The 72,089-nt window shown below is 39.2% G+C and overlaps 1 protein-coding gene across 3 annotated transcripts; it reads left to right on the top strand.

The window, feature by feature from the left end:
- Positions 1 to 23,482: 23,482 nt before the first annotated feature.
- Positions 23,483 to 62,482, top strand: STMND1 (stathmin domain containing 1). Of its 3 annotated transcripts, XM_033113390.1 has the most exons (6): positions 23,483 to 23,687; positions 31,825 to 32,005; positions 35,630 to 35,781; positions 45,775 to 45,906; positions 47,041 to 47,269; positions 62,203 to 62,482. In XM_033113390.1, the coding sequence occupies exons 1-6, from the start codon at positions 23,607 to 23,609 to the stop codon at positions 62,229 to 62,231; spliced, it is 804 nt and encodes a 267-aa protein (XP_032969281.1). In that variant the 5' UTR covers positions 23,483 to 23,606; the 3' UTR covers positions 62,232 to 62,482. The 3 variants fall into 3 exon arrangements, with proteins under 3 accessions (XP_032969281.1, XP_032969280.1, XP_032969282.1); XM_033113389.1 differs by lacking the exon at positions 62,203 to 62,482 and having other exon boundaries at positions 47,041 to 49,881; XM_033113391.1 differs by lacking the exon at positions 62,203 to 62,482 and having other exon boundaries at positions 23,591 to 23,687; positions 31,863 to 32,005; positions 47,041 to 49,881.
- The last annotated feature ends 9,607 nt before the right edge of the window (positions 62,483 to 72,089 follow it).

Below are 72,089 nucleotides of genomic sequence, written 5' to 3'. Positions count from 1 at the left end.
TTACATGAAACCCACTGGTGGTAGATTAAGGAGGTGGGAGAAAGCAAAGCAGGGAAATCTCTGGGACTGGATAAAAAGCAATATGGAGAGACACATACTTCTTTTATATTGGTGGGGACAGGATAGTTAATAGCACTTTACAGCACATAGAAATGGTATTTGGGGAACAAGATAACAATGACAGATTTTGTAGTTTCCTGCTCTGGTGCAGTGGGTTGTGACCCCTGGGGGGTCCGGAAAAAGGGATTACTCTGACATTCCAAAAGGTATGTTATCTTAGATGCAAAAAGACAACAGACAGGCTCACTTAAGGTAAAAATTGACCTTTGTCAAGGAAGCTACAGGCCAAGGATGTGACTTCCCACCCTGGCCCACCTTAGTTAGGAATTTTTATGTCCACCCCATCCTCTGTGGTTATTTTCAGTCTCCTGAGCTTGTCAGGTTTAACATGTGGCCCCTTTTACATCCACATTTCCCCCTTTTGGTCATAAATTAATTCGAAAGATGCATTGATGACCAAACTTTTGGTTGGATAGCGTGGTCCCAGTGTTAGGAAGACTCATTCCAAGGAAATCTTAGTGTCAGCATTTGTCGTGCTGAATGTTGGACCATTGGGGGTGGGGCAAGACCTTAGATGACAGTCAAGGCCATATTATTTATTTAAAAGAAAAGGTGAGAAAATGGGAGGCAGTCAGATCCTATGTCTTCATTAAATATATTCTGGATCATGTTTTATCTTTGAGCTATTATGATCTGAGTTTATTTTCCCTCTCTCTGTTTTATATTGCTTTTTTATATCCAGTATAACATGTACAAACTCAGACCAAGAACAGTAGTATTAAACCAGTAGCACCGATTAGGAGCAGAAAGTGTCCAATATTAGACAAGTATGAGTCTGAGGGGAGCAAACATCCTAGCCAACCGAAGAACCCTTTACATGCATTATCATAATTTTTTTTAATTAAGCTAATAATACGTTTTCCTCCCTTATCTACTGCTATTTGTATCTTATGATAAGTTTGGCCAGATGAATGAAGACTCTCTATTATTTTATGATCTAGAAGTTCTAATTTTTCTTTTGGCCAATTAGTTTCCATAGAAAGGACGTCATGGGGAGAATTAAGTTCAATTTCCAAATACATTGTATTTTCAGTATAAATATTATCATGGGTTTCATTAACCTCAGGCAAAGTTAGTTTGTATTACACTATATTCCCATAGCATTTACTGTAAACCTGGTGTCATTATAATAGAAATCAGTTAGCATGACAGAAGAATTTTCTAACCCTTCCCAACAAAAATATCCCCTTCCCATATACCATATATTATTTATTGAGGTGGATACGATGTGCCAGGATTGGGTAAATTCAGAATTCCAGTTTGACTGGGGACATAACTATTTACCTTTTTGATGTAATATGGCCTGTCTACTTTACATTGGAAGCAATTAAATGTCATTTATTAATCTGATTTCTGTTAGTTGTATAACTGGGAACTGTAACTTTAAGGTTTAATAGGGGCTAAGGCTATAAGAATACAATGGTGTAAATTATAATTACCACCTAAAAATTTATAGAGGCCAGGAGGACAGTAAGAGTTTCATAACTAAATTTTCTGTGCCTCTGCAGCCATTATAGAGGGCCATTTATTTTTTTAAATATCCATTCACTTCAGCTTTTTTTTTTTATTTAAATTTATTGGGGTGACAATTGTTATTAAAATTACATAGATTTCAGGTGTGCAATTCTATATCACATCATCTATAAATTACATTGTGTGTTCACCACCCAGAGTCAGTTCTCCTTCCATCACCGTATATTTGATCCCCCTTACCCTCATCTCCCACCCCCAACCCCTTTACCCTCTGGTAACCGCTAAATTACGTTCCCCAGATTAATTTTCAAACCCCGTGGCCATCCTGTGGTCACCGACTGCCCTTCAATCCCTTCACCCACCCCCCCCCCCGCCCATCTAGCAATCCTCAGTTTTTCCTCTTTGTCTCCAACACTGTTTCTGGTTAGTTCATTCACTTATTCTTTTCTTTAGATTCCGCAAATAAGTGAAATCATATGGTACTTATCTTTCTCTGTCTATGGTCAGTTAGGGGGTAAGCGAAATTGGGTTCTAATATTTATATATGTAAAATTCCTTTCTCGATATTTCTTTTCCACTAACCTACAACTTCACTCATCCTTGTCAGTTTGTCTCCTTTTCCTTATTCAGAAATAATCAACTTACTAGGACAAACTACTTCCTTTTAACTTCTCTCAAAAATACACACATCCCTTCTCTTTCTTCTATAATAACACTCCTTCTAAATTTCAAAACCATAAAAAAATTATTGATAATACAAAAGTTATTTTATATAGCTTCAGCAATTATTAACAGTTGGGCTATATAAGTACAAGTTTTGAGAAAAGCCTGAATTGTAAGCATAACTATCATCATTACTCATATTATTAGCAGATAGGTAAAGACAATTAAGCAAATGGTTATTTTAAGTTCAATATCACTTATGTAGATATATAGGCCTTCTCAATGTCTTGGGGTAGCTGTCTAACCCTGATGTCAGTGGCTTCTCATCCTTGAGGACTCTTTGATATCTACTGATAGGTCCTTTCCGACAAGGTTGGAGAGTCTTTAATTGATGTCTTGTCCAATTGACAAAATTTCCTGGTTGTGAGTCGTGGTCTTTGAAGTCTTCGTCTCCCGGGAACACACTGAAGTGAATCAGTTACTAATTTATTAATTTCTTTAAGATAATTGATAAGTCCTTGATAATAATGTAAAATGTCTTCTTTTAGTAAGGTTGGTTCACAAGTTCCTTCACATACGGTGAACAATGACTAATGAGGAGAAAGCCTGTGTTTACCAAAAGGAATATCTCAGGTTGAGAAATACTATAAGGAGAGCTTTCGGCCAAGGGAGAATAAAAGCTTCTGAAAATTTACCTAGTTGAGTTTTAATTGTACCATTTGTGCATTCTACCAATCCAGAGGACTGAGGTGATAAGCACAATGAAAATGCTGTAAAATAAGCCAAATATTACAAATAGATTCTATCATTGGCTCAGTGAAATAAGTCCCTCAGTTACTTACATGGAATTCTCCAATTGGGATGATGATGATGATGATGATGATGATGATGATTATTATTATTAATAATAACTTACCTACCATTAAGGCTGTTGTTCTCCTGCAAGGCAATATCTCAACCCAGTGAGACAACATACAGATCATGACTAACACATATTTGTATCCTTGAGATGGTGGCATTTGGATAAAATCCAACTACCATAAAATCCAATTACCTCAAATGGACCTAAAGGAAATGGGACATGTCCTTGGGACCCATGGAGTGATTTTCCAGGGTTACATTTTGGACAGATAGAATATCTGCTATATACTTTATGAACTATAGTAGGAGGTTTTCAATATTTACTGTATGAAACTATCTTTCTAAGACCCCAATGCGTTAACTCATGTACATGCTAAGCTATATCTGTTTGGGTTAAAGTTTTCGCCTTTTTTGTTGCCATATTTTCTTTTCTTCTTTTGCAGCTGTCCATTGGAACTGTAGAAGAGAGCCTTGTATTGTTTAATAGGAAGAAGAAACATTCTCCAGTCTGGATAATTTGGCTGTTTATTGTTGCCGGTCTAGCTGCCGTATAAGTTAAATGATTTTCTTTTGCTTCCACGGTGGCAGCCTTAGAATGTCCTAGAATTTTTGATAATTGCCAATTGTTTCAATTGTTGCATGACATCTAATTTAAATTCTGCCACCTGTTTTCCATTCTTATGGGCTGCCCTGAGGAAGTTAAGAAGACTTACTCCTTCTAAAACTTGTACTTATATAGCTCCAAAGTTGTGAGCTACACCAAAGGTATAGCAACTGTCAGTGTAAATATTGGCTATTTGATATTTGGCTCATTTAAAAGCTCCTGTTAGATCAGTTAATTTAGCTTGTTGGGCATCTTATTCAGGTAAATAAGAAACTTAAATTTGTGTTTACTGTGGAAGTTATTCTATATCCAGCTTGGTAATATCTCTGTTCATTTTTCAGATAAGAGTCAGCATTATCAATAAGGTTTTCCTGTAAATCATTCCTAGGAACAAGAAGGTGGTCAGTGAGCAAAACACAGTTTTGGATGTCTTCATCCTATAAAGAGGGTAATAAAGTTGTTGGGTTAGACTGTTATATTGACTTAAAGTAATATTAGGTGCACAAATCAAGAGTACTTTATAAGAAGCCAGTCAGCTGACAGAAGTGTTGAGTTCAGTAAGGGTTTAACAGAATGAGTAACATAAACAAAGGCGCACCTAGAGCTATCTCCTCTGTTTGCATAGCATGACTGTAGTAGAGATGGATGTCATGCGGGAAGAAAGCCCTTTAACTACTGAGTTTAATTGTCTAACGCTTCTTCAGCTTGTTTCCCTTCAGGATTCCATTGAGGTGGATCAGCTTGATCATATTTTACTAAGATATATAGAGACTGGGCCTTAATGAAAAATTTGGAACCTAATTAAGACAATATTTAGTTAGACCCAGGAATCCTTTAAGCTGTTTTTGTTCTTTGAAGAGGAAAGGTTATTATTCCTCTAAGTATAGGTTAATTAATAGTCTATCTTCAGATATTAGCTAACCAAGGTATTTTACTCAGTGTAAATTGAATCAGAGCTTGTCCTTTGGATCCCTATGTCCTTTATGATTAGCTATTGTAATAGGTAGGTTGTATCCTCTTAGAAATCTAATATATCTTAGAGCATAAGAGTAAATCATCCATATATTGGATTAGAGTAGAATTTCTGGGAAATTCAACATTATTCAAATCAGCTTTTAGTATCTAAGAGAAATAGGTGGGAATCTCTGTATACCCCTGGGGCATTACTCTCCAAGTAAACTCTGATCTTCCCAGGTGGAAAAGCAAAGAGGTTTTTTCCTTTTTTTTTTTTTTTTAAACAAGAATGCTGAAAAAGGCACTACATAAATCTATCACTGAAAAATATTGGCAATATACACAGGAATAGCTGATAATAGGGTATGTGGATTTGGAACCACAGGATATCTTTATAGTGCCGAAATCCTATGTAAATCTCCATCCTTTCCCATTGGTTTTCTTTACTGGAAGGATGGAAAAATTACAGGTGCTCATACATGGAATTTTAAGCCCCCTCTTTTAAAGGTAATCTTATATAATGAGCTAATTCCAGCTAGTGTATTAGGCCTCAAACGATACTGGCAAATATAAGGTAGAGGCAAAGTATTATCAATAGTTATTTAAATAGGAGTGGCTGACTTAACCTTGCCAATATTTGTACTGGAAAAAGCCTAAAGATGCATTGGAACATCCTGCAACAAATATTTAGTCAGTCTCAAGACTAGTTTTCTCTCAAGTACTTTCCTTTAAAATCATTTTCCCAATCTGATTCATTTATTTCTAACTAAGTACCTTTCACCCTTCTGGGAGAAGGACATGTGAGCATCATTGGTTAGAAAGTCTCACACTATCAGGTGCCTTGGGGTAGATTTGAGTAGTAAAAATATATGTTGCCCCTTAACATTGCCTAGTTGGAGGGGAATATGTTCTGATTTAAACAGACATTTGTTGATTAGATGTCCCTACCATTTGTACAGAAGCTTTACTCCTAGGGAGAGGGCAACTTAGCCGGGTGGTGCTAACAGATAAAGTAGTCCCAGGGTTAGTAAGAAGGGGAAATGCCCTCAGAGTCCTTGGAGCAGCCCTATGCTTGCTTCTAGTTCTTTTCTTTTTCTAAATACCATTTTAGTTTTCTACAATCCTTAAGGTGACCTGAATTTTTATAATAGAAGCAGACTCCTGTACAGTAGTTTCCCTAGCAAAACTTATTTAGTAATTCTGTTGCTTTTCTCTCAGAAGCCAGTAGGTGCACTAACTGAAATCAGAAAAGGCTGGATTATATGTTTTAACCATTAATTCAAATTCCTTTGTGAACTTATCAGGGTCCTAGAGAGGGTTGGGGGAATCTTTAGCAGATTCTTTGGTTCTTCCTGTATATAACCAGTGAGTCTCCTCTCTCCAACACCAGCTCCTCTCCAAAGGGAGCTGCAACAGAGGTGCAGGAGAGAAAAGTAGGAAAAGGAGAGCAAGTCCGGACAAAGTAAAGCACATAGTAGGACAGTTGGAGAAGAAGGAAAAGTGGGGTGTTGGCATCAAGCAGCTTCAGAAACCTTTTATAGTTCAGAGACAGTCTCTACATTTTCTTACTAACTTCCTGGAGAAAAGGACGCCTCTCTGCATACCATTTCAGAGGCTTCTTTCTATTTGCCAACTGAGGCAAGCCTCCCATTTCATTCAGTTTGATTTTTTTTAAGCCAGCTTTTTCTAGTTGTGCACATGAAAATTAATTTAGATGTTCTGAGAGCTCCACTTTGGCCATCTTAAGTTGACATCACTTCTAGTTAAATCTTTCCACGACTGTAAGTACTTGCAAGACTCCTAGGAGCTGTACATCTGAAGGAGTATTAATGGGGCTGGAGCCTGGGAGCTTGTTGGCCTTGGAGGCATGACTTCCCATGTTAATTTTTAGTTTTCTTTTGAAATCTGCAGAGTCTGAACACATTTCTAACGATATTACGTAGTGCGTTGAAGTGTGCTGCTAATGGGTTGAGCTCCAAGGGGCTGTCACCTCCTGAGTCGCGTCAACCCTCTTATGTGCCTCAGTTTCTCTCCCCGGCTGTCTAGTACAACTGTGAAGACTCGGAGCGCTAGGTAACCAGCCTTTATGTGCACGTCCCCAGACGAGTCAAATACTTCATTACAGTTGTGTTGGAATTCCCTATGGGGCCACTGCACGTTTTGAGGAGTACCCTCAAACGCCTCCACAAAGATTCTTAGTCACCTAAGAATACCCGAAATTCAGGCTGGAGAGAGTGAATGCCCCTTATCTTCAGAACTGAACAAGTTCGGACTCTCATTTATCCAGTAAAAGGTTTTGTTCTGACTCGCAATGAGCAATTCCATTAAAGCCAAAATTAAAACCAGCCACCCATTTTTTTCTCCAGTCCCTGAGTTATCTTAACTCTTGTCCTTAACCTGGGTTATCTCAACCCTTAACCTTTAATGCCACCTCAAAGTTTTTTTTTTTTTAAAACAGCTCAAATAAAGTCATGGCCTCCTACCTTAAAACAGGGAGGTCCAGAATTCCAAGAAAAACTCACCCAAGTTCACCTGATGCGAAGCACGGAGCCGTGGCCCTGCTGGTACCTAGCACTAAATCTGGGTCCTGGGTGGGCTTCTTTGGAATCCTGCTGACTATGCCAAGTAATGTCCACAAAAAAAAAAAAAAAAAAAAAAAAAAAAAAAAAAAAAAAAAAAAAAAAAAAAAAAAATCCAGCCTGAGAGAAAGCTCATAAGAGTTTATTTGAGCCAAACTGATGACAATTGCCAGGAAGCAAAGTCTCAACCGATTGAGAAAATGCCCCAGAAAATGGCCATTGTGCAACTTATTTTATACATTAGAATCAAAGGAAGAAGATTACATGAAATCCATTGGTTGTAGATTAAGGGGGTGGGAGAAAGCAAAGTGAGGAAATCTCTGGGATTGGATAAAAAGCAAAATGGAGAGAAACACACTTTTTTATTGGTGGGTACAAAATAGTTAATAGCATTTTACAGAACATAGAGATGGTATTTGGGGAACAAGATAACAATGAGGGATTTTGTAGTTTCCTGCTCTGGTTTGTGATGTTGTGCCCACTGGGGGGTCCAGAAAAAGGGATTACTCTAACATTCCAAAGGGTATGTTATCTTAGATGCCAAAAGACAACAGACAGGTTCACTTAAGGTAAATATTGACCTTTGTCAAGGAAGCTATAGGCCAAGTATGTGACTTCCCGCCATGGCCCACCTTAGTTAGGAATTTTTATGTCCACCCCATCCTATGTGGTTATTTTCAGTCTCCTGAGCTTGTCAGGTTTAACATGCGGACTTTCCCATCCACATTACTATAAACATCTTTGTACATATCTTTGGGAAGATTTTTCTCTGCTTTCTGAATGTGAAAAAGGAGGGTCACGGGTATGCAACTTGTTTTTACATTCTTTACAAAATATTAATATTTTAATATTAATAGTTATTAAAGTAGGCAACTTTATCAGTCCTATCTTTTATGATTTGTCCCTTTTTGTGTATTGTTCTTATTCTACTCTAAAATTCTATTCTTTTTCTAAAATCATGAAAATAGTCTTCCATGATTTCTTCTAAAAGTTTTAGTTTCACGTTTGACATATAAGTCCCTAGACCATCTATGGTTTATTTTTGAGGATTGTGTGCCCATTTCCTCTTCAAACCCTCTAATCCAGCTTCCATTTCCATCACTTACCTGAATGTGCTTTGGGAAGGTAACCAATGGTTTTTGTATCATTTAATCCAATTCTCCTTCTCAGGCCTTGTTTTGCTTAATCACTCAGCAGCATTTGATGCAGTGGATTGTTCCATCCTTCTTGAAAGATACTCTTTTCTTGGCTTCCATGGTACTACATTGTCCTAGTTTTTCTTAAACATAGCTCTTAGTTTTTCAAGTAGTTCCTTCAGTCACTTTTCCATGTATCCATTTCTTGCCTGACCCCTAAATGCTGGCATCCTCCTGGGATCAGTTCTTGGCCCTCTCCTCTTTCTACCCTATTGTCTTAGGCAATCTCATCTACTCTCAGGGTTTTATGCTGATGATCCCTAAAACTGAATCTCTAGCCTACACCTTCCTCCTGAGCTCCAACCTTACATCCGTATTCAAATGTCTCCCTGACATCTCAAGTTATCATGTCTAAAGCTGAATGCTTGATTTTCTCTTCCTCTTCCTGCCTTCTCCAATTCAGTAAATGTCACCCACCCACCCACCCTGTCATGTGCCAAATATCTGGAAGGTCATCCTTGATCGCTCCTTGGTCCCTTAACCCTAACGTCCACTACAGCAACCAGTCTTACCTAGTATCTCACTTAAAATACATCTAGAATCAGTTTACTTCTCTCCATCTTCCCTCCTAAGTATTCATTGTTTATTACCTGATGACTATAACAGCCTCCTAATAATTCTTCCTGCCTTAACTCTTGTTCCCTTTGCATTTTTTCTCCAAATTGAAGCCAGATTGATCATACACACAAAAAAATCATTGGACCCATGTCAACCTTCTGCACAAAACCTTTCAGCACTTATTCTTGCACATTGACATGGTCTAGGGGGTACTTTGCATTAATTGTCACCGGCCACTCTCTCTATAATCCCTTATTCCTGAGGGTCAGCCTGGAATACTCTTTTCCAAGTTTTTTTGTTGTCTCTTCCCTCAAGCCTCAGGTGAAGTGTCAGTTTCTGACTTTCACCCTGGCCCCAATATATGTTATCACACTAACTTATACTTTCTTTGATACCATCTGAGCAGTTTGTGATTAGATATTTGTCTGACCATTAATTCATTAGCTGTATCCCTATCAGGCCCAGAGTTCCTGGGGGCAGGGATCATGTCTGCATTACTTTTATTGTTATTATTATTATCCCCCCCCAGTACACCCCAGGCCTAGCACAGCACCTTGTCCGTATTAGGAACTCAATAAGTCCATATTAAAAGCTGAGGGCACACAGAAGAGGTAATACTCCTCTCCTCACTGAGAAGGCTGCATAGGCTTGTGGGACTCCTAGTAGATGGGACTCAGGGTCTCTGGGCTCTGATCCTATTTCTAGGAGGAAGATGTTGGGGAAAGTCACTCCCTTTATTTCTCTGGCCTCCTTTTCCTTATGTGGATGCTTCCCTGCTCCTATCCATGCCCCCCAACCCCACCCCATTATCCCCGTCAGAATCCCTTTAAGGATGATTTAAGGATGATTTCCTTCTGAGAATGAAAGTTGCAAAGGAGAATAAAAGCTGTCCCTGCCCAACTGTACAGGCTGCATAGGCTGATTATTATTGTTACTTTAAAGCAGAAATGTAATTAGTATATTACTAATTAATTGTGTCACAGACCATGAGTAGCACAAAATGTATGCACCTAAGATCAGGCTTGTAGATGCTTTGGACACAATAGAGGGAAGCTTATCACTATTCCAGCATCACTGTGGTATTATTGCCCCCTGGTGGCGACATTAATTACTTAGCCCTGTACATCTGAAGATGCTGTTTAAGCAAGGGGTCCATAGATATTCCCTGGAGACTGTGGTACTCACTTCTCTCCGGATGAAACTAGAGACAAAGGCATGAGAGCATTTTCTTGATGAAAACTTGTGTCGACCCACTCTCATCTTTTCCTTAAGGGCTAGTATTCTATCCCTTTTATTCCCCTTCCCCCTGAAGGCATATTTTTGCCCCCTCTTCGGCACTGTCCAGGGAGGCAACCACCAGAGCAAGAAAGCCATTTAGTCTCAAAGACCAACTAGGTGGGGGCCCCTATTTTAAAATAATATCTGTGCAATCGTCAGTCTAATAGGAGCTACCTTTTCCATGAGACTTAGACATTCAGGGAGCAAAATTTTTCAAATGTATAAAATAATAGAAGGACTGCCAACAATCCGACATGTGAAGTTACGTAAAATAATTGCATTAAATAATTGAATTTTAAGGAAGTGTCACCTGTACACATGTTTCCAAGTTTCCAAAGGCATTTTCACTCTCCATATCAGAAACTTAACCCTGAGACACGATTCAACTACTCATAAATGTGTAATCTTTTTCTAGCCTTTGAGACAAAGTAGGGGAAAGGTAGATGTGGGGAACGATGTTTCTGATAGATGGAAAATTCTTTGGCAGAGTTGAAAAATATATATATTAGTCTTTGCTATGTGTTCTTTCCAACAGAGAGAGAATTTCCCAAAAGCTAGCTGCATTTATCCTTAATGGAAACAATTCAATCAAGAATGACTAGCTTTCCCAAAGCACAACTATGTAGCGGTGAAAATACAATTTTCTCTGCTATCTGCATTCTGATTTTCTTCTCTGTAGTGCCAGATTTAGAATCAGACAGCTTTGGGTCTGAAACTTGATTGCTTCTTTACTAGCTATGTTACTTAGGCAAGTTACTTAAGATTTCTAAACTGCAAGATCTCCTCTTACTCTACAAGGTGGCTATAATAATACCTACCTCATACACTTGTGAAGATCAAATGTGATATTATATGTAAAATACTGTGCAAAGTAATAGACGCATATTAAGCATTCAAGAAACAGTAGCTGTTATCATTACTATAATAATTATTAAGATTATTCCAAACCTTATGAATGATCTCGAGGAAGAAAATAACATAAAGCCAGTCAAAGCTAACTGTTTGCATCCAGGTAAAATATTTAGTCACTTAAAAGAGATTATGAATACAAATAATTGACAAATAATATCCTCTTCCTATGTTCATTTTCTCCTGTCTCCCTGGGGCAGACATTATTCTAAGATGACCTCTAAAATCCCAGGACCCTGGTATATGACCCCACTATGATCCCTTCTTATTAAATGGGGGGGGACCCTCTGATTATAAAGGGGTATCGCAGTCATGGTTAGGTTACAAATATGGCAAAGGTGAAGGCACTTGCAAATATTATTAAGGATCCACATTAGTTGATTTTGAGTTAATCAAAAGGGAGATTGTCCTGGATGGGCCTGACCAAATCAGGGGTGCCCTGTAAAGGTGGGTCTAGAGGTCAGAGATAAAAGCAGCTGCAGAGAGTCTCTCGCGTTAGTCTTGAAGAAGCAAGCCACGATGAGTTCCACAGCTGCAAGGAAATGAATTCTGCCAATAACCACATTAGCCTGGAAAAGAATCCTGAATCCCAGATGAGACCCCAGCCAACACCTTGGCTGCTGTTTGTTAGATCCTGAACAGAAGACTCAGCTAAACCAGGCCTGGGCTCCTGATCCATGGAAACCGGAAGATAATCAAGGCGTTTTGAACCACTAAATTTGTGGAGATTTGTTACTCAGCTATAGAAAACTAATACATTCCCCAATTACTATTATTTCTAAGTTCTCTTACTAATTACACCCTCAAAATACTATCATGATACTCACTGGTGTTTTAATTTCCCAAAGAATTGGAAAAAGAAACCATTTATCGTGACTCTTTCAGTTGTTTGGTTTCTTCTTTGATTCATGGGTTATTTAGAAGAATATTTTTTAGTTTCCAAATATTTGAGGTCTTATCTAGAGATGATGTTATTAGCTTCTTCATTATACTTTTAGTATATTTCCATTTCTCCTCTCCGACCTTTGTGCTATTATTGTTGTTGTACATTGTACTTTCACATACGAGTATGTCAAAAAACCCATACTGCGTTGTTATTGGGTTTAAATAATCAATTATCTTTTAAAAATATTTAAATATGAAGGAAACTCTTATTTATTTATGCATGTAGTTATCATTTCCAGTGCTCTTTATTTCTTTGTGTAGGTGAATATTTCCATCTGACATCATTTTCCTTCTGCCCATAGGACTTTCTTTAAGGTTTTGAGATATACATATGTGTCTGCTGGTGAGGAATTCTTTCAACTTTTGTATATCTGAAAAAGTCTTAATTTTGCCTTTGTTTTTGAAAGGTATTTTATGAAGTATAAAAGTATAGGTTGCCATATTTTTCGTTCAGTATTTGAAGATGCTCAGTAGTTTAAAGTGCCGCTGCATTTAGCAAATATTCTTTCTCTGTCTGCTCTTAAGGTTTCTCCTTATCACTGGTTTTGAGCAATTGCTTGTAACATGATGTGGTGTGGTTTTCTTTATGTTTCTTGTGCCACTGGTCCCTTGAGCATCTTAGATCTGTGGGTTTATAGTCTTCTTCAAATTTGGAATTTCTTCAGTCATTATTTTTTCAGATATTTTTCTTCTCTCCTCCCCGCCCCCTTTCTCTCCTTTCCTTTGGGAACTCCAATTACAGGTATGTTAGGCTATGTGAAGTTGTCCCTCAGTTGACTTACACTCTATTCATTTTTGGTTTTAGTCTTTTTTCTTGGAATGTTTCACTTAGGATTGTTTCTATTGCTTGTCTTCCAGTTCACTAGTCTTTTATTCTGCAATGTCTAATTGGTCATTGCAATGGACTGAATGTTTTTGTCCCCAACCCCCAAATTCACATATTGAAATCCTAACACCCAATGTGATGGTATTGGGAGGTAGAGCCTTGGGAAGTGATTGGGTCATGAAGATTAAGCCTTCACAAATGGAATTAGTGCCTTTATGAAAGGGACCTCAGGTAGTAGTCTCTCACCCTCTTTCCACATGTAAGAATACAGCAAGAAGTTCACAATAAGAAGAGGGCTCACACCAGAACTAAACCATACTGGCATCTGACCTCCGAACTCTAGAACTGTGAGAAATGAACTTCTTGTGTATAAACCATCTAGTCTACGGTACTTTGTTATAACAGTTTGAATGGACTATCATTAGCCCTGTTCAGTGTTGTTGTTGTTGTTTTTTAAAATCTATAACATATTTCTGCAAAAGTTCAGTTTGAGTCTTTTTTAATATCTTTTATGTCTCTTCTTAACATGTTCAATCTTTCATCTAGCTCTTTGAACACATAAAATACAGTAATAATAAGTTTAATGCCCTTGTCTGCTAATTCAAACATCTGTGTTAGTTTGGGGTCATTTTGGTTTACTTATTTTTCTCCAAATTGTGTATAATATTTTCCTGTTGTTTCACATGACTGGTAAGTTTTTTTTATTAAATGTCCTACTTTATCAATTTACCTTGTGGGGCCCTGGAGAGTTTTGTGTTCCTTTAAATATTCCTGAACTTGGTTTTGGAATGCAGTTCCATTCCTTAGGCACAGTTTCAGGTATTGCTTTTATGAATTGTTTGGAACCATAGTGCTGCTTAGTGAAGGACTAATTTTTCTCCATTACCAAGGACGAGTTCTTAGGATCTTCTGACTACTCTAACCTACGCTTCTTGAGGTTTTCTTTAGTCTAGCTGTTGAGAACAGGCAACTGTGAGTGCTCTGAGCATCACTCCCTCTTATCCTTATGGGTGGTTCTTTCTCCAGCCTTGGGCAGCTTTCTCATATACCTGTGCTGCTCAGTCCTCTGCTACATACTCAAGGGGCCCTCTGAGGTCTCCAGAGTTCTCTCGCTGTCTCCACTACAGGTACTTTACCCTGCAGCCTCTAGTCACCTTGTTCTCAGTAAGTGCTCCTCAATTAAAGGAGTCCATTGGGCTTTTTGGGGGTTCTCCCTCCCCGTACCATCATCTGGAAACTTTCTCAACGCGGTTAGCTGGAGGTAATCATAGGCTCATTCTATTTGCTTTCCATCACTGGTGGATCACTGCCCTTCATTTCCTGATGTCCAATGTCTTGAAAACCATTGTTTCACATATTTTGTTTGCTTTTAATTGTTTCCAGTGGGATGTAAATCTGGTCCTTATTACTCCATCTTGACTGGAATCAGAAGTCTATCTGGACCACGTTACATCACGGGAAATGGAAGGAGGTTGGAGGCATCATTCTAGTGAATTTCTTAAAGCTGTCTAGATATATGACAATTATACAATTATTTTTCTGTTTTACCTTCTGTTTCTTTTTATGTAACAGATTGAAGAAAGAGGACAGGTGTGATGCCTCTTTATTTCTCTTGTGGCAACTTTGAAGCACTGTTTCCTTTTTTCCTAACAGAATAGGAAATAAGAGAACTTTTTAATTGTTGCTGAATTTAATTCAATCCAAGCTAAAAGTATGAGGCAAACAAGCCAGCTATTTCCCTCTAGCGTTTGAAGTGATATATCTGCTCTGAAAGTTATATATCTGTACTTTCAATTGAAAGTACAATTTTACTATATTGTGCAGTCTCCTTTGAAAGTTAGATTTTCCTTGTTAGGTGAGTATCACTGCTAATATCATTGCAAGTATCTATCACTGTTGCCCTTTTATCACGGTGCTGGTAAATAGTCTAATTAATAGTCAGTTGGGATTAACTCTAGAGAGGAACAAGAATAGACATAGCAGGAAAGTTTTAGGCTGGCCCATTATGGACAGTTCTTCAATTATCCTTCTAAGTCTTTAGATACTGCACTGAAAGGGACTCAGTATGCTGTTAGCTGTAAAACCAGTCAGGGGAGAAGAATGTTCCAGCTACAATGCTTGTTGGAGCACATCACTGTCTGAGCAATATCCGCTCTCCCCATCGTTACGAACACCACCTGTTTGTAAAGTAAAATACTTTTGGGGAAAAAAATGGAGAAATTTTGCTATGAAATACAGTATTATCCTCTACTGGGTGCTAGAAAAAATTCCCCTAAGGGAATAGGAACGAGCAGGAGCCATCATGTAGCAAGGTGGACTTAGGATCTTTGCATGCAACCATATCCTGTGCCCATAGCTTGATACACTGTCCCTTTTCTGAGTCTCAGGCAACTCCTATGATGAGTATAACAATGCGTGACCTCCTCCAGAACAAGAACTAAATGCTGCTACTTGTCTTGAGGTCCCACCCCAAGAGCAACGATGTGGTAAGCAATGAAGTCCAGTCCTAAGAGCAAGGATGCTAATATTAGCTACATCTCTAACCTTACCCCTGCATTCTCCTAATACCTGTGCAGCCACAGTGGCCTCCACACTCTCCCTCGCATGTCCCACGCATGCTTCTGCACAGGGCATTTTTGCTGTTTAGAAAAACTCCACACACTTATATCCATAAGTGTCATTTCCTCTCTACTCTCCTGACCCCCACTAATCTAAAATTGCATCATCCTTCCGGTCACTTTCTATTCCTTTCCAAGCTTTATTTTTCTGCATAGCACTTTTCTCCATCTCCCACGGTAATGTCTACGTATTTGTTTATTCGTTTGCCCTTCCATAAGCTCCACGAAGGCAGGAAGTTTGTTTTGGTCTCTCCTGTACCCCCAGCATGTGGGACAGTGGCTGGTGTATAGTAGGCACTCAATAAATATTCATTGAGTGAATAAATAAGCAAGCACATAGAACAAATGGCAGGCAAAGGAAATGTGTGTGGATCACAAGAAAATTGGCTTGATTAGATGAAAGTAACAAATGATGTTTGGTTATAAATTGAAATTCAATACGTCAGGCAATTGGAGATTCTGTAGGTGTCTGTAGGCCTGGGGTCAGCTGGGTTGCCTGGGTAGCAATCTAGGAAGATGATGAAGAAGGATTCATGAGAAAAATGAGTGGTTGGTCTGAGACACTCCCCCAAGAAAGAATTAGTAAGAAGAGCCACTGGAAGGACAGGGCCTCAGTCACAGATCCTGCAAAACGTCCCACACAGGTTGATGTATTGATGTACACTCCTTGTGGAGTGGACTAGCACAGCCTTTTCTGTTCTGTTTTGTTTTGTTTTGACTCACACAATTACTTAATAGTAGCACCTGAAAGCATGGTGGCAAGGTACCTGATTACAAAAACTAACTATCAGCAGGTATTTGAACCATTTACAAAACTGAGCTGAAGTTTGGCCTTCATACATTCCCCTTTGAGCTCATTCTGGGTCCATAGTGTCTGCCTGACTACTTTACTCTTAAGGGTTGTCACTGTGAGAATTACACCAGCTGACATACAGCGGAAACGTGAGTCAGAAGCAGACATTATCACGGGCCCAACAGAGCACCTGACACTTAGTAGGTGTCCAATACATGTTTGGAGAATTAAATGGAATTGGGCCATTTCTGCACGTAATGATGCTGGTGCCCCCCCGGTGTGTGGATGAAACAGGGAAAGTAAAGAACTGAGTTCCTCTTTCCCATGGAGGCTGCTCCAGAGCATATTCACACACCCTTATCTGTTTGGGAAAGTTGTGCCAAACTTCCCTTTTATAAACAATCTCTCTCTCCCCCTCTCCCTTCCTTCTTACCTCCCTCACTCTTTTTCTCCGTCTCTCCCTTCCTCCCTGCCCATCTCCCTCCTTCCCTCCTTCCCTCCCCCATTCCCAACCCCCAACAACAATGCTTATATCTCAGTTTCACAATCTTTACAACAGAGAGAAATCAGTATCAGTAATGATTCTCCTGGCAAAATTCAACAGACTTTCTAAGAGAGAAGAGCTATAATTTCCCTCCAAGGCCCTCACTACAGCTTGTTCTGAAAGAGAGCAGGCAGCCTGCTGTAGCTGCTATAATTGTAGAGCCTGGTGAAAGAGAGGACAGAGGGAAGGAGGGCAAAGCAGGGAATCTGGAGCTATGGGAACCTCATCTGGGCTGAAGGAACATCCACTGTGAAAAGGGCAATGCTTGAGTCCAGTTGGTAGTAAATGACACATGATACTGCACTCTTCTTTTATTTTCGTGGCGCTTTGGGGCCTGATACACCAGGCTAGATAGGGCAGTTGAACTACGTTGGTATAAAAATGAGATGTAATCAAGCTCATGATTTAAAAAATTTATAGAAACCTTAAATCTTGTTCAAAAGCCAGATTACTCAATAAAAATTATTTTCTTCACTCGCAATGATGTTAATTTTATAAAGTTGTGGACTTTAAGTCAGATTCTAGAATTTTGTCTACTTTACAATACAAACACAAGTTGACTCTAAATGTCAAAATATAGTCAAAGTCATCTTAGCTGACTTGTATTGCATAATTATTGTGAGCGAGTGAAGTACTTTCTATGCTTTTTGGTTTGTTTCGTTTTCAGATTTAATCCTCCCAATAACCCTAGGTAGTATAAAATAGGTAGGTACTATTGCTATCTCCTATTTTAAAGACGAGTAAACTGAGACTTAGGAAGGTGAAATAATTTCCCAAGGTCAAAGGTAAAATGAGGTCAGTCTCCCTCTGAAGCCCAGGTTTTCTCTGCTCTCTGCACTGTGGCAAGCATTTCTATGCATATGAATAACTTGAGACAATTCCTGAAAATAAAGATTCTGAAGCACCAGTCTCAAAGATTCTGATCCAACAAGTTTGTTCATGTTGCTGGGAACCTACATTTATGACAAGCAACCGATGTTATTCTGAAACAGATGCTACAGTACTTCACTTTAAGAACCGGTGCTCCAGGGGCTATTAAATATTCAGTATCTCCTGGTCCAGCCCCTTTGTTAGAAGACTGAGAGGCCGGGCCCCAGAGGTTAAATAACTTCCTGGAGGCTGGTCCACTAGCCCAGAGCAGGACTGGGATCAGAATCGAGCCAGCTGGCCCAGCCTTCTTTCCACAACATTCCAGTAGAGAAAAAATTCAAGTCTCTTAGAGAGCTTTGTTCTTCCCCTCGTCTTTCAGTTCTGCAAGCAGCCAAACTCCCCTGGAGCGTCAAACAATATGTTCGAGGCCAGCATGGAAAAATCACACCACTAATTCGAAAAATCTCAGAGCTGTGTGCCCACGTACTGCCAAAATTGGAAGCAGTGAAAATCATTTAAATATTACTTTTTTTTAATTGTGAGAATATCAGTGTGTGAAAATTGCCATGTGTAACCTTACGGGTTGTCTTTCTAAAAAGCGATCTTGCCTTTCCAACCGCCATTCAGCAAGCATTGTTTCTCCTTTTACACATTCCCATTAAGCTCTCAGCACAGTATTAGACCCGTGTAATATCTAAATGTGGTTCAGAACTGGTTCTGAAGTGTTGATGTAAATGGAAGTCTTATAATTCTATGAGATTCTTACAGCTAACTTTACTGTTAAGCTGCCATTCTCTGAGCTGTTACCCTGAGATTGGCGTTTTCATTCTCTATTTACCCAGTTTGTGTTGAATGAGCAAACATCAAGATTGTTGGCTTAATGCCAAGTTTGGCAAACAATTGTTCCCCTGTTTGTGGGCTTATTTATTTATTTCTGGTTGTTCTCTGCAAGAATCTGTCATATCAAGTCCCTTAAAGGGATACCTAAAATATGCTTGCATTCTGCGTTTTGAGGAAAATCTATTAATTCATGCTGGTTTTATTGTAAATGTTCACACATGGGTTGCAAAAATCTTGATTATGCAAATGTGCTGTGTGGGTTTTTTTTTTTTTTTAATGACAATATTCTGGGACAATTTTCCTTCACTAACAGTAGTTTTCTTTATCTCACAACTGTTTATAGACAGATTTCGTGAGCTTTCTAAATGTGCTTGGCACTGTTACTGAGGCAACCTGCTCCAGTGGATTCCAGCAATAAAAAACTTCAGAGGCCACTCACATCTGAGCCACTCAATGTGTATATGAAGGAGAGGACTATTTTCCAGAAATACAATGTTTGAGCTGAAGTGTCCGACAAAGGGACGTGAAGACCAGAACAATATGGGTTTTTAAAATTAGGTCTTTAAATTCAAGATGACACTTGAAATGCCACCTGTTTCTTACAATCTGGCCCTCTCTTTTCTTTCTCCAGAAGCTCCAATGCTCCCTGCACTACGTCTGAGGATGCAAAACAGCAGAGCAGCACAGTGAGGTTTTGTTCCCTACTCCACAGCCCTCCTGTTCAACAGGGTGCTCCAGCAAAGCATGGGAGGGTTTTAGCAGCTGAATGAAGCCACTTAAAATGTTTTACTAGCCTGGGAGTTCAGTTAGTTAATGAGATAAATTCCCCCTGTGTGGCAGCTATTCCCTAGGAGATTTTTTTGCCCTCTGGAAGCAGTACAGACTCTTTCAGTCCATTAGGATTCCACATAGTTATTTAATACCCTTGTGGGAATTACTTTATCATTTTAAATCAGAGATCAGCAAACATGTTTCATAAAAGGCTAGATGATAAATATTTTTGACTCTGTGGACCATATGGTCTCTTGCAACACAAAAGCAGCCATAGATAATGTGTAAACAAATGAATGTCTTTGTTCCAATAAAATTTTATTTATGGACACTGAAATTTGAATTTCATATCATTTTCATGAATCACTACATAATAATCTCTTTTTTTTTTTCCGTTTCTTTCTCAGTCATTTAAAAATGTAAAATCCATTTTTAACTCATGTGTCAGATAAAGGCAGGCAGTGAGCTGGATTTGGCCTGTGGGCCATAGTTTTCCAATCCTTGCTTTAAGCCAATAATTGACTGATAAAATAAAAATAACAACATAGCCATCAGCTTCCCTCCTTTACCTAAACATAAGCAAACATTAAAAATGTCAGCTATTACTATAATAATTAGTCAGTTGGGACCTGTTTGGGAATAAAGGTCCACATATATAATATTTCTATTCATAGGAAAATTGCTATTAATAGTAAACTCAGTGGATTTGGTGTTGGGTTCAGAACTGATTTCTTTGTGTGACTTCCCTTCTCCTAGAAAAGCTCAGGGTCTGAAATGAAATCGGAAAGGTTTCAATGTGAAGTTTGAAACCCTTCAGATGCATGGTACTGACTCTGCCCTGATTTACTCATGCTGCCAGTGCTGCTGGAAAACCTTTCTGCTGTGTGGTTTACTTGCCATCCTGGGAAAGGTAACTCTCTCTCGGAACAGAGAGAAGAAGGGAAAAGTGACTCCAGAGCTTGGGTAATGGCAAGAAGGATTTTCTTTTCTTCTTTACCCTGACACACTAACTCACAAAGATCCCTTCCCCACCAGGGTAGAGGGACCGGAAATTGGTGTGACACTCAGGCTCAGAGTTGTAATTTTATGCATCAAGGTGCTTCCTAGACTGGGAATACCTTGATAAAATGAAAATAGTGTTTCTTTTCCTCTGTATTTGATTGTCTAACAGACTTTATTTTAATTCTTCCCCATCATTTTCCTCCTCACTTCTTTCTCCCTCCTTCCATATTTCCTTTTTCCTTTCGTGAAGTAATAATTTTTGAAGTAAATGGTGTTTTGAAGTAATGATTTAATATTCACACATGTTCTCTACCTTTCCTACTCTAAGTATGATAGTCTACCAACAGTAATGAGAGTTTTTTAGAAATGTGGTATTTGGGGCCCCGCCCCAAACCTACTGAATCAGGATCTGCATTTTAACCAGATCCCCAGGGCATGCACACTACAGTTTGGGAGGCAACTTTCTTTACAATACCCTTATCACACCACAGAAAAAAACTCAAGACAAACCTCAAGTTTAAATAAACATACAAGAGGGAAGCAGACAATTAAGCTTCTCGAGATTATTCCAAACTGAAGAGACTAATCAAGGATAGCAGTCAAATTTTAAAATGAGCCAATGAGGGCCCTGCTTTGGTGAGTATCCAAGGGTTTTCCCCTCTAGCAGTCTGCAAGGTGGAAACAGGTTATCCAAGACCAGGGTATGCTAGTCAAGGACCCAGAACACAGAGCCTTAGTATAACGCTCCAGCCCCGGTGTGGAGGGATGTGTGGAAATGATACACTTTCACTCTGTGGTTAGGACTAGGGGTGACCGAGGCCACTTCAGTGCAGACAGAGGTCTACAGAGGAGAAGGGTGAACAGAGAAGAGCTATTCTTTGGCATTCTGGAATATAAGGGAAAGGGCAGTGGTTGCTGGTAGATGTTTAATAACCATCTGGTGGGGGTGTGGGTGGAGAAAGTCCTGAGTTGTAGCACTTATTGATTTTCATGGTGCATATATTCCCACCTTGGCTGATTTCAGACTAAAAATGTGATTGTCACAGAACATGGACTTGGGAAAAGATGCACAGTAGTGCTCCAGTATTTGACAGTTCCACCATACAGATACAACAAATGTAAATAATCTAAAAAACTTAATAGCAAATTGTAATAAAATAATTAGGAGATTAGGAGCAGATGAGTTGTATTTGTCACCTTTATTTTTAATAGGATTAGTTTAATTGTAAGTTTATATAATCTAAATTTTAATAATGGCTGTTTAATGACCAGGTCCAAATATTCTGGCAATCAGCTTTCATGAGACACTTATGAGCAGGCCCTAGTCCATCCCTAGAAAAGGGCATTTTTCATGACTTTGGACTATAGTCATAGGATGCTTCAAAAGATGCCTGCATGACACATTTGGGTACCACCCCATCCATTCACATGGATGTCCCAGCAAACTTCTGTTTGCAGATTGCCTTAAAAGAGGAGGAAAATAGTTGTCTGCTGTGTTTTACTCGTACAATTTATCCTACAAACTTTCATTAAACGTTCCCAAGAACATTTTATAGGTGTCCTCTGTGTTGGATTATTCTAATAGAGAATTTTCCAATTTCCAGTTGGAAGATTTCGTGTGACTTATTACACCATGATTCAATACTTTGAGAGATGTTCCCCAAACACCATTTAGCCTTGTTTTGACTCTTTATTCACACATTTTGAATGCTCGTGTCTCAACAATTATAATGCTTTGACTTCAGTTTCCTTTCATCTTTCCTCTTCAATTTTAATAAAAGGAAAATTGACAGGCAACATCATCCAAGCAGTAAGGAGGGAGGATGAAATGAGTTTAAATGCCATAAAGTAAATAATCAGCTTCTTATAAGCAGAGCTGACCATTCATTTCCTTAAAAGGATCCAACAGTTTTACATTTCCAAGAATCCTTACTAATATTTTCCTGGTCTATAGAGAAGTGGAGGGATTGAGTCAGGCCATCTGGTTTCTCATCCCAGGTCCCTCATTAACTAGTACGGTCCTCGTCCCGCCCCTTCCCCTTATTCATTTAAGTCACTCAGTCTCTCTGAGCCTGTTTGTAGCCAGTCCAATAAGGGGTTAGTGGAGAGACTGTGTTCACTAAGTCTCCCGATCAGAAATTCACTGACCATCTTGTAAGGACCCACATCAGAGTTTCTGTACAGAGGACCCACGCTCCAGCTGTGGTCACCACATAATTTTATACAAGAAAAATAAAGTGAATCGAGCCAGTTCAAAAATAATAATATAAAATAAAAATAAAATAAAATCCCTTTCAGATTTGTTTTTTAATTCTCGAAACTAAAAATGAATTGAAAATAGAATAAAAAGAAAGAAAAATCCAAGAAAGAATAACTTGATGCTCATTTGAGCAGTCTGCATGATCTGCCTTTTTTGATGGATTACACCGTTTTAATTTAATTCTCTGAGAGAAATATGCATATCCATGCTCTTTCCTAACAGCTCATAAAATGCATCTTCCATAAAAATGATTTTCATGACCCATTTCGCTGCTGTTGAGCTATTTATAATCCTAAGTGTCTGGATTTCTGTTTGTGTGACTGTCCTCTCCCGAGGCAATCTTGTGCCACTGTTGTGTGGTGCTGTCCGGGCCGCTTCCACTGCCCACCTGTCCCCAAGAGCTGTTTCCGCCCACTGGACTCCTAGGTCGCCTTCCTCACAGTCGCCTTGACAGTTCCCACAGAGTCTGAGGCACAAAAGCCAGCAACCGGAGTGCGCGACCCAGGCACCGAGGGTGGGGGCGTGTTCCAGGGTGCTTTAGAATGGAAAAAATAAGAGGTCCCCGCAGGATGCTTACGACTACGGTACTTGAACTTAGCCAGCAGCGGGCCGTCCCTTCACTTCGCTCTGTACTGAGCTGCATTTTGCATCCCAGTTGTGATTTATACGCGTCGGATCTTCTAGTCTTCCGTTGCAAAAGCCGCAGAGCCGCCTGGCTCCCAGGTTCGCGTGATTAAGTTTATTATGGCAACAGTTCCCGGCAACTGCCCAGGTGCCAAGCGCTTACTGTCGAGCCTTTAACTGCGAGAGGTGGGAGAGGCGGAGGCGCTGGGGCGCAGGGCTCCGGGTGCAGGGCGCGGAGTGCTGGGGTGCAGGGGCGCCGCAGGGAGCGCGCGGGGGGCAGACCGCCGAGTCCAGCCGGAGGAGCGCGCGGCGCTCAGCATGGGCTGCGGGACTTCCCAGCCTGATGGGGAGCAGAGATGTGTCCGCGCGCCCAGGAAGGGCTGGGAAGAGGGATTCAAGGTAAAACAAACAAATCAGGCATAATGCCCTTGCCACGCTTGCTGGAAGGTGGAGTCGGCTGGAGCAGGGTCTACGGGGGCTCACAGTGGATGGGCAGTGGGGTGGGCAGGTTGGTAGCAACTTTATTCAGCCAGTGTTTACTGTCTTAACCGGGATTCCTGATGCTACGTATAGGACTTGCCTTGAGACTCTTTCGTTTCAAAAGCTAGTAAAGGTGGTCACACCCCAGGGCAGAGGTAGGAATAACGGGATGCGTGGTGCATTCTGGACCGAGCTGGGGTTGGCGGTGATTCTCAGGGGCAGGTGGGAGTACCTGGGAGCTGCCATATATTATTGTCTTCCGGAAAGTGAGCCCTTTGGGAATTACTTAGAGCTGGAAGAGAGCTTAGAAGCCATCTGGCTGAGTCCTCTTGCTTCCCACATGAGGACCCTGATGCCCAGAGAGGGGGACGACTTGCCGAAGGCTGCACAGCTTGTATGGAGAGCTGGAGATAGAATCTAATCGTCAAGAGTCTCATTCCAATACTCTTTCCACCTTTCTTCAAGATTAAACCCCCCTTAATTCTTTTGGAGGCGTGAAGGGGAATATTTTCCAGGGTGGGACATGGAGGGATGGGTTGGTCCAGGCAGAAATGAGATCCCTGGTTTCTTCCCATCCTCATCACCATCAAGATTCCACAAATAGAATTAGGAAACCGCAAGGGTCTCTTCCAGAGGATTAGCCAAAGATAATGTTACTGTGCAATTTATCATCAAAAGCAGGATACTTTTAAGAGTGAAAGAGAACTCTATTAGTCAATTTGCCCAGACAATCTGATTTAAGCCCATACTGTCTGCCGCAGACCAGGAATTATGGTCACCCCTTCTAAAGTGCATTTTTGGAACTGCGGTTTAAAGTGCACACACTTTCTCTCAGCAGGCAGTGTCTCTCAGCAAGACACTATTTAGTGCCAGTGACAATACCTCCTCTATGTGAGGCACATCTGCTGGGCCCTTGGAGTCACAAACTAAGTCTGGGTCGAGTAAAAGCTGAGACTCAGTCTTAGTACCTGCTGCCCTGTGGGCAGGCCAGCAGAAAAGATCTGCTTTCCATCCTAACTGCCCCTGTCTTCGTTTATGGCCCTATTCCTTCTTCCTGGGTCTTTTGGCCTCTCCTGTCAGCAAGCTAACCGGTCTGTCTTCCACACTGCCACCTATCTGCCTAAGAAAAAACTCTTTGCAGTGTGCAAAACCCTTGACGTTTGGTTCCACCAATCTCTCTAATGTCATCCTCTTCTTTCCAATTCCTCTCACTCACGGACTCTCAGGTCCAAGAACTTGCAGTGCTCACTTCTTCCGGGCTTCGTCACCCTGCATGTCTTTCGCCATGCCATTCCTGCTTCCTGGAATGCCCTTTCCTGGCCCCATTCCCAGTGTGCCTGATGCCCGCCTGTTTATCCTCTGTGACACTCCCTTATCACGTGGTAAACGTTTGCTTAACGCTTCTTTTCCCTCTTAGATTCATGGGCTTCTTGGAAACAATTTGGTCATCTTAGTTGTTACTCATTATTGCTTGAAATAGAATCCTACATAAAGGAATACTTTCTTCTCTCTTTTTCCAAAAAAAAAGAAGAAGAAAGAAAAAGCAAAAGTATTAATATAATTCAAAGTATTAATCCACTGTGCTTTTCCTTTTTTGTACAAATATCTTTTATTTATTTTTTTATTTTACTGGTATGGTTACATATAAGAGTTCAATAGAATTTTTCATATTTGTATTTCTTCTGTGGCCATTGTCATTTGTTCCATTTCATGGTTACTACTGAAAATAGTTTTGTTGTATAGAGCCGGAGAGCATGCTAAAAAGCAAGCTCTCTGAATGTCACATATATGAGGTCTGTCTGAGCCAAGCCTCCCCAAGGCCAGGGAAGGTTTCTGTTTTTTTTCCCTGTATTTCCTGGATGAGACAGTCATTGCCTGTCACTTGGATTTTTGAGCAATCTCCAAACTGGTCTCCCTGAATCCTTCATTACCCACCGCCACCTGCCTTTCAGTTCCAACCGACCACATGACTTCCAGAGTGATCATTCTAAAATAAAATCTGGTTATGTTGTCTTCTGCTGAAAAAAGGTTGCCAGCCAATTATGTTGGTACAGAAACTAGTGATCAAGAATGTGATGTGACCTAGGTTGGATTTCTGGATCTACTTCTTGTTAGTTGTGTGACTTTGGTCGAGTTATTTAACCTCTCTGTGCCTTAGTTTCCTTATCTGTAAAGTGAGGATAATTAAAATAGTGATTTTGTAGAGTTATTGTGAGAAATAAATGAATTCAATTCATGTAAAGTGCTCATACCAATGCCTGGCACAAAATAAGTGCTTAATATTAGTTATTACTTAATATTATTGTTGTTGTTATTGTTATTTGTGTAAGATCAAATCCTAAATCCTTAGCATTCTGTCCTAGCCATCCTCAAGCTGACTCCTGTCAAATTCTCCAGTTTCATCTCTCCCACAATCATATTCTAGTCACACCTGACTACTCATTTTTTCCCAAACTCATTCTGTTTCTACCTCCGTGCCTTTGTACCCACTGTTTCCCTCCTTTCAAACTTTTCCTTCTCCATGTTCTTGGGCCACATGTACAAATATACCTGTCTTTCAAGTCGACTCAAGACTGTTCTTCTCTGCTTCCCCTGTCACCATGCAGGCAGAGTTGACCTTATGCTTTCTCCTATCCCATTTCAAAACATTTTATTGTATGTGCTTGTTTTCGTGTTTACCTCCTATCGTGAGCTATTACCTCCTGGAGGACAGGACCTTATCTCTGTGTCTCTAGTGCTTATTACAGTGCCTGATGCAGACCAGGCACTAATGAATATTTTTTGAGTGACTTCATGTCCCTCTCTGTTCTTCCCATTCCTTAGTGTCTGCTTATCTCCTAATAGCATAACTAGACTAATGACAATTAGCAAGGAGGAAATTCCACGTTAAAATAACCTGAAAATAGACTCAGAGTCAACTCACGAATATACCTCTCTTTCCTCATCCCAAGCACTTGACTTTAGAAACTAATCTGGGAAAGATATGATTATTAATTAAACACTCTCTAGCTATCAGTACAATACTGTTTCTCTACCTTCATAAATTCATAGGGCTAAGAGTTCAGTAGCTCAGCAGTGTCTTTAAAATAAGATGAACATGTTTGCTTGTATGAAATATTTATTATGTTTCTGGTGGCACAACTGTCTGCAGACTTTCTCTTCCCTTTACCTTAGTTAGGAGTGGCAAGAAGTCACTGCAATAAAATAATACAAAAAAAGAAACAATGAAAGTTTTTTTCATTAGAGAAAACTTCTGTATGATTAACTCAAAGTTTTTTGCTTGTTATAAAAGGGGGCAGGTTATATTGGAATAGATGAGCTCCAAGGATCCTCCACAGTTTCCCCCTAATATTTGACAAGAAAAATTCTTGCCTATTGTCCATTAAAGGGACTAAATACTTCTTAAAGTCCAATTTCTTAGGAGAGCATAATTCTGACTGTTTTCTTGGAGGATCACTCTTTATTACTTAATTTATTAGAAGTAAACTAGAAAAAAATTAAATTTTGAATAACAAATTCTTCCTATATGTCAATGGACAAATACATTTATAAAACATATCTGCCAATAATTTGATTTAAGAAGGTTTAAGCTCTAGGGAGCATTGATGAATGACTGTCTCCAAGCTGTTTGGAAATTCTGTTTCCCAAAAGCTTTAGAACACATAGAATGCTTCCAGACCAAGCCAAACCAACCAAGCAACACCCTGTCTACAGTTCAAATCAATACCTTTTTTTTGGAATGCTGATGATTCCTATGCATAGCTGTTAGCTTGGAATTCACAGCTTTTCGATTTTGTCTACAACTGGTAACATTTTATCACCAAGACAATGAAGTATAAAATAAAATTGATTCAAAATGTAGAAACACGTTGAATCTGTGCTTCTGCTACAACTTCATCTCAAGAAGAAAAAACAAAGTCCACCCACCTCCCCACCCCTCCACCAATACCATTGCAGATAGACTTCTTATTGGTATAAAAATATAAACTCTACATGCACAGACAGAATCGGGAAACTGTTTTGACATGTCCCTGAGATGCATGGATCTAATTAATTTGTAAATATCTCTGGTCTTTGAACTATGTTTATTCCTGAGTCTAGATTATGCAATTGGGTTACAATTTCCAGAATGTGTTGCATGTAGATAAGATATTTAAAAGACATTCTTAGTTTGCAAAAGAGAAAAACCTTCAATTTCTGTTCTGGATACCGAAGGCTGTTATATGTTATTTTATGCTGCAAAATTGTGTTTCATCTGCTACAATTTAAGTTTTGGTCACTAACAGAGCTTGAAGGCAGATTGTAACTACATATGCACAAATGAGTAAAGCTCTGTAGTAAGGAAGAGGATTAGTCACTTTGATGAAGCAATTGGGAGGTCACTCAGGGCTGTGGCATTTAAATCTATTCAGACTTGTAGTTGATAGAATACGTTTGTGAAAAGACACCTTTCAGACTGAACATTTTCAAATTTGCTCTTAGCACCAATGTGGGCATTTCATTTATTGTTTTTATTGTTGTTAAATCAGCAAAATTCCCTGTGTGTTAGTGCTTCACTGGGTTCAAAAAAAGATAGATCTGCGAAATAAAATGAACTTGTGAAAATATCTGTCTGTCACTGCAGCTATTGGTGTTCACTAGTTTATTTTGAGAGAAGGGAAAGAATGCCCAACATGATTTTTAACTTCAATATGAATTGTGAGCCCCTGAAAGATAGCATCTAATAGGCTCTCTCTTTTTCCTTTGTTATGTGTAACAACAACAATAACAAAACAAAACATACACATGTTACATGTAACAAAGGAAAAGGAGACCCTGTCTGATATAATGATTAGCATTACATAATAATATGATAACATATGTTATCTGTCGGCTTACTCTACAGGGACTGCTCAGCAGTAACTGTGTCTATCAAGAAAGACAGATGGAGAGAGAAAGAGAAAAACACATAGTTGCTCTCAGGCTTTCTCCTTGTGCCAATTCATATTTCAGATCCGTTGAGTTTTTGTTTGCATACTTTGTTTGTTCAGTTGGTTGATTTTTCCTATTTTTCCATGTAGTCCTGAGCCACAGATCTAATTAATCCTCAACACAATAAACTACTGATGTTGGTTTAGCTGGAGTGGTCATGTTATGTAAACACGGTGGTAAGGATTTATGTGAGTCTCCCTGCGATCATGCTAGAATCCTTCATTGAACTAGGAGAACCTGTGGGTGATGGGGGCCACCATAAGTTAGCTATTGTGATTTCTACTCAGGCTCTGAGGGACTTCAAACATTGGAATGCTTCCAGAAAGTGGTCAAATGTCCTTAGGATTTTAAAATTTGTCTGATTTTTACTATAAAAATAATCAAGAGGTTCATGCCAGTCTCCTACATTTTTATCCAGTTTTCATAAAGGGAATGTTTTCTGTCTAGTTCCTAGAGTCCTAATTTAGAGCCAGAAGGGAACTTTCTCCTTCAAACTGAAGCTTTGCGAGGTCTGTTACCTACTTTTCTAATATTTCTGGGTCCACCTCTTATCCCCATTTTCACTGCCACTGTCCTAGTTCATGTTTAATCGAATCTCACCCTGTTCTGTCCCTTCCTTCCTTCAGTTCCTGCCATTGCACTACCTCAAGAGTAAGCTTTCTAAAGTTCACACCTGATCGTTTTATTTTACTCCCATGTATGAAAGTCCTACACAGGATTACTGTTGCATTCAAAATAAAATCAAACTCCTTTTCTTGTCACGTCCCTTCTGCACCTCTGCACCCACCACTTTCTACCTCAATCTGTTTCTAATACACTGAAATAACTCAAGTTCATGGACACACAGTATTGTTTCACTTTTGTGTGCTTTCTTTTCTGTCTAGAATGACCTTTCCTCCTTGCTCATTGGAAACTCACTCATCAAGACCCAATTCAAGCATCTTCTCCTCTTTAACACCTTTCGCTACACCCAACAAGATACAGTCTTGTATCAGTATGAGAGGACTGTGCTACAAAGGGTGGGTGTCGGAGGGCAGTATCCTGAGGCCCTTCAAAGAGCTAGGAGAAGAGCTCCCCTTGGGCCAAAAATGTAACATCAATAGACAGAAGAAGAATAGCCAGAATACAGTATTCTGTAGAAGATGCTTATGTTTGCGTTTCTTCTGGAGACACTGAAGAGACTTCCTTTGGTATGTGTGTGTTAGATAGAGAAAAGATTGGCTAATAACATCTACTAGAAGCTTCTATTGACTGGGAAGTGGGAAAGTTGCAAACCAAACAATGAAAGAAGAGCCAGCCCTGGGAGAGAGAGGAACATGGTAGTTAGAGGAGCTAGGAGAATAGTTTTCCTGAACATGTTAGTATTTAAAATATACTTCCTCTCGAAATAAATGCCAGTTCTTTATCTCAAATTTAGTTTCATGAACAACTCAATACATTTTTTCTTATTTTTCTTTTTTTGCTATAGAACTATGAAACATTTGGCATAGACCAGCACTTTGGAGTTAGTGGTTACTAAATCACGTATAGCCCTTTGTTACACTGTTTTGACCTATTTACAAGCAGTAGAACTGTGGTGTGGAGGGCGTGACATCCTTAAAAGGAGAAGTGGGACTGTAAGTCAGTGCAGGATTTGCGAAGAGCCCTCTGGAAATACAAATTAATATAAAACGTGCATATCCAGCATATCCTCATCTAGGAATTCATCCTCAAGGGATGATGGGATGAATTCAGACTGACATATATGCACAGATATTATGCCAGCACTGTTTATTCTATTGACAAGTTAGAAATAACCTAGATGTCCTTCAGTAGCATTTGGTTAAATAAATTGTGGTTTAGTTGCATAAGGTACTACAATGCAATCATCAAATAAATGACCGTTCTCTGTGATTAAATATTTATTACTTTTCTCATCATCAAAAACAATGAAGATAGTTTCATCTAAAAAATGTTTTTTTACATAGCAGTAGCTTTACTTTTCACATTTGGTGATTATGAACTTGCTCATTTTGGTATCTGTCAGAATGCTCAGCATAATAGCTTCTATCTGATTATTCATATTAGATATTACAGTTGACCCTTGAACAGCACAGAGGGTTATGGGGACCAACACCCCCGCAGTTAAAAATCCACATGTAACTTTTGACTCCCCCCAAACTTAATTACAGTCATCCCTTAGTGTCCATGGGGGATTGGTTCCAGCACCCCATACCATGCTCCCTGCAGATACTGGAATCAGAGGATGCTTGAGTCCCTTATATAAAATGGTACAGAACAATACACACAGTCAGCCCTTGGCATCTGGAGATTCCCCAACTGCAGATGGAAAATCTGTGATTGGTTGAATTCTTGGATGTAAAACCTGTGGATACAGAGAGCAGACGGTATTTATCAAACAAACAAACAAACAAAACAACAACTTTGTGTATAAGTGGATCCATGCCGTTCAAACCCATGTTGTTCAAAGCTCAACTGTATATAAGTCTTCTATTGCTGCTATAACAAATTAACATAAATTTAGTGGCTTAAAACAATACAATTTTATTCTCTTGCAGTACTGGAGGTCAGAAGTGCAAAATCAGTTCTACCTGGTTAGAGTCAAGATGTCAGCAGTGCTGGTTCATTTCAGAGGCTCTGAGGAGGGAATCCTTTTCCTGGCCTTTTCCAGCTTCTAGAGCTGCATTCCTCACATTCCTTGGCTAGTGGCCCTTTCCACATCTTCACTGCCAGAACATAGCATCTTCCAATGTGTCTCTGCTTCCATTGTCACATCACCTTCTCCTCCTCTGAGGTCAGATCTCCCTCTGCCTCCCTCTTACAGGGACACTTGTGATTATGTTCGGCCCACCGGGACAATCCAGGATAATCTTGCCATTGCAAGGTCTTTAACTTAATCACACCTGCAAAGTCTCTCTTGCCAGATAAGGTAACATCTATAGGTTGCTGGGTACTATTCAGCCTACCACAGATACTAGCTGGCTAAATCTTCACAAAGCAGATGTTGCAACATTGTTTTAATTTTCCAAGAAACCGTTTTCTAAGAAATCTTGACTCTCATGAAGAAGTCCTTCCCTCTTCACAGGCTGAAGTCGGTGTGACTCATTCTGGGGAGGACTGCAGGCTGCAGATTGAAGCTGCCCTCATCAAGAACGGTGTGGGGAGCCCTGAAGGCCTGGAAAAACAAGTCCAGTTGGAAAGCTTACCTGGCATCATTCCAGAAAGTTCCCCATCTCCTAACAGAAGAAATGGAAGAATAAATTCAGGTAAAAGCCCCATCCAGGTTGATCTCCATAAAATACTGTTTCTCTAAATATGTTTCATAATGTGTGTTTGGTGACTTATCATCGCTTTGTAGGCCAGGGAGTACTAAGACATTAGAATTTAGCCTTAGGCTTTATTATGTGAGTAAATAATGCTAGCCATTAATCTTGTCCATGAAGTAATTAAACCATCTTTTCTTTTTCCCCTTAACTAAGAGCCTTATTCATCATTGAGAATAGGGGTTGCATAAGCTTTGGTTAAATTCTTTTAAACTTTCACTATGTTAACATTTTTCCAAGGGAAATTTCTGCATTTGAAAAAATAAGTAAAACCGGCATTCAACTGTGTCCCCTTTCACTCCCCATCCAAAGTATCAGCAAATATACAATGAAAGAATCTTTAAAAAACACAAAAGAAGTAATTATGACCTAGTGTGCCCTTTGAAACTATTTGTTTCTAAATATTTTTCTTGTGGTGTGATTTTGCTTTACTTGAGCAACCCCCTGGGGTCGATGTAAGCGCTCTTATTTATATTTTATCAGCCTTTGAAACAAATTGAACTTAACAGACCTTAAGAAAAAGTACTCTGTTTCATTTGGGGGAAAGACTTTCATTTCATTCTTCATCACTGTAGATTCTTCCCTAGGTACAAGTTAGAATTAGAAAATAGGTTATATTTGAGATTCTTTTCCTTGGACTTTGGTGCACGCTCAGGTTATCACAAATTTCATATTCGCCCTCGTGCTTCTGATCTGGTGTAGACGTGACTGAGAATGAGGTATGAGGCAGGGGATGCAGCACAGGGGCGCCCCTCCCTCTCTCCGTGTGTTGGGCCAGCACGTACATATTTTTTCTCTGATGATTCTGTTGGTGGGAATCCCTCCTAGACCGCAAAACGTACTGTACCTGTAGTGTTAACAGACTACAGCTTTTGGGGTGGACAGGGACCTGCGTGTGCCCTGTCAGCCCTACACTGTTGAAAGTTGTGTGGAGAGGGCCACAGGTAAGCAGGAGAGTGCTAGAAGACACCAGCTTGGGGAGGGAGTGAACCACCAAAGCAGATGTTCCAAAATGTAGAGGTAATTAATTTTCAAGAAAGATCTTACCACAGAATGAGTAATATCTAGTGTCCTGACCTTTGTATGTTTTCTCTGGCCAGTTTCCCCTGTCTCCTTTCTGCATCCCTGCTCTTCACATCTACAGAGTATATTTGTTAAAATGTTCAAGTTTTGCACTAACATTTTCCAAGTATTTCTTTTTGAAAGAAAAAATCTTATTTTGAATAATATCAGATTGAAAAAAATTTGCAAAAAATAATGCCTATATTCTTTTATCCAAATTCCCCAAATGTTAACAATGTACCACATTTGTATTTTCATAGCACCCCCCCCATTCATCCCTTCTCCCATTCTCATATGCAAGTATATTTTTTCTGAGACTAAGTTACAGACATAATGATACTTTACTCCTAAATACACCAATATGTATTTCCTAAAAACAAGGATATTCTTCACAAAACCCCAGTACAGGGATCTGAATTAGGAAATTACCTTGATGTACTACTATTTTCTCATCTATAGACCATATTGAAATCTGTCAATTGTCTAACAAATGGCTTTGATAGATAAATTTCTGGTTCAAGAGCTAATCTAGGATCACATGTTTAATTTAGTTGTCATGTGGTTTTTAATCTCCTTTAACCTGGAACAATCCCTTGGTTTTTCTTTGTCTTTTATAACCGTGATATATTTGGAAATGTAGGCCATTTGTTTTGTAGAACGTTCTTTAGTTTGGGTTTGTCTGATAGTTCCTCATGATTAGGTCCATGCTATGCATTTTCAGCAAGAATACCAAAAATTGTATTGTGTTTTGCTTAGGACATCAAATCAATATGTACAGGATATCTATATTTGATTTTTATTGTGGGTTTTTTTGGCCTTGCAATTTTTTTTTTAATGTACTAAAATTTATCAATCTTTTCTTTTAGTCAATCTGGATTTTGAGTCAGTTAGAAAGCCTTTCCCTATACCAAAATTACAGATGAATTCACTCAAGTTTTCTTGTATGGCTTCACTTTTTGCACTTATGCTTATGAAGATTTTCTAGTGGTATGAGAAAATGCTAATGTAAATGTTTTATTACATAAGAAACAAAACTGTATATAGTGTGATGGCATATTTCAAAAAATAAAATTTTGCATATTAACAATGGTGGTCTCTGAATGATAAGAGAATGGTCATTTTTATTTTTTTGATTCTTTTCTAAATTTTTCAAGTTTATGATATATCACTTTTATAATCAGAAAGAAGGACAATGTTATTTTAAAACATTTCCCCAATATTCTTCAATGTCCCAAGAAATCATGAAAATTAGTCAAAATGACTGACATAGTGCAGAGATTTCTGTATAGGTTAGCTACTGTAAATATCAGGCCAAATACTTACGTGTACTCAGAAAAGATTGGACTGAAATGGCTAAAATAATTGTATTGTGTTAGTGACAGAAGTCCACAATCACATTCTGTTTAGAAACATCCTGAGAAAGAAGTGGTCCATGACCAGTGGGAGCCATTTACATGACTTATTTGGGAAGAGCACAGTGAGGTGGTGAAGTCAAACAGACTTGGATTTAAATCCTAATTAATTTACTTACTACTCTTGTCACCTTGAGCAAGTTAATTAGCCTCTCTCATATCAGTTTATTTATTTATAAAATAGGGATAATAATACCTCTCTTACAGAGTTTGATGTAGATGTTATAAAATACGTAAAGTACTTAATATAGACCCACGTTAGAAATTTTCATAAAAAGACTTCATCTCCTAGATGGAATGGACTTGGTTACTATCAGGACTTCCTGATGATGACAAACTAGAAGTCTCATTTTTGAAGACTCCCCATTGTTACCTTTACTTTATAATGTGAAGTTGTAAAAACGGGTGTTTGCTTATCTGCTTATATAATTGGGTGATTTGTAATGGGGGGTTCTCTCTCATTAGTGCCATTTGTAAAGGCTCCCCTATAAACTGTTACAATGCCATTTTTAGAATCACTAATAAAAATTTAGCTGATATCACAACTCCAATTCCGTTTTGGTTCAAAGACTCTTTTCAAAAAGGCATCCTTTTACTTATGTAGATTTAGCAGATGGTGTAATTGTAAACTTAAGGTTGCAGAACTAGAAGTCTCTTGGCAACGTCACACTGTTTATCCTTTGTATACAAACCATAGAAACCAACTGCAACTCAAAAAAGTCACTGAAAGAATATCTCATTCTTAGCTATGGTTTAGCTTCATAATTAGTGCAAGAACCCATGTAGTCATACCCAAGTGTATGAGTGTTGTTACAACAAAAAAGTAGTACATAACATCCATGAAGACTTTTTGTTATGTTAATGTGGGGCCTGCTAAGTAAACAGAATATTATGTTGATGTGTATGCTCTGTAAGAACATTAAGAATTTGAACTTCAAAGGATTCAAAGATTTATAATAGAAACAGATATCTAGGTAACAGTATTAAGTGTAAGATTTAATTAGGTAGCATTCTTTATAAGGCATCCATTTAGCATTGATTTTAAAAATCTTCATGTTTAAATTTCGCTTTCTTTTTTCTTTTCCCTTGGAAGACCTAGTGAGCGGTGGGATAATCTATAAACTGCAACCCCTAGAGAATCGAGAACGACAAAAGTCATCAGACATCCTGGAGGAATTAATTGTTCAAGGAATAATACAAAGCCACAGTAAAGTATCTAGAAATGGAGAATCATATGATATCATGGCAAGTAATTTTGTAATTAACATTAGTTCATAGTTAAAATAGCAATAGAATGTGATTTATCATGAGTGATTGTTTCTAGCATATGTATTTTAGAGTCATAGTACAGATTACAGCATTTATCTAAACCAGTTTTTTTTCTCTCATAAATTCCCTCACCCCTCTGCACATAATCCTTCTCAATGAATTCAGGAATGACCCTAAACATTAATGATTAATGAATCCAAAAAATATATATCTTGGTTTTTACTGAATTTAAGATGAAATAAGCCCCATTGAATAATAATGGGGCTTTTGCCTTCATTCTTTCAAAAATTTTTATTAATCATTGCCTATGTACTAGGAATTATGAATACTGTGTTTCCCCCCAAAATAAGACCTAACCTAAAAATAAGCCCTAGCATGATTTTTCAGGATGACATCCCCTGAATATAAGCCCTAATGCATCTTTTGGAGCAAAAGTTAATATAAGACCCAGTCTTATTTTCAGGAAAACATGGTATAAAACTGAACTCTGACTTATCCAATAAGAAAATAGGCCCAGATGTCAAAGCTAAAATAGATATTCTCATACATTTATATACACACTCTAAGGTCAAACATGAAGAAATAAATAAGATTATAGAAATTATTTTTTTGTTTGTTTTTTCAGTTTTTTTTTTTTAATTCTGGTATTCTTTTTTATTAGTTTCAGGTATACAAAACAACATAATGATTAAACATTTACACTCCTCACAAATTGATAACCCCACCAATTCTATGTCTACTCCCCATCTAACACCATACATAGCTGTTACAATGTCATTGATTATATTCCCTATGCTGTGCTTTACATCCCATGACCACATATATGTATATTGACATTCAATATTTTTTATATTAGTTTCAGGTGTACAACACAGTGATTAGGGAATTATATAATCTATGAAGTGATTCCCCAATAAGTCCAGTACCCATCTGAAATCCTACATAGTCTTTACAACATTATTGACTATATTCCCCATAATGTATTTCACATCCCCATGACTATTTTGTGACTACCGATTTGTACTTCCTAATCTCTTCTCCTTTTTCACCCATTTCCAACCACCTTCCCATCTGGCAGCTGTCAGAATATACTCTGTGTGTATGAGTTTGTTTCTGTTTTATTTGTTTGTTTTGTTCTTTAGATTCCATTTATAAGTGAAAGCATAACACATTTGTCTCGCTGTCTGACTTACTACATTCAGCACAATACCCTCTAGGTCCATCCATGTTGTCATACATGGATTCATTATTTCATTATTTTTTACAGCTGAGTAATATTCCGTTGTATATCTTTACCACCTCTTCTTCATCCATCCATCCATTCAGGGACACGTAGGTTGCCTTCATAGCTTGGCTATTGTAAATAATTCTTCAATTAACATATGGATGAGCAATTTCCCTCAAAGTAGTGTTTTGAGTTTCTTCAGATAAATACCCAGAAGTGGGCTTACTACGTCCTTCTTTGTCTCTTGCTATAGTCTTTGTTTTAAAGCCTATTTTGTCTGTTGCTACTCCAGATTTTTTTGTTTGTTTTCATTTTCGTGAAATATATTTTTCCATCCTTTTACTTTTAGTTTGTGGATGACTTGATCTGAAATGAGTCTCTTGTAGGCAGCATATTTAAGGGTTTTATTTTCTTATTCATTCAACCATCCTATTTTTTGATTGGAGCATTTAATCCATTTACATTGAAAGTAACTATTGATAGGTATGTAGTTATTGCTATTTTATTATTCATATTTTTTATTTACTTTTTTCATCTTAAAGAAGTCCTTCTAAGATTCCTTGTAATACTTGTTTGGTGGTGGTGAGCTCCTTTAGCTTTTTCTTGTCTGGGAATGGGAAGCTCTTTGTTTGTCCTTTGATTCTAAATGATAACTTTGCTGGGTAGAGTAATCTTGGTTGTAGCTCCTTGCTTTTCATGACTTTGAATATTTTATGCCAATCCCTTCTGGCTTGCAAAGTTTCTGTTGGGAAATCAGCTGACAGTCTTATGGGAGCTCCCTTGTAGAGAATTAACTGCTTTCCTCTTGCTGCTTTTAAGATTCTCTCTTTGTCTTTAAACTTTGGCATTTTAATTATGATGTGTCTTGGTGTTGGCCTCTTTGGTTCATCTTGTTTGGGACTCTCTGCACTTCCTGGGCTTGTATGTCTATTTTCTTCACCAGATTAGGGAAGTTTTCCATAATTATTTATTCAAATAGGTTTTCATTTCCTTGCACTCTCTCTTCTCCTTCTGATACCCCTATAATGCAAATGTTGGTATGCTTGATGTTGTCCCAGAAGCCCTGAGGCCCCATAAACTTTCTTCATTTTTTTGGACCTTTTTTTTTTTTTTTTTTTTTTTTTTTTTTGCTGTTCTATTGGGTGTTTTCTGCTACCTTATCTTCTAAATCACTGATTCAGTCCTCTGCTTCATCTAATCTTCTGTTGATTCCTGTAATGCATTCTTTATTTCCATTACTGTATTCTTCATTTCTGACTGGTTCTTTTTTTGTATTTTCTATCTCCATTTTTATGTTTCCTGTCTCTTTGTTGAAGTTCTCCCCGAGATCATCAAGCATCCTTATAACCAGTGTTTGAAACTCTGAGTCTGGTAGATTGCTTATCTCTATTTTGTTTAGTCTTTTTTCTGGAGCTTTGTTCTGTTCTTTTATTTGGGACATGTTTCTTTGTCTCCCCATTTTGGCTGCCTCCCTGTGCTTGTTTCCATGTATTAGGTAGGGCTGCTATGTCTTCCAGTCTTAGTAGAGTGGCCTTATGTAGTAGGTGTGCTGTGCGTCTCAGTGGTGCATTCTTCCTAGTCACCTGAACTGCACACTCCAGGTGTGTCCCTTGTGTAGGTTTTGTGTGCCTTCCTCTTGTAGTTGAGCCTTGGTTGCTGTTTGCACATGAGGGGAGAGGATTGACCCTTGGGCTCATTGATTGTGAGGACTGGCCATGAGTATAGTGGAGGAATTATAGTACAGCGGCTGACCCTACAGAGCAGGGTCTGCAGCTGCTTCAGCTGGGCTCTAGTGCCTGCCCAATCTGTCCCTTGGGCCTGTAGTGCTTGGAGGCAGCTGAGTGATGCTCCAGTTCATTTCAAAGCTGGCCACTGGATATGCCAGCCCCTGGGCTGCCTGGGAGGGAACCCGCTGCAGGTCAAGTTTGGCTGCAGCCATTGCCCCACCTAGGGTCGCCAGCAGGAGGCACAAAGCAATCTGCAGATGGTCATTGCCTGTACCATGCTTGCAAGAGTCTCAAGAGGCCAAAATGCGAACCAAGATTGGCTGCTGCTAGTGCTGGGCTTAGGGCTTCTCAGCCTGAGGTATGGTACATGTTCAAGCCAGATACTGCTTGTCTGGGTCCCACAAATCTTTGAGGTACCCTAGGAAAGTCTGCAGCATGAGCCAAGGCAGGGGGTTTGTACAAAAAAGCCACTGGAAGCAGCTTGGTGTGCACGAAAGTTGGGTGGCATGAGGTCTCAGAATCACCAGGACATGGCAAACAAATGGTGTCAGCCAGTTTGATGGAAACTCAGATATGGTATCTGTCTGAGTCTGCATGCTGAGAAGGGGGAGGGCTTAACAAAGAAACAATGGCTTTTGCCAGCTCCTCTGTCTAGGAGAAAGCTGCCCCTCCAGCCCTTGTCCTGCAGCCAGACAACTCAGTTGTTCCTGTATGTCCCTGTCACCTCTTCAGTTACTGGCCCAATGCTAGAGTTCAGAGTCAGTGATTCTGTTGGTGAGTAAGTCCATGTGCAGGCCCTTTAAGAGGAGCACCTGGGACTTCAGCTGCTCTCCATCTCACTGAGCCACAGTCTCCACTATTTTTCACAACCAGAAATTATGGGGACTTCTCTCTCTGGTTCTGGAACCCTGAGCTGGGGATTCTGGTGTGGCGCTGGGACCCCTTGCTCCTTTGGGGGGACCACCACAGCTGAGATATCCCTCTCAATTTTTAATGGTCACACACTGGTGTCAGACCAGCCTGTTCTGTGTCTCTGCACCCTCCTGTCAGTCTTGAGGTGGCTTCTTCTGTATGTCATTAGTTGTAGGCCTTTGGTTCAGCAAGATTTCAGGTAATTCTCAATGATAGCTGTTCTGTATTTTAGTTGTAATTTTGATGTGGTCGTGAGAGCAGGTAAGCACAGCATTTACCTACTTTACCTTCTTGAATAGAACTCCTTGTTTTCTTCTTTATTTGTTTTTTTTTGTTTTGTTTTTTAAGCCAATGCATCCACACAACACCAGTAGTCTTAAAGCATAGGGGGAAGAAAGAAGATAAAAAGAAGAAATAACAAAGAAAATAAGACTGAGGAAAAATGAATGGAAAGAAAAGAAAGAGACGGAAATGGTGGAAATAGAGACCAGAAATTACATCAATGGCTCCTCAGTGGTTGCTGATCCCTGTAGGGAAAACAGTCAATTGGGAATAAAAAGAGGCATTATTTAAATCAAGTTTGCCACCCAGACCAAGTCACTTAGTGTTTGAATAAAGATAATTTCCTTTGCTGTTTTGGAAATGCTAAGAACTATTGAATAAAAGCTAAAGTGGCATTTTCTTTTGCAGAAGGAAAATAAGTCCTGCAGAAAGTACTTGGGGGAAAAAAGAAGAGATTGCTAAACCTTGTGAATGATATTATCAGGCTGCCAATAATAAGAGGATGTGGGGGAAACAGGAAGGTAAAAATGGACCATGTAATAGAAAAGATAATGTCAATATAATCCCAGTTTACATGTGTACAGTGGCATCATGATACAAGGCATTTTTAGAGTACCTTGTTTGAAAGTACTAAAAAAAGGATGCATCTTTAATATGGAAAGAGAGAGGAGAGATTTTCCCCCCCCAATATGTAGATGAGTCTCTGGGGGGTTAGAAAAAAAGGTGTGTCAAAAGAAAAAGACAGGAGAGCAATCTGGAGGAGGATAGATTGTGGAAACACTGACTAGCTAAGTGATGCCTTCTTAAGGCAAAGACTGTGGAACCTTAGTGCTAATGCCAGTGGGAATAGCATTAAAACATTTTCCAGTGATTCAAATGCCAGAGATGAATGAGTTCAGACTCAGTCCTCACAGGGGCACCAAGAAGGTTAATTAATATGAGCTACAGCGTGAAAGGAATGTATTTAAAAATGAAAACTAGGGGCTTGACTTTCAATAACATTAAGTGAGCCAAAGATGAAGGCTGTTTTCATATTCTATAGAGATGGAATGGCTGTCAGCAGCATAGCTGGAGTGTTATTAAAAGGGTTGAAATGTGACAGGACTGCAGAGGTAGGCAAGAATAACACAGCTCTTTTGTGTTTTTTGTGAGTTTTGTTTTGTTTTTGCATTGGAATTAGGCCAGTATGTCCCAGCATAAGCCAGTCTTGCAATAGGCCAATAGTAACACACAGCTGTGTCTTTTATTGCCTAGTGCAGTGTTTCTTAACCTGGCTACACAATCGAATCATCTAGGAAGCTTTCAAAACTCCCAGTGCCCAGGCCCCCCCAGGACCAGTGGCTGGGGGTGGGCCCCAGTTGTAGTGCATGGCAGAGCTCCCAGATGATTCTCTTGGGCAGCCCAGGCTGAGAACCACTGCCCTGAAGTTTCAACAAACATGTACACAAAGGCCTCAGATTCATCATAAAGCTGGGAAGGGTTAAAGCTTTTGAAATTAAAATCCCCCACTCATTGTGAAAGACAATTCTAAAGTATTCCTGAAAATATACCATTTTCAGGTATAAGATTATACCCAGGAAGTATATGGAAATGAAGGATATAATTGCTCAGTGTCATAGGTAGTCTCTTTCCATTCATCCGTAGCTGAGAACAGGTGTATCAGACACCGGTTGTCTTGCACATTTCGAGGAAAGTTATGAAGCCAATGTGAAAAGATGAGAATGAATATTGAAGGACTGAAAGGAGAACCATAATAAGAATGGAAATATTATTACACAGCTAATACTTTTAACTATCTAATAATTAATAATTGTTTAGAAAAAAACCATGATAAAATTGGCTGAAAAACAAATCAGAGAACCAAGGGAAACAGAAAGGCTTGTCAAAAAGGGACATTAGTGTCCAAGTACTACAATGTGATAAATGCAGTCAGACACGTGAAGACTATTTCTTCGTTGCTTGAAAAACTTTCAAATAAAATATTATGGAGTAAAATGTAATAATAAAAGTGAGAATACTTTTAAAACAAGACTTCGTATGTAGACCAATAGTATATATAAATACAAGGGAATTTTAGACATAGATCTGTCCTTTTCTTAGCCAGGTTGTTATATTTAATTCAGTTATTTAGAGTAAAATATAATAAAATATACTGAAAAGTGAGTGTCTTTCAATCGTCTTCTGAATCAGGGGACTCCCCTGTGAGCCAGAAGCCCATGGCAGTAGCTGTGTCCATCACAGGGCTCCCTTTCATCTTTTTTCTTAATTTTTATCATTTGCTTGTTGGCAAGTACTATAGCAATTCCATAATGCCCTCTGGATAACCTGCTTTCAGGCATATTCGGACTAACATGTTATGCTCACTCAGAGAGAATTATAATGCTATGTAAGAAATACAATATTAGTCAGCTAAAACTCAGATTAAGTGAATCAGTATATTAAAACATTCTAATGAGCCTGAAGTGGCTGTGTTATAAATGTGAATTGGTTTTACATACACATGTAAATATCTGTATGGATTGGTACAGATCTCTTTAGAGAGAGGTGATTGGCTCTCATTTATCCACACAGGTATTATCCACTTTAAGTGTCTTTTATCCCAAACTTATTTCTCCCTGCCTCTTAGGGCATCCTGGATCTCTTTACACAAGAATCTCAATTCTCTATTGACTCTGCCTGTCTCTGGTCAGTTTGGTCCCTTCTCCAGCGACTTCTGTACTTGGTAACCTTTAGTGCAGTTAGGGCGTTTGTTCACATTACATCAGAGTCTCAAACATTATTTTTTGAGCCTTGGGAGTATTTTAAGAAGGTGGAAGTTGATTGGGTAAAGACCAAATAATGCCAGTTAAAGCTCAGACTGACCTTCCTCAGGAGGTCTAATTACTGTGTTTCCCCGAAAATAAGACCTAGGCCAGACAATCAGCTCTAATGGTCTTTTGGAGCAAAAATTAATATGAGACCCAGTATTATATTATATTATATTATATTATATTATATTATATTATATTATATTATATTATAGACCAGATCTTATTTTACTTATAGTAAAATAAGTACTATAAGTAAAATAAGACCAGGTCTTATATTAATTTTTGCTCCAAAAGACGCATTAGAGCTGACTGTCCAGCTAGGTCTTACTTTTGGGGAAACACAGTAAGAGTGACAGAGCAGGAATGACAGATCTCTTGTGAGAAGCTTTGGCCTATTTGATGCGCAAGACTCTGGAAAGGGAGCATAGCCAAGATAGGTTCATCTCTAGGTCAATAGTTAATCAGGAAAGCTCTGAGGAACACATAGTGGCTGCAAGAAGTAATATAGACAGTTGGGTTGGCTAGAAACAAAACCCAAATCTTATCACAACATCTTTGGGTGTGGCAGTCCTCTGATGATGTTTTTAAAGAAAGTAATTGAACTAATATAGTAGCTTCTATAGGTTTTAAAGTTGATTTTTTTAAAAAGAGTTTTATGGGTGTCACCTCTCTAAGTAGGATGTGATCATTGTTTTCATTTCTAAGTGCCAACAGTTGATAAATCCTGACTTCATAAAATCCAGTGATAAAGAGTACAGATATCTTTCCTCAGGCTTTTCAGTGCTTTTCCTTAAAATGTCAAACTCAGGAAAGGACGTGGCCACACAGGTAGGATTAACCTTCGCAAGGAGGAGGAAGGACATGATTTCATAGCCATCATTTTGGGATAGAGCCGCAGGAAGAGTCCACCCAAACGGGAAATCCTAAGTTCTCTCAGACTGCTGATGTAATCATTTTAGTCAAGGTTCTGACTCCTACGTAAAGCCTAACCGAGCCTTCCATTTATAGGATCTTGTACTACCATTTCATTTTCTTTCAGCCCTCGATGGGTGAATTCCCTGAACAAAGGTCTCCATACTGATTTCATAGTATCTCTAGTATCATAGTATCTCTAGAGACTCCATGGCAAATATGTCCCTCTTGTCAGCAGATGGCTTTTGCCAGTAGGAAGCCTTACAGCCCATTGTCATAGAAATGATACAATGATGGGAGAGGGGGAAGTTGCATGGACAAACACCCCGCAGTTTTTATGTGGTGAACAACTTCTTACATAAAACTGCTTCAAGGCTGTAACTGAGCCAAAACTTCAACAAATATTTTCCCTTTAAAAGACTTTCCAAGAATCATAGATCTTAAAGCTGGAAAGAACTTTAGCCCTCATCAGGCCCCTCACTGTTTTCACATTTGAGAAAACTGAGAACAAAGAGAAAAGGTGCTATCCCAGCTCACACAGTGAATATTAGTGGTAGACCGGGCTTAAAGCCCAGGGCCCCTGCCTTGGCGCATGCGATTCCAATGCTCTTTCCTCCTCTTTGTGACAAATTCTCTATCTTAGTTGTGCTCCGATGTGCCATCATTGGAAAAGTCACTGATTTCACTGAATGAAAGTAATTACGATTTACTGAGTGGCTATTTGTACCTACTCTCCCTCCTTTAAAAAAAAAAAATCTTGTGAAAAAGTGCTAATAAACCTATTTTACAAATAGGAAAAACAAAGCTTACAGATTTTAAGAACTCATGTGAAGACACACTGTAGCTGAGTCTGGATTCAAACCCAGGTCTGTCTGACTCCAGATCTGTTGCCTTTTGCTGCTATGCTACGTTGTCTCTCTGCTTTATTTTCTCAGGACCTGCCGTATTGCAGTCTGAAGAGACAGTCTTTTTGATATTACAATGAATATCAATAGCTCTTTTGTCTTTAAAAGTCTTTAGAGAAATTATCTAGGACAATATTCAGTTCATTTTATAATGAAGCCTTGGAGTTCATTAAGACCTTCCTCAGTCATAATAAATCTATGTATGCTCACCTAGAAAGATGTCCATATTAAATTACGTGAAGAAAACAAATTGCAGAGTAGTGTATATGGTATAATCCTATTATGTCTGGTTTAACATTGCACATGTACTGCACATATATGTGTATATAAATACATATGCATAGAGAATATCTGGAAAGACACACACCAGACTCTTTAAAATGGTTCACGCTGATGAGTGGGATTGGGGGCCAGGTGGCTAAACAGAGTATGGAGATGATTTATGTATCATTTAAATTTTTCATAACTAATGTACTATTTTAAAACCCTAATTTTTAAAAGAAAAAACAAAACTTTATAAACCCTTTACAAAAATTTTACTTTGTTTGTAACTAGAAATTATAATCAGAAAGTCATTATTACTGCTTTGAACTGTTCAAAGCTTTGTCAGTCATATTAAATGGGAAGACTTTTTTTCTGCTATCTTGTAAATATTTGTAAAGTACCAAACAGCCCAGCCCAGCACAGAATGAATTCTCCTCTCCACAAAACCAGAAGTACTAAAAACTAACCTTGATCCCGAATCAAAGTCATCTGTAGCTTGTGGAATATTATGAAATCATCAGGCTTTTACCTTGAATCACAAATTCCTCGCTCATTCACTACTTTTTTCCGTTGTGTATTTGTTCTCAAGTATTTTTTTCCTTCTCCCGAATCCTCTTCAGGACATCTTTGCATTCTGTCATGTTTTTTTGTTCTTTTTTTTTTTTTTTTTTTTTTTTTTTTGTAATAGCCTGTTTTTTCTAGGCATCTCATGGATTTTTTTTCTTTTAGGAATTAGTTCTATCGTTACCAGGAATTAGATATTTAGGAATCAGTTCTGTTGTTACCAGCTTTCACGTTGTTGTTTTTTAAATCCACTGGAAACTTGAGATTTTTAGGATTTACATTTTAAACTGTGTGTACTCCACCTCCTTTCTTTCTTCTCTGACAAGGAATATGTTTGTTTCTCCATTTTAAAAAGTATCTTCTGACAGGTGAACACGACTGAGAAGCCTCTAAGAAAGCCACCAACCAGGCTGAAAAAACTTAAGATCAAAAAAGAAGTAAAAGATTTCACAGTGAAGGACCTAGAGGAGAAGATGCAGGCGGTGGAGGAACGCAGGAAGGTACCTGAGTGTGTGTGGGGATGATGCTACCTGCTGAAATGAGCTCACGTCCAGCCTTTCCTATCAGCAGCTTTAAGACAAATTGCATGGATTTGTAGTAATTATTTTCATGATCTGTATGGGAACAGAGTCCCAGAAAGCAGTTTCCAGGCTCTTGGCCTCATGTAGAAAGGTGCTGGCTCGGGTAGTAGATGGCCGTCACCTGTGGCTAGTTGGTTGTCAGCTGTAACCAGTGAGCCATTGGTCACTAATATAACTGCCGTGGCTACGCTAGCAGAAAATGGGGGCTAGCAAGAAGATGGTGGCTGAGCTAGCAATAGCGGACTGCAGCTAGCACGGTGGATTGCAGCTAGCAAGTGGGGTTGGTTGGCAGAGAGAAGTGGACAGCGGGTTGCAGATCATGTGGCTCCTGCCTCCTGTGCCTCCAACCCAGCCCCCAGTGAGATTATAGTGGTGTGACTCCCCTATCTATGGCTCCGTGGGTGTTCCTTTTCGGCCTCACCATATCCTGCGTTCTTACGTGGGGAGTGGCACTAGAGACCCCGCCTGATACCCTGCATGACAATCTGTATGCTTCTTATGCTGTATGCTTAATTTTTTGTATGTATGCAGTGAAGGAATGAAGCAATTTCTTGAAGTTGGTTGAATTACAGTTTCATCTGTATGGCCTAAGGAAGTAATACCCAATTCTCAGAGCTGAGTAAAGGATGGAGTTTTCTTCATAAGAAAAAAGAAAACTTCAGTGGGCCTAGGGGTGAGAGGATGTGTGGGGGTGGAGGATGGGAGCTGGGGAGGAGGCCATGCAGACCACCAGACAGCTCCTGCTGCAGTTGCACACGTGGTCCCCCTAACCCTCTCCCAGTCATTCTGCCAGAACCAGCCTTCACAGCTTTGCTCTGTCTGACGCCTTTATTTCCACTGCTCGGCCTTTCAGAGCACAAGGACTAGACAGAAAGAAACTCCTTGAGGGTAAGGAGTGTGTCTGTCTTCTTCAACAGTGATTCCTCGTCTTAATGTTTGTTAAATGACTGAATAATGAAATAGAGAAGACATAAATGTAAATTACAGGCAGTATTAATGAAAACTTGGAGAACATTTTTGGGCTGTCTTTCATTCTGTAATACTGCTCTTCAGATTAAAGAAGAAGAAATAAGAAAAAGGCTAAGGAGTGACCGACTTTTACCCGCTGCCAATCATTCAGAGTCAGCTGAACTGAGTGGGGCTGAGGTTTCCTTTGCCAAAGGACTTAATCCTGTGAGTTCTGCTGTGTGTGAACTGTCTGACCTGCAGGGAGGAAAGCCATTGAAAAGGAAGAAGAGTAAAAGCGATGTGACCTCCAATGATAGAAACTACAGTTATGAAGGTATTGGGGTCGTGGAGTCAGACATGTCTTACAACCAAGCAGATGACATATTCTAGTAATTTATTTTATGTGAATTTCGTGAAAAGGCAGCCATTCCCCCAGTCATGACATTCTTAGTATGTCTCATGTTTTTCTTTGACTGCCTGACCTCATGGGCTGGAGGTTTGTGAGTAAATTAAATGATTAATAGCTATGCTAGCTTTTAAAAAAAGGAAGATTTAACTACCTTTGATATTATCAAGCTGGCATCCTCTTTCATTGTGGCTTCAAACATTGTAAAGATGTCTTTAATTTATGAGTACCTCCCAGCTTACATTAATGTGTTTGTGCCAAATGAAACCCTTCCTTTTTGCTCCTGCCGCTTGGCTATGTCCACCCTCTTAGTATCTTCTAAGGCAAATTGCATGGATCTGTATTATTTTAATGATCTGTATGCTTCATATGCTGTATATTTAGATTTTTTTAAAATTTTCTTTCTTTTGTGAAGAAGTAAAGCAATATCTTGAAGTTGGTTGAATTACAGTTTCATTCGGATAGCTTAAGGAAGCAATATCTAATTCTCAGAACTAAGTATGGTTTCCTTCATATAAAAGAAGAAAAACTTCAATTGAGTCTAGGGGTGGGAGGAGACCCAGAGAGGAGGATCGCGGAAAGGAGGCCCTGATGGGAGTGCCGTGCTTCCCTGAGGGCACCCCACACTAAAGAGTTTGGCGGCCCTCATCCTATTGGAATTATGCTTTGGTTCTTCCCTCTCCCTTACCACCCATACCAATCAGTCATCAGTTCTATGAATCTATACTCTGAAGATCTCCTGCATCCATTTCATACTTTTCCCGTCATTACATAGTCTAGATCACCCTACCATCATTCAACTGGGTTACTCCAGCAGTTTCCTTAATATTTATACAACAGTCCTCTGCTTAAAATCGTTTGTCAGCCCCTTGTATTGTCAAGATAAAGTCCAGACTCCTTTTTGTGACTGGTAAGGATCTCAGCTTTCACAAGTTACGCATACTGAACTTCCAGTTCCTTAAACTCAGCTCACTCTCCCTAGCCTCTGGGTCTTTGCACATGCTGTTCCTTCTGTCCCCTCTCCCCTACTTGCCATTTTAGTTGACTAATGCCTTCTTGTTGTTTATGTCTCCACTCAGAGCACTTCCTCCAAACATCCAGGTTTGTGCCCCTCTTTCATAGTTGCCCGTGGGCACCCTGGGCTACTCATCTTTGCACTTAACCACCCTGTGAAATTTCCTGATATGTTGTTATCTTTACCAAGAGATATTTCAGTTCTAACAGAGCAGGAAATGAGTCTGTCTTGTTTATGATGTGTTTTTTGTACCTTGGAAAGTGCATGGCACATAAGTGCTATGTAAAGCATTTCTTTAATGGATGAATCAATGTACCCATATATCTTCTGGAAGCGGGAGGACAGCCCCAAGAGATGGCTTGTTTGCCTGGCAACCAGTGGCTTGGGGGAGTGCCTATTTGATTTGAGGACCCTTCTGCACCTCCTGTTTGTACATTCCCTTTGGGTTGTTGCAAACGGATGACTCGGGTTCTTATAGCCTGTAGGACCAACTCCTGCAGCCAGTAAGGTAGGATGGTGGTGGTGGAGGAGGAGGGACTTCTTTCAGAACTCATTCCAGAACTAAAGCCTTTTAAGAACCAGAGTTGACTTCTAACAGTGTGACCTGGAAAGTCCTGTAGGCTCTCTGTGTCTCCATTACCTGGTATGTTAATTTGGGATACCCACCTTCATGGAGTTGTACCAAACCAAATAGTGTGTTTAAAAGTACTGTGAAAACTAGACCATGCCATAATGTGTATAGAATATGATTTATATAAAATCTCACGTGCGCGACATGATGTTTTTCATCAGTCCCGAGGTTTCACTGTGGAGATTATTTCACGGTGGTATGTGCTAATCTCATAAAATATTAGAGCAGGTCAAATGATTGTACTAGGACATTTAGGAAAAGATTTGGGTATCATTCAGATTTCTGCAAATAATAACATTCAAATGACCAAAAAATACATTAAATGCAAATTTATAATTATTGTAAATTAAATTCCTGAACTAGATAAATACCCAATTAATACTTTCTCTTGACATCTTGCCTATTTATTACTTATAGTGTCTTGATTGACATGTTTGTTGAGTTAAAATATAGATGTGAACAGTATCATTGACACCCTGGCTTGAAAACCTCTGTACGTGTAGAATTAAACATGCTAAGGAGTAACACACTCATAACGACAGCTGTGTGTTTTCTTAGTGAGACCCTCCACTTCAACAGGATGGCAAGAGAGACAGACATGTAGAACACCTGGATACTGGGAACTGCTGTAAAGCTCTAAGTATATTACTACTCACAAATCCATCTGAGGGTTGGGGACGAAGAGACAGAGGCTCAGAGATGCTAAGCACTTCCCACGGTCACAGAGCACTAGCATTAATGGGAGGAAGCCTGTGTCTGAACCAGCTCTGCCTCCAACGAGCTACCAACCCCAACCCCGCAACATTAAAAGAATCCCAAAAAACTTCAAATGTAAATGTGACTTTTTTCATGATCATCTTTCTTTCTTCCTTTCTTTTCTTTTCTTTTTTTGAGGATGATTTATATTGCATGTAATGGAAAAGACTGAGATTTCTAAACTATAGCCTCTGGGATCCTGCTGATTTTATGTGTTGAAATAACATAATTGGTTTTCTCATCCTTAAAACATAAAGTTTCAAACAACCACCAGGGTATTTCGACTAAAATAAAACCACAACCTTCAGGAAGTTGTGAGTGAGGAAGACAAGATTAGGTAAATACCTCTATAATCATTTTAATTGGAGACAACTGAAAATGCCTGTATGTATTTCCTTGTGAAAGATGGTCTTGCTATGTCGAATAGAAGATAATTTGATATCTAGTAAATCCTCCAGTTTTCTTTTTTGGGGGGAGTGGGATTGTTGGTGTACCTTATGGATAACTTATATTTACAATAATATTTCAAAGGTGTATTTAAAAAATATTTCACACATGTTAATATACACTGTAAGATGCTTATGTTAGCAAAAGTAGTTTTATAACCACAGGGACAAAAATAGAATTTATCAAAGAGTGTTGCTATAGTGACTACCGATAATTTATAGTCATTTATGCTAAAGTGACTACCAGTGCCTATTTCTGTTTGTTATTCCATTATCAGCAAATAGCTAGTATTTGAAGGAGTAATTATACAATAAATACTGCATTCTAAACATGTGTAATGCTACAGTGTGTTAGCAGATGGATGGCTTTAGCACCCATGTAACCCTGTATATGCCACCTCTTCTTCAGGACCATGGAATTTACGTCTCAGGAAGTCAATAAAGGGCATTATTTTAAAATAAATTGTGGGAGATGACAGTTATGGTCTGTCTGTGTCACTTGTATTTAAAAAATAATAACTGCCTCTTTTTAAATTACATAAGTAATATGTGATAGGGACTACTCAAAATTCATAAGAAACAAAAAACACCAGGAATTCAACATTTTTTCTCCTCCCACCAAAGTAACTGCTGGGAACATTTTGCCATGAGTACCTCAACACTTCTTTCTTGCGAAAATGGACTCATACCACACTAGCTGTTTTATAACTTGCTTTTTTCACTCAACAATATATCTTTCCATGTAAATAAATCTACTTCCACAGTACCATTCATAATGATATAACATTGTTTAGTTCTGCTATTATGTTTCTAGGGGGTTCTAATAGTTAGGGATGGCCGGAACACATGTTCCCATTTCTGTTTTCATAACCTTGACTAGTAAAAGAGCTTAAACATTCCCCCATTAAAGCAGAACAGTCTGAATCCCTTGGAGGGCAGAAGCTGCCACGCTCACTTTCCCAGCACACTGCTTCCTATTGTCTTTATTCCTGATCACTGGCCTTCTGTGAGTGAGGGAGCGAGAGGGCAAATGAATCCTGAAGGGCAGATGCAACCAGTTTTGCAAACCCACCTCCAGATTCTTCTGTTCAGGAAGTTGAATTCGTCTCATCACAGTTTCTATTCGTTACACTGAGATCTCAAGCATGCTTTGAAAGTCCACGTGATAAAGAAAAACAGAGTGACAGTTATGAGTATGTTGGAGTTGGTTTCTCATTGATCAGAAATAAAGGCTAACCACATTTGCAAAGTGTTATTGACAGAAAAGTGTTTGCAGTTGAGAGTCTGAAACATTTTCTCTTGTCATTTTGAAACAAGAAATTAAAAAACAAAACAAAAAAATCACAAGAAATTATAGTCAGAAAAATAAAATGATCTGATCAGCTGTTTTAATTCCTAGTAATTAATACATAAATTTCCTCTCTATGTTCTGCAATTCAATCCCTAAACAAAACACAATATATCATTTAAAAATGTATATGACAACAATTTATGCTTTTCCTGCTTAATTTAAAATAAACAGCAGGAGACAATGAGGAAAAACAGGGTTGCTAGATGGGCGGGAGGGGTGGGGGGTGGGGGGGAGGGTGAGGGGATTGGAGGGCAGTCGGTGACCACAGGATGGCCACGGGGTTTGAAAATTAATCTGGGGAACGTAATTTGGTGGTTACCAGAGCGTAAGGGGTTTGGGGGGTGGGGGATGAGGGTGAGGGGGATCAAATGTATGGTGATGGAAGGGGAGCTGACTCTGGGTGGTGAACACACAGTGTGATTTATGGATGATGTGATACAGAATTGCACACCTGAAATCTATGTAATTTTACTAACAATTGTCACCCCAATAAATTAAAAATAAATTAATTAAAATAAATAAATAAATAAACAGCAGGGATCATTAGTTAAATGGGAGAAAGAATGTACAAAGGATTGTCACTTAACTGAACTTCATCTACTAATTTGTGGGCTTGGTCTATATCAGTGGCCTATAAAGGAATAGACAAGATTATTTAAAAAATCTTTGATGATTCCACTCATAAAATATACAAATTTCATCCTTCTATTTAAGGAAACTAAAAGGGCTATTGTAGCTAATTCATCATGGATGTGATTTCTGTAAGAATTTTAAATGTGCCTTGGTATTACATGAAAATATTTTCAAATGAAATTATATGTAAATGTTTTATAAATAAAACATTTAAAATAAAATATTTAGGGTATATATACATTGTTTCTTAAGACTCCCTATCTACTTGACTATTTTTAATTAACGAATGACGTCCCAGACCTGATTGCATATATTGTATTTAAAGAAATTTTATAACATAATCTTCAATATATTGATGAAATATTTAAAACCTTTTTTTTTTTTTAAATTTAAAATCAGTTCTTTCTCACATGCCATTCAAAATTGCTGGAAATACTTTAAAAACACTTAAGGGGATTTGCAATTTTAAAAAAGTTGGAAGATGCTATTATTTATCTAACCAATCCCTGTTGTTGGAGGTTTTGTTTATTTTCAATTTATCAATATTATAAGTTACTGTAAATAATTCTATAGTCAACATACAAATGCTAATTTATCAAATGAGTCTTAAATTTGATTTCATAAATTCTATAAAGTGGAAAATTTCATTTTGGATCCTGTGTCTACCGTTGTGAGAATTTGACGGTGCAGGGAATTGCCATTTTTACAGAAATATTGTGACAATGAGTGACTGCTTGACGACTTGGAACCATTTGTTTAATTCTCCAAGGAGGGACTGCTTATTCCTTTGTCCTTCCAAACTTGTTGAAATCTGTGCAGCTTGAATGCTGAAAATCTGCAAACAAACAAGTACTCACCAGCTGCCACAGCTGTGGTGGAGGAATTCGTTTGGAGTTTAGTCCTCAGCCCAAGGTGAACAATTGCTGGCCTGCGAATCATTTACTAGAAAGACTAACATCTCCCATGTAACATATACTACAGCAAAGGAAAAACGTGATGTTTGTGGCAGATGGCCTGGGATATTGGCTTGGCTAAAGTATTACATTTCACTATAATATAAAGATTGTAGGATAAATATGGTCCAATCATTGGCAATTTCATGTCACTCAGCCTGCACTTTTATAAGATTAAGGAGCATTTCAGGGCCTGTACAGACAGCACATCCCCAGAAAAGTAAAGACAATGAAGAGAGGAGGGAAAGCCTGGGTTCTCGGTGGAGTCACCGGGACAGGGCTCCCTGGAACATCCCAACAACCAGCCAGCTTGAGCCCTCCCAGAAGTGGCTGCTGATTAACTCTTTCTCCCCTATATCCCACATGCCTGCATATAATCAGTGAACATTTTTCAGTATGTTTTTTTCTCCTTCACCTGGTCTTAAATTAAAAGTTTTAGAATAATTTTATTTTATTTTTTGAAAGATTTTTATTAAAAATATAGATAGCAGACAATCTTATATTAGTTTCAGGGGTACACGATAGTTATTCAACATCTATATACCTAAACAAGTGATCAGCATGGTAAGTCCAGCAACCATCTGACACTGGACCACGTTATCACAATATTGATTATATTTCCTATGCTATATATTACATCGCCAAGACTTATTTGTTTTATATCTGGAACTTCGAACCTCTTATTCCCCTTTATCTTCCCCTCCTTTTTGATTTGTCAGTTACAGTTGACATTCAATATTATTTTATATTAATTTCAGGCATATAGCATATGGTTAGACATTTATATAATTTAAGAAGTGATCCCCCTGACTGGTCTAGTACCCACCTGGCACTATACATAGTTATTACCATATTATTGACTATATTTCCTATGCTTTGCTTTACATCCCCATGACTGTTTTATAACCACCAATTTGTGCTTTGTAATCCCTTCACCTTTTTCACCCACCCCACTTAATCCCCCTCCCATCTGGCAACTATCAAAATATTATCTGTATCTATGATTCTGTTTCTGTTTTGTTTGTTTACTTTGTTCTTTAGATTCCACATATAAGTGAAATCACATTGCATCTGTCTTTCTCTGTCTGACATACTCCACTCCAGGTCCATTCCTGCTGCTACAGATGGCAAGAACCCATTCCCTTCCCTGGCAGAGCAATATTCCATTGTATATAGGTACCATCTCCTCTGTATCCACTCTTCCGTCAACAGAAACCGAGGCTGACCCCATATCTTGGCTATTGTAAACAATACTGTGTGAACATATGGATGCACATGTCCCCTCGAAGCAGCATTTGGGTTTCTTCGGATAAATACCCTGAAGTGGGATTACTGGGTCCTTCTTTGTCTCTTGTTATAGCCTTTGTTTTAAAGTCTATTTTGTCTGGTATAAGTATTGCTACTTCAGCTTTTTTTCCTTTTTCCATTTTCATGAAATAAATTTTTCCATCCCTTTTACTTTCCATCTCTGTGTGTCTTTCAATCTGAAGTGAGTCTCTTGTAGGCAGCATACGTAAGGGTCTTGTTTTCTTATCCATTCAGCCCTCCTATGCCTTTTGAGTGGAGCATTTAAACTACTTACATTGAAAGCAATTGTTGATAGATTTGTTTATAGATATGTAGCTATTGCCATTTTATTATTCATATTTTTAATTTTTTTCCCCTATCTTAAAGATGTCCCTTTAACATTCCTTGTAATACTGGTTTGGTGGTGATGAACTCCTTTAGCTTTTTCTTGTCTGGGAAGCTCTTTCAATTTTAAATGATAGCCTTGCTGGGTAGAGTACCCTTGGTTGTAGGTCTTTGTTTTTCACCACTTTGAATATTTTGAGGACAGCTACCACCACTACTAGGTCTGCGGTAGCTCCTCAAAAAGCCAGGACACTCCGAGGCCTATTGCCACCTGTCAGCTTCTGTAAGGTTCAGCCACTGATAAAGCCTCCTGTGGTATGCAAGTTGGCTGAGGCAGGGTCTCAGCAAGTCAGCAGAAGCAGCAGAGCTCACCAGGCCAATCAGATTCAGATTTGGCCTGAGGGGGAGGGCTCAACACAGGAAAGATGGTGTCCACCTGCCAGCTGCATGAGAGAAAGACGTCACTCAGGGCAAACGGGGACTGTCTCTCCAGTCCTCACCCAGAAGTTATACAGCCCAGTCTCTCCCCTTGTCTCTGATGCCCCCAGTTTCACCATCCCTCTGCCGGAGACCAGGGTGAGTGCCTGCATGGGCCCTTTAAGGGGATGTTTGGGTTTTCTGAAGCCTTCCATCCCACACAGACAATCAGAATCCCCACTGTTTTCTACAGCCAGAAGTTATGGGGGTTCCTCTTCTTGGCACCAGTACTCTGGGCTATGGAACCTGGTGGGGGGAGCTGGGGTCCCTTATTCCTTTGTGGGAAACCTCTGTGGCCAATAAATCTCCCAGTTTTCAACTGCCACACCTGGGTGTGGGACCAGCCTGTTTTGCATCTCCACCCCTCCAGTCTCAATGTGGCTTCTTTTTTATATTCTTAGTTATAAAACTTCTGGTCAGCTAGACTTCAGATGGTTCTCCAGGTTGGTTGTTCTATAATTTAGTTGTAATTTTGATGTGTTCATGGGATGAACATATTATGGTACAAATGTCTCCTTGTATTTCATACACCTGGATTGTGTCCATACCAATTCCTGAGCCAGCCACTGTCAAGGGAATGGTAGTTATCTTAGACCAAACAAATCCTCCCATGGAGTTGGGGATAAGATTGCTTTCCCTGAGGCAAGTTGGGAAGGTATGGATACTTGAATAAAATTGGATTCCATTCAAAAAAGAGAAGAGCATATGGATGCTGGATAGGCTAGCGACAATGTACTTGTAAATCACAGTCATGTGGTATTATTTTAATACGATGCTGGATTCATTTTGCTAATATCTTACTTTGAATTTTTCATATTGTTATGTGATTTTCTACAGTATGGTTATTTATTATAGGGAAGATACCTGGGAATATTCTACCACAAACCTAAAGTATGCAGTATATTTGCAAACCTAAAGTATGCAAATCCTACCTATCTGCTGGATTTGGATCTGATTGTCTTCTTATGTTGCTCCTGCCAACTCTTCATTACCAAGGGATTTGAACAATTTGCTTTCAACTTTGCTGAATTTGAGACAGCTACTTTGATGAGTGTTAGACTACCCTCTCAATTCTACCAATATCTAATTTATTCATGCTCTGGTTTTTGGTCAGTTCATTTTTAATACAAAATCATATTTTATTATATCTTTATTCTTTTTTAATTAAACATGTTATTTTCCAGTTATAAGCAATAATACAGAGAGATCTCATGGACCCTTTCTTTGTTTTCCTCAGGGGTAACATCTTGCAAAATTATAGTACAATACCACAACCAGGATATTGACACAGATGCAGTCAAAATATAGGATATTTCCATCACCACAAGGATCCTTCATGTTGCCTTTTAAAAATTATTTTTTATTTCTAATTGTGGTTAAAAAAACACGTAACATAAAATGTGCCATCTTAACATTTTTAATTGTACAGTTCTGTAACCTGTAATGTTAAGTATGTTCACATTGCTGTACAACTATCTTTAGTCTTGATTACTTCTTTGTACTTCAATCCTTGGTAAAATATTAACCATCTACTCTTTGCCTGACCCTGTACTAGGTACAGGTAGGGTGGACATGTCACAAGCAATGTTTAAGATGCGATACCTGATTACAGAAACCTGTAACCTATTGGGGGAGGGAAAATACATGTACACATGAAAAAATAACAAAATAAATAATGTATTCCCCAAAAGACAAATTATAGAATAATTAGATAATTATTCTGTCTCATTCCTGCTTCTTTCTCTGTTATCCCTTTATGTACCTATTTTTAGTCTTCCCCAGACTCGGCTTCCTTCTTATACACCCTTCTTTTATCTTTTTTCCCCTAGATATTTCAGAAACCAAGCTTTTTAAAATTGACTACCCCTTGTGAAATTCCAGTGATTATCTAATTAAGCATTGTACACTATGAACTTTTCTATTTTTTTCCACCCTCCATGAAATTTATGAAAATCACAGGAGTTTTCCTTATAGGCTTCATCCTTCTACAGTTATTGCCTTTGGTCTGTGTCCAGTAGGTGGCGCTACAGGATAGTTAACAGAGGTTAACATACGCCTCCAATTGTAGAATAAAAATCTGTTGGATTTTATAACATTTGAGTCTTTCTACTTGATTGCATAATAATAAAAAATTGGTTATGTCCTATCCCTTGAATATTTTAGCTTCTTGATCACTATTTCACTCTTCAACATTCCTCTTGTCTTAATTCTTGGTAATTTCAATATCCTTCCCACATCCTTACTTCTCAGTTCCTTGACTTCCTCATATCCAGATCTCTTCCCATTGGAGAACCCAGAACGCTTTTCTTCTGACTTCTCTTTTCTACCTACATACTCACCTTTGATAGTTTCATCAAGTCTGATGGCTTCAAATACCATCTTTATGCGAATAACTGCCAAATTTATACCTCCAGCGTAGATATCTTCCCTAAATCCAGGCTCCACTTGGATGTCTTATCGGCATCTCAACCTCTTCCAAGTAGAGAGCTCTCTGCTTCTCTCGAAGCCTTTCCCATCTCAATGAAAGGCAACTCCACCTCTCCGTGGCTCAGGTCCCAAACTGTGACATCATCCTTCACTTCTCTCTTTCACATTTTCTATCCAGTCCTTTAGCAGATGCTGTCAGCTCGTCCTTCGAAATACATACAAAGTCTGACCACTTCTCACCAACAGTGCACTGAAATTCTTGTCTAAGCCACAACAATTTCTCACCTGGATTATTGTCATAGCCTTCCAATTCAATCTCCCTGCTTCTGCCCTCTCTTCAGGCTGTTTAGAAGACAGCAGCCAGAGTGACCCTGTGAAAACATAAAAAGATATCCTGTCACTTTTCTAATCAACATTACAAAGACTTCTCGTCTCACATCAAGTAAAAGCCAAATAATTACAATGGCTTACCAGGTAATACATGACCAGCCCCCACCCCACCCTGTGTTCTCTTGGACCTCATCTCCTAATACACTCCCGTCACTTGCTCTGCTCCAGCCACACTAGTTCCTTGCTGTTCATCAGTCATGTCAGGTGTGTTCCCACCTCCGAGTCTTTGTGCTTTGTGTTACTTCTACCTAAGAGGCTTCTCCCCCAAATAGCTACACTGTCACTCTTCCACCTCCTCCAGAACAATGAGCTCTTTCCTGAACTCCTGGTTTAAAAGCATAGTCTCACCACTCCCATAATTCTCTAGCCTGATTCTAGCTTTATTCTTCTCCATAGTGATCGACACACACACACACACACACACACACACACACACACACACACACGAATGTACATATTTGGTTTATTGTCTGTCTTTCCCCAAGATCCATGCTGGAAGAGAATTGTGTCTGTTTTTTTCACTACTACGTCCCCAAGGCTAAAAGAATGCCTGGCATAGGAATGGCCCTCAATACAAACTTGTTAGATGAGTGAATAAATGAAAGATTTTTCTGCGTTAAATTAGTGGTTGAATCCCAGAATATTTCTCGGCCCACAAATACCACCAAACACTCATGATGTATAGTACTTTGCCCTTCTGAAGTAAAAACACGGGCAGATTTTTAAGTCCTTGGTCAAGAGGTTTTTTTGTTTTTTTTTTCCAGGCTTTTAATAATTTTTTTATTTTTAAATTACAGTTGACATACAATATTATTTTAGCTTCAGGTGTACAACATAGTAATTAGATATTGATATAACTTATGAAGTGATCACCGCAACATATCTAGTACCCATCTGACACTATACACAGTTATTACAATATTATTTACTGCATTCCCTATGCTATACTCTACATCTCCATAACCACGTCGTAATTACCAATTTGTACTTCTGAATACTTTGCCCTTTTTTACCCATCCCCCAAATCCCTGGTAACCATTAAAATGTTCTTTGTATCTATGAGTTTGTTTTTGTTTGTTCATTTATTTTGTTTTTTAGATTCCACATAGAAGTAAAATTGTAGAAGTATTTGTCTTTCTCTGTCAGACTTATTTTACTTAACATAATACCCTTTAGGTCCATTCATGTTGTGGCATATGGCAAGATTTCACTCTTTTTATGGCCGAGTAATATTCCATTGTATATAGTACCACTTCTTCTTTACCCATTCGTCTATTGATGGACACTTAGGTTGGTTTGATATCTTGACTGTTGTAAATAATGCTGCATTGAACATATGGATGCATATGTCTTTTCAAATTAGTGTTTCGGGTTTCTTTGGATAAATACCAGAAGTGAAATTACCGGGTCCTTCTTTGTCTCTTGTTATAGCTTTTGTTTTAAAGTCTATTTTGTCTGGTATAAATATTGCTATCCCAGCTTTGTTTGTTTGTTTGTTTCCATTTTCATGAACTATCTTTTCCCATCCCTTTACGATCTGAAGTGAATCTCTTGTAGACAGCATCTACATGGGATCATGTTCTCTTATCCATTCAGCCACCCTATGTCTTTTGATTGGAACATTTAATCCATTTACATTGAAAGTAATTGTTGATAGATATGTAGTTATTGCCATTTTATTCATATTTTTTGTTTATTTTTTCTTCTTTATTAAGGAAGTCCCTTTCGCGTTTCTTGTAATACTGGTTTGGATGAACTTTTTCTTGTCTGGGAAGCTCTTTTTTCTCTTTTTCAATTCCAAGTCTAGCCAATATTTTAGGAACCTGAGAATGGATGACTGTAATTTATTTTTTTGAACCACACTAAATTTCTCCTGAGGTCACTTAAGTGTCTGTAAGCCTTAAGATACTTGCATTAATCTTAATTTTAAAAGAAGACTTTGTGTCTCCATCTTCCAATTACAGCACGTCTTATATTTCAAATGTAAAGGGTATTATTAAGTCATTTCTCTCACTTTTTGTCAGGTAAAATAATTACAGTTTATTTGCTCAGAAGAGTGAGACCACACCCAAACTCTCTTTTGTACCAATCAGATTTAAAATGCTAATGCTTTTTGGGAGAGGGTGGAGAAAGGTATGGAAAAAGTGGCCTAAGGAAATTCTTTTTAGAAATCTGCATATTTTTTAATGTCAAGCCCTGAAAACAGTTTCCACATCCAACTAACTAATATGCCCAACCCCCATCTAAAGAGTGATTCTGTCTTTTCACTTTCAATACTTTTATACTTTAAGGAAAAAGTCAACCAACTCTTTGCTTATATTGCTTGCCCTTGACTATCTAGTCTTTCATGCAACAAGTGTTAATTTAGCATGATTTTGCGTTGGACACTGTGCTAGTTCTTAAGGATAGAAAGAATTCAGGGATAAAGAGAATAAAATTTAGCATAATTTATAACAGCTTGTGATGCATTAGAGAGATAGGCAAACAGATCATCAAAATGCAATGCATTTTAAGCTGGAGGACAGAGGAGAGGAGAGAGAAACTCTATTTCTGAAAGGTTCTGTGGTGGTTTCAGGGAGAAAGTGACATTTTAAAGCAAAACCTTAACTAGTGAGTGGGAGTCCACCCAAATATAGAAATAGGAGAAAAAGACTCGGGGTGAGAATTGTCTATGTAAAAACTGAAAGTGTGAAAGAACATAGTGTGATGGTAGAACAGGGAAATGTTTGGTGTGTCTGAACCAGACACAAAGTGGAGGGAAAAGCTAGAAAAGCTGACATGCCTGTGTACCCTGCTCAGTGGTTGGTCCCTGCTTTATCCTGTAAATATGGAAGGGTTTTACCCAATGGACGAATGCACCAATCTGTTTTAGGACAATCACTCTAGTACAGTGCTTCTTGAAGTGTGGCCCCGGAGTAGCAGCTGTAGCCTCATCTGGAAACCTGATAGAACTCCAAATTCTGACTTCAGAATCAGAAATTCTGGTCCTGGGAATCTGTGTTGTATCCAGGTATCCTGCTGATCTTTAATGGTAAACGGAAGTTGGAGAACCTCTGTTCTAGTAACAGCATGGAAGATAAAGTAGGGTAAAGACAGACTGAAGCTCTGTAGGTTGTTCCAAATAGCTCATCCCTGAAAAAAAAAAAAAAAGCCAAGAGCGTGAGTTTGTGCTGGACAGGATACATTAGAGAGACCTTTCTGAAACTTCATGCTTGGCAGGAGATAAGCAAAGGATATCTGGAGCACCAGTTCTGAAATCTATCTGGGTGGTTTTTAAAACATAACTTCCGGGTCTCATTCTCAACTTATCAAACAGAATCAGCATCCTTTTTTGGGCTCCTCTTCTTCAGCTGTTCTTATGTCTTCTTTGAATTTTGTGGTTTTTGTTCATGGAATTTTCTCTCTTGCTAAGGTTGTTCAACTACTTGCACTTTTGGAGGATTTCTGGTAAATACCACCTGCCTTCTTTATAGCGTAAAAGAGCCTTACAGCATTAGAGCTAAAAGGAGCTGTCACTACCCAGAGACCCATGGCTCTCAATTCTGGCCACTCATTAAATCCCCTCGAGAGTATATCTTGTTTTTGTTTGGGTTCTGTTTGTTTGTTTGTTTTTTGAGCTCAAGCTCAACTATAAGCAAACTAAATGAGAATTTTTAGGAGTGAAATATTTTAAAAAATGCTCCCTAGATGATTCTAACGTGCAACTAGCACTAAGAACTGCAAAGTAATTCCTCACCTTCATTTTAGTGAGAAGTTGTCAGAAAAAGAATGATCCTAGGGTCCAGAAGGGGCATATCATGTAACCTGAGTCAGTAAGGGCATAGTCTAGTGTATTAAAATGCTTGAGAGCTGGAGCGGGGTAAATACTGAGGAAAAGTCATTATATTTAATGATGAAAACAATACTGTGGGACTTCTGGGCACAGGTGGCGAAACAAAGTCAATTATTAGAATCTCTCCCCAATAACTAAAGCAACAAATATTGAAAACAACCAAAAGCCAAAAGGAAACAGTAAAAGCTTATCAAGCATAATTAAACAAGAAAAAAGGAACAACTTTATGTAATATGTTTTAAAAAAGAGGCAACAAGGGAGGGTACAAATGATTCTGGTACAATCTGGTGTGACTTCTGACTACTTTTTCCTCCCCAGAAGCACTGCTGAGGAAAGAAGATGAATAAGTCAACAAAATCTTGAACCTTCTCATTAATGCCTTCCAGTTTGCGGGGAAGTGGATCAAAGGCATGGATTGGCATCCCCGGGAAAAATTGTAGAAAAATCTTCCAGATTAGAAATCATTTTGTCCCTTGGGGTCCTTGACAGATGATAAAAAGATCATAAAGCTTCCCACCCTCCAAGACATCGTGTTGACTTGGGCAATGAGCCAAATCTCATGGGAATTGGGTATATCCCTTGCTGGGTGGACTGGGCCTTGTTACATTGGATAGAATCTCAAAAACACTTTCAGAACTCATGGCCTCTGGGCTCAGATGTCAGCCCCCGCTGACCTCTACCTTCACCCTCTTCATACCACCAGTTACAGAAAATTGAACTAAAAGCAATACCTAGCCTTAAACGTGGAAAGGCACAGTGAACTGGTTTCGAAATAAGATGGGGAACATGTCAAACAGAATCCATTATACCATGTAAGAGCAATTAGACATTTGAGCAGCACTGTCTATTTAGAGCATGAATAATTTCTGTCTGCTCTCCATGTGTTCTATGGCTATAAACTAAACTAAAAAGTGAAAAGAAGAGAGTATACAAAAGATGAGCAAAGCACCCAGTCTGGAAAAAAAGATAAACCAAAAAATTGAAGTAGATTTCCCATGAGTGCATCCTACTATAGAAGACTTTATTAAAAAAAAAAAAAAATTCAAGAGGATTCTAATATTGTTCAAGGAAAAAGTTTTAGAAGAGGGGTGAGATAGATACCAGATCCCAAAAAGTAAAGGACTGAGTATGGGGTAGGTAGGGCTTTATTATGATAATGGGTAAAAAGAGGAAAATCATAAGTGTGAGGTTTTATCTGAGAAAATAAAGGAAATTCTGATTATTTTTCTTATTTTTCTTATTATGAGATGGAATCACTAAGTATATCTGTAGGCTAAAGACAACAATAAAAAATACAGAGACTTGTCAGTCTTAAAAAAAGAGATTGCGACACATGCTGCAATGTGTATGAACCTTGAAGAGATCATGCTAAGTGACATAAGCCAGTCACAAAAAAGAAAAATGCGGTATGATTCCATTTATATGAGTTATCCAAAATAGTCAAACTCGTAGAAACTGAAAGTAGAAGGGTAGTTGCCAGGAGCTGGGGTGGAAGATGAGATGGGGAGTTGTTCAACGGGTACAGGACTTCAGTTTTGCAAAATGAAAAAGTTAGAGATCTGTTGCACAACAGGGTGAATATACTTAATACTACTGTACACTTAAAATGGTTAAGATGGTAAATTTTATGCTATGTGTTTTTTATGGCAATTATTAATTAATAAATAATTAAATAAATAAATAGTCGTTAGGTCCAAATTGGCATTTTTTTATCATCTCGCTCTGAGGGTTACTGCTCATCTGGTTAAAATGATTTCCATCCTCTCTGATGGAAAGAAATTCTAATTCAACAAAGAGTAGATAACAGCCAAAAAATGAGGAAAGACTGAAATTTAGTGGCATCATTTGAGCCCCTGGGTCAAGTTATACTAGAAACAATAAACCTTCGGAGTTTTCAGTTAGAAGAGACAACAAAACTCCTTTTTTTCCTTAAAAAAAAAAGGAATCCTATTAGATCCAGTCTGACTTTAATTATATCCTTCAGACCACAATGTAGAAAATAACTTGGACTAAATCATATTTTAAATAACATGTTCATAACTTTTCATAATAAGTTAATAATAGATTACAAGTACTCTACCACAACTTAATCTTTATTTAGCTCGTCTTAATTAATTGGTTGTGGATTGGCTGTTGCACATTTTCTGTACAATCTAAGAGTGCTGGTTCGTTAGCAGAAAAATGAATTGTGGCCTCCACGTTGAGCAACAGCTTTGCTTTCTCATGCAAAACTGTTTCAAGTTGACTCCAAAGCTCCAATATCCATATAAGTTCTGGAATTCTCACAGATGGGTTTGCGAGATAATTCTTATTCATTTTGTAGCAATTCCCCTTCTGTGCACCCACTTTCCTATTTGTTTATTTTTATGATAGCGTTGCTCAAGCTGGCCATTCTGGTCTGCCTGTATTGAACCAGGCACCCAAACTGCTTTTTAAGGTGGTCAGCAAGCCTCTTTAATTTTAAAATATCTGGACATTTCAATTTGGGGGGGCAGGGATCTCAGGAATACATCACCTAAAAAATGAATGGAATGGGTTTCTTATTTCTCCTCTGTGCAATGCAAAGAGAAAACTTTCATTGGATTTAATTGCCTCTCCTTTCATTGATCTGACTCTTATAAGGAGGTGCAAGATAGTTAAAAACAAAAAGAGTTTCTGTACTCATAGTAACGTCTGATGAAAATGACTCATAGGCCAATCAACAGAAAGCAAATGTGTCAGAATAACAGTCCTCTAGAAGAGGAATGTTTTGGAATTGAACATGACCTAGGTGACTTTTTTATTTTTTATTTTTATTTTTTTTATTTATTGGGGTGACAATTGTTAGTACAATTACATAGATTTCAGGTGTACAATTCTGCATTACATCATCTATAAATCCCATTGTGTGTTCACCACCCAGAGTCAGTTCTCCTTCCATCACCATATATTTGATCCCCCTTACCCTCATCTCCCACTCCCCACCCCCCTTACCTTCTGGTACCCACTAAATTATTGTCTGTGTCTATGAGTTTTTGTTTCTCATTTGTCTTGTTCTTTTGTTATTTTTGGTTTATATACCACATATCAGTGAAATCATATGGTTCTCTGCTTTTACCGTCTGACTTATTTTGCTTAGCATTATACTCTCAAGATCCATCCATGTTGTCACAAATGTTCCTATATCATCTTTTCTTACCGCCGAATAGTATGCCGTTGTGTATATATACCACAACTTCTTTATCCATTCATCTATCGAAGGACATTTTGGTTGTTTCCATGTCTTGGCCACCGTAAACGAAGCTACAATGAACATTGGAGTACACGTGTCTTTATGGATAAATGTTTTCAGATTTTTTGGGTAGATACCCAGGAGAGGGATTACTGGGTCATATGGTAATTCTATTCGTAATGTTTTGAGAAACCGCCACACTGCCTTCCATAGCGGCTGCACCAGTCTGCATTCCCACCAACAGTGTATGAGGGTTCCTTTTTCTCCATAGCCTCTCCAACACTTGTTACTATTTGTCTTGATGATAGCCATTCTGACTGGGGTGATGTGGGGACAGAGCCCCAAAAAGCAGTTTCCAGGCTCTCGGCCTCACATAGAAAGGTGCTGGCTCAAGTAGTAAATGGCCATCGACTGTGATCAAATGGCCATCAGCTGTGGCTAGTTGGCCGTCAGCTGTAACCAGTGAGCCATTGGGCACTAATATAACTGCCGTGGCTAGGCTAGCAGAAAAAAGGGGGAGCTAGCAAGAAGATGGTGGCTGAGTCTGCAAGCAGCACAGTGAGGGTTGAGAATTGTGTTGCTCCTGGTTCCTGTGTCTCCAACCCAGCCGCCAGTGAGAGTATAGTGGTGTGACTCCCCTACCTATGGCTCCGTGGGTGTTCCTTTTTGGCCTCACCATGTCCTGCGTTTTTGTGTGGGGAGTGGGACCAGAGACCCCGCCGGACGCCCTGCACGACACTTGGCGTAGTCAGCAGGATCCCCTGCACTACACATGGCGCATCGAGCAGGGTACGGTGCCGGCCAAAGCTCCCCGAAGGACGGTGGAGCAGTTTGTGCGTATGAATACTCAGTTGCAGGAAGACCAGGAGGAGCAGCTGCCTGAGAGCTGGACCCCCGTGGAGGGGTGGGAAGACGTGGATGGTTCCCCAACCAGCAGAGGCCGGAAAAAGCGACGGTCCTTGCAGCCCTGTGAGCTGGGAAGTGCTTGCTGAGGCAGCCCCGATGCAGGACTTGTAGTCCCAGGAAGAAACGCTTGCTGAGTCCTCTGTGGCAGCTGAGGGTGAGGTCAAGGTAATCCCTCACCCCCAGGACAACCCTGGCGAATGACTATGGACTATGGGGAATTGCCTTCCATCCCTAATTTAATGGACCACTTGACTGTTTGGGAACATACCACCATGTAGAGGAACTGGCAGATGTTTGCTTTTGTGTCTTGACCGGCCGCCATCGAGAATATGTAAGCACCTTGACTGTGAGCTGCTGTTGTTCCAGCACAGTGCCATGAGAGGCCCAGAGAGAGTGGCAGTGCCCTGAGAGCCCTGGCTGTGTCCAGGAAGTCTGGCTGTGTCCAGAGAGAGTGGCAGTGCCCTGAGAGCCCTGGCTGTGTCCAGGAAGTCTGGCTGTGTCCAGAGAGAGTGGCAATTTCCTGAGAGCCCTGGCTGAGTCCAGGAGGTCTAGCTGTGTCCAGAGAGAGTGGCAGTGCCCTGAGAGGCCCTCGTGTGCCCGGGGAGACTAGTGGTACCCTAAGAAGTCCAGGAAGTCTGGCTGTGCCCAGAAGTACTGGTGGTGCCCTGAGAAACCCTGGCTATGCCCGGGGAGACTGGTGGTACCCTAAGAAGTCCAGGAAGTCTGGCTGTGCCCAGAAGTACTGGTGGTGCCCTGAGAAACCCTGGCTGTGACCAGAGAGCTTGGCTGTGTCCAGGAAATAGCATTCACCTCCAGGCTCCTCGCACAGGGCCCTTCGCGGAAGACGCTTGTCACGTAGATTGTGAGGCGAGACCCTGTAGGGGTGGAGTGTGGGGACAGAGCCCCAAAAAGCAGTTTCCAGGCTCTCGGCCTCACATAGAAAGGTGCTGGCTCAGGTAGTAAATGGCCATCGACTGTGATCAAATGGCCATCAGCTGTGGCTAGTTGGCCATCAGCTGTAACCAGTGAGCCATTGGGCACTAATATAACTGCCGTGGCTAGGCTAGCAGAAAAAAGGGGGAGCTAGCAAGAAGATGGTGGCTGAGTCTGCAAGCGGCACAGTGAGGGTTGGGAATTGCGTTGCTCCTGGTTCCTGTGTCTCCAACCCAGCCGCCAGTGAGAGTATAGTGGTATGACTCCCCTACCTATGGCTCCGTGGGTGTTCCTCTTTGGCCTAGCCATATCCTGCGTTCTTGTGTGGGGAGTGGGACCAGAGACCCCGCCTGACATCCCGCATGACACCCCGCATGACACATGGTGCAGCGAGCAGGATCCCCTGCATGACAGGTGAGGTGATATCTCACTGTGGTTTCTATTTGCATTTCTCTGATGATTAGTGATGTTGAGCATTTTTTCATATGTCTATTTGCCATTTGTATGTCCTCTTTGGAGCAATGTCTCTTCAGGTCGTTTGCCCATTTTTCAATTTGGTTGTTTGTTTTTTTGTTATTGAGTTTCATGAGTTCCTTGTATATTTTGGATATTAGCTCCTTATCTGAGGCCCTGTTTGCAAAAATCTCCCATTCAGTTGGTTGCCTCTTTATTTTGTCGATGGTTTCTTTTGCTGTGCAGAAGCTTTTAAGTTTCATACAGTCCCATTCGTTTATTTTAGCTTTTACTTCCCTTGCCATTGGAGTCAAATTCATAAAATGCTCTTTGAACCCAAGGTCCATAAGTTTAGTACCTATGTTTTCTTCTATGCAGTTTATTGTGTCAGGTTTTATGCTTAAGTCTTTGATCCATTTTGAATTAATTTTGGTACATGGTGACAGATAGCAGTCCAGGTTCATTCTTTTGCACGTGGCTATCCAATTCTCCCAGCACCATTGATTGAAGAGGCTGTCTTTTCTCCATTGTATGTTTTTTGCTTCTTTGTCAAAAATTATCTGTCCATATTTATGTGGTTTTATTTCTGGGTTCTCAATTCTATTCCATTGGTCTATGTGTCTGTTTTTCTGCCAATACCATGCTGTTTTGATTATTGTTGCCCTGTAGTAAAAGCTAAAGTCAGGGAGTATGATACCTCCAGTATTGTTCTTTTTTCTTAAGATTGCTTTGGCTATTCGGGGTCTTTTGTGGTTCCAAACAAATCTGATGATTTTTTGTTCCATTTCTTTAAAAAATGCCATTGGAATTTTGATGGGGATTGCATTAAATCTGTGTATTGCTTTGGGTAATATGGCCATTTTAACTATGTTGATTCTTCCAATCCATGAGCATGGGATGTCTTTCCATTTCTTTGTGTCTTCTTCAATTTCTTTTAAAAATACCTTATACTATTCAGCGTATAGGTCTTTCACATCCTTGGTTCAGTTTATTCCTAGGTATTTCATTCTTTTTGCTGCAATTGCAAAAGGAATTGTTTTTTGTATATCTTTTTCTGAGATTTCATTGTTAGTATATAGGAATGCAATGGACTTTCGTACATTGATTTTGTAGCCAGCAACTTTACTGTATTCATTGATTGTTTCTAATAGCTTTTTGGTGGAGTCTTTAGGGTTTTCTATATATAGCATCATGTCATCTGCAAAGAGTGACAATTTAACTTCTTCATTCCCAATGTGGATGCCTTTTATTTCTTTCTCTTGCCTGATTGCTCTGGCAAGGACTTCCAACACTATGTTGAAAAGCAGAGGTAATAGGGGACAGCCCTGTCGTGTTCCTGAACTTAGAGCGAAGGACTTCAGTTTTTCACCATTAATTATGAGATTAGCCAAGGGCTTGTCATATATGGCCTTTATTATGTTAAGGTATTTTCCTTCTATACCTAGTTTATTAAGTGTTTTAATCATAAATGCATGTTGTATCTTGTCAAATGCTTTTTCTGCATCAATTGATATAATCATATGATTTCTGTCCTTTATTTTGTTTATGTGATGTATCACATTGATGGATTTGCGGATGTTGAACAATGCTTGTGCCCCTGGGATGAACCCCACTTGGTCGTGATGAATAATTTTTTTAATGCATTGTTGTATTCGATTTGCTAGAATTTTGTTTAGGATTTTTGCATCTGTATTCATCAGAGATATTGGTCTGTAGTTTTCTTTTTTTGTGTTGTCCTTACCAGGTTTCGGTATCAGGGTAATGTTGGCCTCATAAAATGTGTTAAGGTGTATTGTCTCTTCTTCAATTTTTTGGAAGAGTTTGAGCAAGATTGGCATTAGATCCTCTTGGAAGGTTTGGTAGAATTCACTAGTGAAGCCATGTGGTCCAGGACTTTTGCTTTTGGGAAGGTTTTGGATGACTGATTCAATTTCATTACTGGTGATCGGTCTGTTTAGATTTTCCAGTTCTTCATGGTTCATTCAGCCTTGGAAGGCTATATGTTTCTAAGAACTTGTCCATTTCTTCTAGATTATTGAATTTGGTGGCATAGTTTTTTGATCCAGTCTGCTACTCTGTGCCTTTTTATTGGTCAGTTCAGTCCATTTACATTTAGGGTGATTATTGATATGTGAGGATTTCCTGTCATTCTATCTTTAGTTTTCTGGTAAGGCTATGTTTCCATTGTTTCTTTGCCTTTTTGTTGTTGTCTATTTTTTCTGTGTGGTGGTATTCTATGATGTTTCCCTCTGTTTCTTCTTTTATTACAGTATATATTTTAGTTCTGGATTTTTTTTGAGTGGTTACCCTTAAGTTTATGTAAAAGGAAGTTTGATATTTAGAGTATTCCATTTTCTTCAGCACGCTTACTTTATCCATTCCCATATTCCGGTTCAGGCCTTTACTCTGCCCCATTTTATATTTCAGTTGCCACAAATTGTCCCTGTTGATGATGGTCCAATAGCCTCCGTTAGTATTTCTTGTAGTGCAGGTCGTGTATTAGAAAATTCCCTCAGCTTCTGTATGTCTGGAAAGGTCTTTATTCTTCCTTCATATCTAAAGGATATCTTTGCTGGATATATTATTCTTGGCTCATAATTTCTCTCTTTCAATAGTTTGAATATTTGGTTCCACTCCCTCCTGGCTTGTAGAGTTTCTGCTGAAAAATCTGATGATAATCTAGTGGGCTTTCCTTTGTAGGTTACCGTCTTCTTTTCCCTGGCCGTCTTGAGGATTCTTTCTTTGTTGTTGATTTTAGACAGCTTCAATACAATGTGCCTTGGAGAAGGCCTGTTGGGATTGAGGTAATTAGGTGTTCTATTTGCTTCTTGGATTTGAGGATCCAGTTCTGTCCATAAGTTTGGGAAGTTCTCATTGACAATTTGTTTGAATATATTCTCTCTGTTCCCTTCTCTCTTTCTTCTCTTTCTGGTATGCCCATTATTCTTATATTGCTCTTTCTGATGGAGTCAGAAAGTTCTTGTAGAGTTCTTTCATTTCTTTTAAGTCTCAAGTCTCTTTCTCTTCCATCTGTGTCATTTCCACGTTTCTATCTTCGATGTCACTGATTCTTTCCTCCATCTGGTCAACTCTACTACCTAAGCTGGCTATTTCATTCTTAATTTCTTCTATTGAGTTCTTAATCTCCAGAAATTCTATTTGGTTCTTTTTTAAAATTTCAATCTCTTTCGTAAAATGCTCATGTTATTCTTTGATTATGTTTCTGAGTTCATTAAACTGCCTTTCTGTGTTTTCTTGCATCTCGTTGAGTTTTTTCAGAACTGCAATCTTGAATTCTCTATCATTTAAATCACATATTTCCATATCTTTAAGTTCCTTTTCTGGAGACTTTTCACTTTCTTTCTGAGCTGTTTTGTTGCCTTGGTTATTCATGGCAATTACTGATTTATTATTTCTCTTCCTAGACATCTACAGGAGTGCCTTCTGCAACAGGTAGATAAAAAGAGGTCTTTCTTTTGTTTTCCAGTACTTGTTGGTAGAATGTTTTATTTTCTCTCCAACTGCAGTCCTTTTTTTCCTCTCTGACATGGTAGTGCTATGTTTTCTCTGCAGTATTCCAGCTTCTCACACAATGGGGGGATTCCCTGGGAGATGGGCTTCTCCTCTGCTAATAGTTCGCCTGGGTCACAAGTGCAGTGTCTATGTGGGTATGCGGAGAACTTTTGAAGTTCCAAAGCTCTTCCTGCACCAGATTCAGAGCCCGTATGTTTCAGCAGTTCTCTTTACTCCTGCAGGGATCCACCCAGATAGGTGGGGCCAGGGGCAGGGTGAGTTGTGAGAGGTGGCCCAGAGCAATGGCGGTGACCACCACCACAGCCGGTCCTGCTTCCACAGCTTCCTCCCCTCTGCTGGAACCAGTTGGGCTGCAAATCTGTGTCTGCGGTCCACAGTTCTTAGAACAGCAAATATTCTGTTCTTTTGATCTGACACTGCTACTGTTCTGCTTCTAGCACAGGGTAGGTGGGGCGGGGCAAGCTCTGGGAGGGTAGGGAAGGGTGGCTAGTCTCAGTGCCTAAGCCTTCCATTCTCTGCTTGGCAGTGAGGGCTTAAACCACCGTTTTCAGCCTTCTTCCCTCAGTCTTTTCTCCGAGGTCTCTGCCATGAGCATTGGGTTCAGTGATGTTATATGCTGCCCCCTCAGCCCTGTGGGCCATAAGCGGAGCCCTAGCAGTCCGAGTTCTTCCCTCTCCCACAGCTGCGGTAGTTCCGGGATGCAGTGAGCTTGGAGTACTGAGCTATGTCTATGTCCTGCGCGCGCGGCTCCGTCTCTGCACTTCTCCCTTCTCTCCTCCCCTGCTCGTGAGATTCACCCACCTTTAGGTGAATTCAGTAGTGGGCCTCTTCGACTTGCCTGTCTGCTGTGCAGGGAATGCTTTGTGGAGTTATAGTTGTTTGATTAGTTGTAAATTACAGGGGAGATTTACAGAGACCGCCCTCTCACCGCCATTTTGATGACGTCTCCCAGGTGACTTTTTTAAAACTCCAACTGAAATCATAGTTTACAACATCATTGTAGAATTATTTATTTAACATTAGAATATAAACATTTTTGTAAATTGTTTATGAGATAGATCATAAATCAAAGGCAGAAATGAGGTTTACTTCTGGAACTTTCTATTGCCCTCAAACCCTGCCTTTCACTGATCTCAACTACCTGTGATTAAAGGCCAGAAAAATTCCC

The sequence above is a fragment of the Rhinolophus ferrumequinum genome, chromosome 9 (genome assembly GCF_004115265.2).
Source record: "Rhinolophus ferrumequinum isolate MPI-CBG mRhiFer1 chromosome 9, mRhiFer1_v1.p, whole genome shotgun sequence".
In the NCBI taxonomy this organism is placed as follows: Eukaryota; Metazoa; Chordata; class Mammalia; order Chiroptera; family Rhinolophidae; genus Rhinolophus; species Rhinolophus ferrumequinum.
The sequence above is the reverse complement of the archived record's forward strand: the minus strand, read 5'-3'. Positions and strand labels throughout refer to the sequence as shown.

Coding starts and splice junctions, on each gene's coding strand:
- STMND1 (XM_033113389.1), top strand. CDS start 23,607: ATGGGCTGCGGGACTTCCCAGCCTGATGGGGAGCAGAGATGTGTCCGC. Junction 23,688..31,824: donor GCTGGGAAGAGGGATTCAAG/GTAAAACAAACA, acceptor CCCTCTTCACAG/GCTGAAGTCGGTGTGACTCA. Junction 45,907..47,040: donor CGGTGGAGGAACGCAGGAAG/GTACCTGAGTGT, acceptor ACTGCTCTTCAG/ATTAAAGAAGAAGAAATAAG.